General features: G+C 36.5%; 3 protein-coding genes across 5 annotated transcripts; 2 read left to right on the forward strand and 1 right to left on the reverse strand.

The window, feature by feature from the left end:
• The first annotated feature begins 17743 nt into the window (after positions 1-17743).
• Positions 17744-27555, forward strand: LOC114356143 (repressed by EFG1 protein 1). 3 transcript variants are annotated; one of them, XM_028309252.1, is made up of 2 exons: positions 17744-17851; positions 26382-27555. In XM_028309252.1, exons 1-2 carry the CDS (start codon positions 17813-17815, stop codon positions 27426-27428), a joined length of 1086 nt encoding a protein of 361 aa, XP_028165053.1. In that variant the 5' UTR covers positions 17744-17812; the 3' UTR covers positions 27429-27555. The 3 variants fall into 3 exon arrangements, with proteins under 3 accessions (XP_028165053.1, XP_028165054.1, XP_028165055.1); XM_028309253.1 differs by lacking the exon at positions 17744-17851 and adding an exon at positions 21919-22024; XM_028309254.1 differs by lacking the exon at positions 17744-17851 and adding an exon at positions 22739-22895.
• On the reverse strand, positions 27164-28755 carry LOC114356144 (trypsin-like). Its single transcript, XM_028309255.1, has one exon. The coding sequence runs from the start codon at positions 28573-28575 to the stop codon at positions 27757-27759; it is 819 nt and encodes a 272-aa protein (XP_028165056.1). The 5' UTR covers positions 28576-28755; the 3' UTR covers positions 27164-27756.
• Positions 28756-32437: 3682 nt separating this feature from the next.
• LOC114356140 (uncharacterized) lies at positions 32438-59319 on the forward strand. The gene is made up of 13 exons (XM_028309243.1): positions 32438-32452; positions 32914-32970; positions 46208-46407; positions 47750-47810; positions 48822-48868; positions 48982-48994; positions 49308-49342; positions 49506-49545; positions 49652-49692; positions 49765-49786; positions 57529-57720; positions 57993-58100; positions 58976-59319. Exons 1-13 carry the CDS (start codon positions 32438-32440, stop codon positions 58997-58999), a joined length of 855 nt encoding a protein of 284 aa, XP_028165044.1. The 3' UTR covers positions 59000-59319.
• Positions 59320-62982: the final 3663 nt, after the last annotated feature.

Here is a 62982-nt window from a genome sequence, read left to right on the forward strand (position 1 = left end):
TGATCATTTAATAAACGTTCATCTTGCAATTTAGTAAGATTTCTTTCTTGTAACTTATATTAAAAATATTATGTAATAGGAGAACAAGAAAAATAAATATTGAAGTTTAGATTTATTTACTGAGCGCTAATCATGATAGATTCAAATAAACTAATCTGACGATATTGCCAGGATATAAAAAGGTCACAATACAATAAAATTATAGTTTTTTATTGGTTTAATCTCTCCTTAAGTTAGGTCGTAGGTTATTATAAACTTTAAAAGAGCTTTTACTCGCCTTAGTGGGTAAATATACTCTTAACTTTACTATACTCATTGTTGTCTAATAAAACCTTGATCTTGCAAATATTTCTTCCATCATGAACTTAAAACTTAAATCGGACATTATTGCATCATGTATTTACATTAAAATGTAAAAAGTAAAAGTACGTATAAATTGACGTCGTATAAATGGTCCATAATGTCAGTCATTATTGGAAGTTTCATACATAATTAAAATTAACAAACATCGATACATTTCACATCACTAATTGGGACACTTGTTTCAGTCCGAGCGGCTAGTTAGCAGCCAACCGTGTAATGATACGGGATGTCGGTAAATAGTAAGTTGCATGACAATTCATGGGAAATTGGGTGTTATTGAGGGCATTTAGAGATGAAAATCCTTTGAAGTTATCAAAAAATTTAGGATAAGTTTGTTTTGTTGCAAATTTTGTAGAAGACTAGCTGATCCGGCGAACTTTGTATCTATGTTCATCAGAAGCAATGTACGATTTTAACGGTGAAAAAAAATTTTGGAATCGGTCACAGCCTATATAATACAAACTTAGGTACAATAACAAAAATATTAACATACACAATTTATATTTAATTTATTGAATATGGTACTGATTTTTGTAAAGTACTGTTAAGTACGTCGTACGTCACAAGTATTTGAAGTCCTGCTTACGTTTTGACGTAGGTAACCATAACACTCATTAATTTGATTTGATCATTTAACTTCCCCCAAAAACATTTTTATTTATAGCTAGATCACACAAATGTTATATGTAATAGCATCAAATATTATTTACCTAACCAACATTTTATTGATAAAGATGAATGAAATTTACTCTTCAAAACTCTTCAACAAACTTGATTTAACTCAAAGACACTGAAGCGGCAATATCAATTGTTTTCCATTGTACTTTCTGCTATTTCTGGTACCTGAAGGGTTAATAATTGTATTCAAAAACATTTCCATCTACAAAATGTTTATTGTCTATGAAAATGGAAACAAAGGACGTTGATATCAAACTGGAGATACTCCTAATTGTTCGATTCCCGAAACAATCTTGTACGGTCGTTTGAAATTGATTTCATAAATAACCACAAGCAATAATTCAATTTCATTGACTCTACAATGTTCGAACGATGTTACAGGCAAAAGAGAACAGTCAGACCATTTGGGAATAATAAATAATAACTAATAAAGTTAGTCGTTTATTAAGCGTCGCGGGTAAAAAAAAATGCTTAAAATATTTGTGAGGTGAATTTGTACTCAGCAGCTTATACAAGCATTTCTGTTAAAAAAAGAAAAAACTAGACTAGACAGTTATGTTGTACAATAGTACTTACTTATCACGATTAGATTCAAAATAGTACATTAGGCGAACTTAGTTCCATATGGCAGTCTCTTCCAGCAAAACTTTGAAGCAAGCATCTTTTATCATCATTCAGCTAAATCTAATTAGAGTCTTGACTTGATCACATCATCATTTTCAATTCTTCATTCACACTACATTCACATACTTTTTTCAGTCAACCATGGTGTCGTTTGTTGTTCCCCCGGGCCAGTGGGTTCCCGCGGGCCAGTGTGTTCCTCCGGGCCAGTGGGTTCCCCCGGGCCAGTGGGTTCCCCCGGGCTAGTGGGTTCCCCCGGGCCAATGGGTATGCAATATCATGCATTTTCTGACGGAAAAAAACGGTGTCGTTCGTTCGTTCGTTTCAGCTAAATGACGTCCACTGCTGGACAAAGGTCTCCCCAATGATGTCGATCTTAAATAAAAAAAAACAATAAAAGTGGTTGTTTTCTCACAGCCTATGACACAGTGACACAATGTTAAATCCGTTTCAATAAATCGCTTCCTTTTTAATCCAATAATGGTTGTTAAAAATAGAATTGGTATTAAGAGAATGGATATAAACTGAATTGGGTGAGATTCAAATAATAAAAGTACTGAAACGATTTGAAATAAAAGGGCTGAGTTAAAATTGCTACTGCCATTAATACAGCTGTGTATAATAACAGATAACTGCCCTCAGTAAATGTATACATGAAAATAAGCATGACAGTATAAAAACAATGTTTCGTCGATCGTCACTTTACTGTAACCCTAACTGTGTACCGTATTCACAAAAAAATACTATGAGGTTTCACAGTGCGCGTGGACGCACAGGGTGGCACATGAACCAATTACAGAGCTCTATTGTTGAGTGCGATCGATTGCTGCTTCACTTAAGCAAAAGCATCGTTTGTGAATACGGGCATAAGTGGAGAAATAGGGTGTATCGATGTAGCATGCTTCGTATATACTTTTGTTTCGTATATACTTCGTATAACAAGTTGGAATACATCGTTTTAAATATCCAAATCGTACTTTCGCGTTAACCTGTGTCAGAAAATACCTACTTTATTTATCATAAACCCTTAACTGGTATCGTGGGGGCCGCGCGGCCCCCACACATGACATTTTCTTTGATTTCTAAGAAGCTACGCATCTTGGGCAGCCAATATTTTTGGTATTCTCATAACGGCACTACTCACGTCTGGTGCAGGTGTTTCAGCACTGCATCATTCTCTAGGACGAAGTTATGCACGTGTTGGGGTCCGCGCGGCCCCCACAATACCAGTTACGTTAGTTTTTTTTCATGGTAATTTTTATATGTTTTTTATTTTTTCGGTATTGATTCAAGATGCCATGACTTTTAAGTAATAAAAACAATCGAAGATACCCAAGAACGAAGTTTTTGATTCCAAATTAGCATGCCAGAAGAAGGATATAGTGATAAAAAATATAGGTCATTGTGAAGACACGTAACCATTTTTCGGTCGATAACGAGGAAATTGATTCTGATTCTCAAGTTATTTCTGCATAGAGTGAAGATGAAGATGTTGTAGGACCTGGTTAATCCAGCTGCTATGATAAAATAAATACAATCGGTCTGATAATAATCCATCATAAAATTTACATTTTTATTTTTATGAAATGCTAATTATTTTTTATAAAATATTACTATAAAACTTTATTTATTATGAAGTTCACATATTATGGATTAATTAAAATAATAATATTTTTGGTTCAAACGTTCGAAACGATGGGTTTCATGGATATTTGTAACGTAAAAAAAATATTACGTAAAAAGTTCTTACTATTATGTAATCTCTTGTGGTACACACGTAAGAAGGTTAATATAAAGTAAAAACTAAACGATTACGTAGAACTAGCCTGATATATACCATTTATGAACAATTATTCAAGTATATGGGTAAAACATGGTTGCTGGAAGCAAACATAGTATGGGGGCCGGGCGGCCCCCACGATACCAGTTACGTATGTCCAATTTACGATACCAGTTAAGGGTTAAACGAGTAAGCTTCAAAATTCAGTAAGTATTACGGTCATAATAATTCGTAAGGCTAATAGAATTGCGAACATTATGTTTTAATATCTTATTAAATAATATCTTAAAACAGCTGACCCAGCAAACTTGGTAGCATTGTTCATCAGAAATAATGTAAAGATTCTTATGGTGAAAGAATTTTTCAAATCGGCCCAGTAGTTTCTGAGCCAATACAAACAATCAAATTCTTCCTCATTATAATATTACTAGAGAAACAATCATCAAACCCTATCCATTGTTTTCTCAAAAGCTATTAAAAGTAATTGTTGGACTATAAATCAAATCGACTGCCAAAACTATGAGGGTCTTTGACTTAGTTCAGACTTTGGGATAGCTTGAATAAACTTTGAAAAGGTCGTACAGTGAGTCGCAAAGGAATGTCCGATATTGGCTTCAAATACCTTTGTATTAAGAACTGATAGGACTGAAATTTTGTAGATTGTAACCAATATCAGTGACAAGCGATGTTCAGTGAATAGTCAGAATGTTTACTAAGGACAATTTGTTATCTACACATAAGAAAGGGCGAGTTGTTATTTGTGTAAGATACGTAGGTATTTTGTATCGTTGTTTTACAGAACAATTAATTTTACTGTGCGACATTAGAGTAGAGACGATGGCCGTTGGGGCAGATAAGTTCTCGAGTGACAACCACGGGCCAGAAGACGTAGCGTGGAAGGCCTCCTACTAGGTGCACCGACGATGTGGTGAAGGTCGCGGGAAGAACCTGGATGCGGGCAGCGCAGGACCGTTCTTTATGGAAGGCCTTTATCCAACAGTGGACGTCATTTGACTGAAAGATGCTACATTATTGCATGAAAAAATAATTATGGTACTATTTTTCAGATTCGGTTCCTTACTAGTCTATAGTTAATCAAGCACACCATAATAAATCGTACCTACATAATGTGTATCCAAGTGTAGGTATACACATATTGTATACCTACACTTGGATACACATTATGCTACTTAGCAAGAACTGAATGTGATCTAACTGCGTAAGTAACGCCCGTATCTACAAACATTACTATGAGGTCTCACAGTGCGCGTGGACGCACAAGGTGGCACACGGACCAATCACAGAGCTCTATTCAACGCTGTGCGTTCGGTTTGCTGCTTCACTTAAGCAAGCATCTTTTGTAAATACGGGCGTAACTCTTTTTCCAAGGTCTTCAGTTTGCTTTACAAGTGATTCAATGACATAAAGACTTTTTTTTTAAATAAGTTGGCAAAATCGAAGTGCCTAATGTGAGAACACGAACTTTGGCTTGCCGTTTGAAATGCGACTCTTAATGCTATAAAATTTTAATAACTAATATCAAGACTATTAAAATGTACTTTAAACTATCTTTTCGTAGCAAAACAACGCCTAATTACAATTACACAATAAGTATGTCACATTATTCAGCTTAATGCTATCTTTACCATGGATATACGACGCCCGTATTCACAAACGATACTTGCTTATGTGAAGCAGCAAATCGAATGCACAGCGTTGAATAGAGTATATCACCCTGTGCGTCCACGAGCACTGTGAGACCTTGTAGTAATGTTTGTGAATACGGGCGATAGTAACTCATTCGAGGATTCAAGTCTCACACCGGTCGATTTCCCCGTAAAAATTCGTTCCACAAATTCTTTGTTTTCATGGGGTTGGCACTATCTATCGGGGTCGGCCATGCTGCGAGACTATAAATCATAGTGCAGGTAATTTCCGATCGTAACTGCCATCTAACGACCTGTATTGTGAGAAAGACTCACAACGAAGTTCCAGTCTGTAGGAAATGAAGTTTGAATTATTCATTAATTATACAACGGCTGTTGAAAGTTTGTTTGATTTCTGTATTGTCTAGAAAGACGTTCATTAGGCACATCCTACTATAATATTGTAGATGTGAAAGTTTGTGTGGATGTCTGGATGTTTGTTACTCTTTCACGCAAAAACTACTGAACGGATTTTGATGAAACTTTGCAGTATTATTGATTATAACCCAGAATAACATATAGGCTATAATGTATGACGATTCGTGACAAACTAAATATCAGGCGGGTGAAGCCGCGGGCAAAAGCTAGTTTTAAATATAATAAGAACTATCGTATCTGTCCTTAACAGTTACCATCACCAGTTACCAACATCTATACTATAAAATCTATAAAGAATCAAACATCTTTATACATCCACTAAATCAAAAATAGGCATAATAAGTACAAGTAATTAAATCTCTACAAGTAACTTTGTAAAGTAGGTAACAAATTTTTAGTAAAAGTGGCGTCATTGTCATCATTTTAGGCATAAGATATCTACCTGATGAAAGTAAGATTTGTCCCCAATGAATATTAGGTTTATAGGTTTATAGAACATTTATTTCTCATTAAAAACATTACAGTCACTTACATGAGAAGTTAACAAAATTTATGTAGGTAGATAATATTAGATTTCAACGTATGTGGGTACTAATATGTAAATGCACATTGCACACTATAAAAGTAAATAAACATTCAGATGATTCCAATGGTTTCCCTATCAATGTTATTCACACAAACTCTTCTAAATTAATGGAAAGATACCATGTCATGAGAGCCCTAACAATCAAACCAGCGTTGCCAGACGTCCCGATTTTGGCGGGACGTCCCGATTTTTAAATCAAATTTAAATGTCCCGCGCGGGACAGGCTCTGTCCCGCTTTTCCGAGAGAGACACTCACTTCATCAGACTATTGTTTGAAACTCCATATTATTCTAAAGAATTTAACGATAGAGTAAATCTGATTTAAAATATTATTTTTTTGTTGAAATACATTTTCTATGGCTACTTTTGCTATCTATTGTCACGTAAACGTAATTTTAAGTCAAATAAAAGGAAAAATAATTGAAAACCTTTGATTATATACGTTTTTTTACTATGTCCCGCTTCTGACGGAAGAATCCCGCTATTTTCACTCAAAAAGTACCAAAGTCCCGACTTGGCGAAAAAAAAAACTGGCAACGCTGAATCAAACATACCTAATATAATACAATTTCAAAGCGCCAAAGATCTAAAAGACTCGTCTGTAAATGTTCCCGAGACTCCGGAGATAAATCTAATTAACTAATGAATGAAATATGCGGTTTTTTCATGCGAAAACGAGGGATTTAGTCGAGGATCTTCTTACATTGATCAAGATTTTGCGACATATAATTCTTAAGTCCTTGAAATTAGGGACGAATTTCAATGAGGGGATTCTTTTTGTAAGAATTTAGTACCTATATTATAAACCCAAACATTTTGATTCTGTTTGCATCACTTATACCCGACTCACGTTACGAGTACTTATACCCGACTCACGTCTAGTTAGCTGAATTGTACAAGAAACCTGTTTCTGATAACTTAGGTTAAGAATACATTATAAAGGGGATGATTAGAATTTACTAAGGAATAGATATTTATTTTTTTAATTTCGTATCTTAGAGCACACGATATAGAAGACACAATAGACTAAGAGCTAGTGAACGTCCGATCTAAGTTAATTTATAATAGCTAAAAGTTTGTTATAGTTTGTCATGGATTGGAACGTTCAAAACTCTCTGGCTGATAGGAAACAACTTCTAATTATTGCCCAAATATTATACCACAGCTTTTATGGTAAAGTAAGCCTAATTTTTGCGGTTATTCGTCAGAATGACATAACGTAGGTCTGGCGTTAACTTGATCTTAGTCCATACCTAATGCTTGAACCACACTTATACCTAATGCTCGAAATGACAGGTCGCGTGAACTGTCATAGGTCGAGCGACCTGTCATTGGCCTTTGATCGCGCCGGCGACGGCGATCTGCACGCGTTGGTGTGGTTGAAGCTTAACTAAGGTTGATTCTACAATCGTACCAACAATCTTGCAAACATTCGTATTATGGCTCGCTGACATTGACACGGGATGACGTTCCTGCATGACACATATGATAGTGGACCAAGGCGGAACGGTCGGGCGTATATCCGACAGCGTGTCAGACTAAACTTTAGTACTAACTATAGATTCGCATAAGACAGTAAGGCCCAGAACACACGGTGAATCGCAACTGCAACGAAACTGCAACTTCTAGTTACTTTTGAGTTGCATCTAAGTTTCTGCCATAGCGTCCGTTGAGAGACCACACATGACGCGACCAGTTTGAAACTAGAGTTGCGTTTCACCGTGTGTTCTAGGCCTAAGTGAAGTAAGTATGATAAACTTGGTAAAAAATGGAATTATTATTGTCCATTTTGTGACGGACCGTTTAAATATACAGTACCTATTTTTAACCGAATTAAAAAGTAGGTCCGACAGTCTTTTTTATCATCTATTATTCAAAACCGTTATGTTGTCGTCCATTGTAATTATTGTAGCTGTTCCGACTGAAATAGCCACCAGATTGTGGCTGTAAATAAATCAGAGCAGCAATTTCCGACCTAAGGGCTCTGTAATGACCGTCTTGTGTTCCATCGATTAATTACCTCCATATTGATTCTGCGGGCAAACTGGCTTGTGTTAGGTCGTATAGATGAAACAGATTGCCTTGTTGCATTTCTAGATAAAATATAGTCTATCTTCAGCATATTCAGTTGCTATGATGAATGAGTCGTTCAGCATGTAAGCCAAGGGAAGTCAACTGGCAGAGTATAATAGAAAGATTCCTACTTGTGGATGTCTGTCGCAAACTACAGGCTGAGTTGCACCACCTAACTTTGACCGTAGCTTTAACGATACGCGTGTTTTTTGTACGGAGTTTGGCAGACTTTTGACGTTTTTCAAAGTTGAAGTAAGATGATACAACCCAGCCTAAGGGTCAAATACACGAATATCAGGCTTCCCTAAGTCACCTGGCTAGAGCGTGGAGAGTGTAAACAAGTTCCTCTGTTTTGCCTACCACTTGATTTGGAACTAAACCGACAGACTGAGACTGAGTTTGTTGCGGTGCTTCTTCTCAGCACTTGCCAAATGTTTGTCTCGAAGCGCTGGTATGGCAAAAAAATAATGAAACGTGTATAGGCTCCTTAAGAGAATTTGACGATTTGTAAGTACTAATTTAATTAGTCTATACGAATAAAGATATTTTTTTTTTATTAAAAATAAACATTCCTAAGACTAATTAATTTTATTTACTCTACATACCTACTACTTATACTTTCAATAACATAATAAAACTTCATTTGTGTTTCAAATTGATCGAGATTAAAACATAAACGTTATTTATTGATCCATAAACTTTTCGATGCGAAAGCTTTCATTAGTTGGATCCGATGTAGGTATTCTAAGCAGACAGATGGTTGCGATTCAAAAAGTTTTGTATTAAATAACTTTGGTACTTAGCTCGGTTTATTCATCCAAGCATGAAGCATTCATTAATATGTATTTAATAAAGAGTTTTTAAGCGAATAAAAAAATACATTCTGAAAATGTTATCAGATCTCATACAGAACCCATTTTCTAACACACCCTAAGTCCATAAAGAAAGAAAGAAAGAAAAATGTTAAACTCTACACCTTAGCCAAAAATAGCCACGCCACGAAGCCACGATGGCGGAACGGTGAAGGGGTCGGTCTGGCCGACTCGTGATCCGAGGAACGTGGGTTCGAATCCCACTGCGCTCGACTATTGTGGTGAGTATCACTCGTGAAACAAGCGTATTTAGCTTAGTAGGAGGAGCTAACGGGACTATTAGTCCCAGAACAGACGGTGAAACGCAACTGCAACGAAACTGCAACTTTCTGACGATTCTTATGAATGAAACTGAAACTGAAAGTTTCAAACATAGCTGGGCATTAACTCGTTAATCCGTTAATCGTTAATTAACGAAGTTAACATTTCTATTAACGGATTAACTTTTAAGTTAACTTAAAAAAATGTTAACGGACTCGTTAACTTCCGTTAAATTGTCCTAAGTCCGTTAATCGTTAATCCAGTACCTAGTATTTACCAAAAAGATACAACAGACACGCCGAAAAACGCGTTCTGACAAGTACGTTCGGGCTTCCAGAACTTCCAGAACCCAAAACAACAGTTTTTGTAACCAGATTATACCAACGCAACGATATAAAAAATCATTTTTTTTTATTTATCTACAACTGAATTTAAGACCAGTTTTCCTCAACCGATTGAGCTGGGTACCTATAGGTACTTATGTAAGTACGATGACAATGCAATGTTATGGTACCATTGAGCTGGTCTGATGATGGAGTCAGGAGGTGGCCATAGAGACTCCTAAATGAAACGGCGGAATCGCATCGAATTTGGGTTGGTTGGATTTTTCATTTTGAGTACTAGATGTCAGCGACTTTAGTTCGTTTACGGATTTCCTCATTCATTTCTGATTCGATCTCGCAAAGAAACACCAAGTATAGCCCTCTCCATAGCACGCTGTGCAACTTTGAGCTTAGCCTATAGTGAGAGGCCACGTTTCCGAGCCATAGTTATCAAGTTAGTTGGATTTGTCTTTTCGAGCACTTTGGTGCTAAATTGTATTGTAATTGTACCAAGGCTCTGAGATTGAGATACAACTAAAGTGTATAATAAAAGCTTTTATTCTGAAATGCAGATGTACTAAAACGAAAAAATAATTGTACTTATGCAAGGTTCAAATAATTTCGAAAGCTTGTAGTTAGCGCAACCATAAAGGAGGAATAAATTCCATGCGCGATACAAGCTTTTGAAATTATTTGAACTTTGCATACAATTTTTTTTTTGTTTTAATATCACGTGTTAACGGATTAACGATTAACGTTAACTTGCGTTAAATCATCCGAAATGTAACGTTTTAACGTTTAACGAAGTTAAGTTTTTTAGTAACGGTTTAACGATTAACGAAGTTAACTATTTGATTAACGGTGCCCAGCTATGGTTTCAAACTGGTCGCGTCATGGTGTGGTCTCTCAACGGACGCTATGGCAGAAACTTAGATGCAACTCAAAAGTAACTAGCAGTTTCAGTTTCGTTGCAGTTGCGTTTCACCGTCTGTTCTGGGCCTTAGTAATCTGTGCAATAACAAATTACTAATATTCTTAAAAATATAACAACTATGAAAGTAGTTTATAGCGTAACCGTAACAAACATCCCTCCATCCATCCGATTTCACAAACCATCATATTTGCTTACAATTTTCTCGGGATTCCTCGGCAAGGATTTTCTCACCAAAAATTGGTAATGTAAAAGTAAAGAGACTCTTTAGAAGTCAGCAAGAAAAATATGAATAAAACGAGCATCGGAAAATATCAATGCCATTTATACCAACGAGATTAGGGACCAAAATGTAATACGATTTTATCCATCAATAAAAAGTAAAAGTTTGGGGAAGTTTTATGAGTTGGAAGAGAGATAGCAAAGCGTAGAAGCATCTACTGAGTAAAGTCTCGTTATAACTTTGTCTCATTGATCTATACAGTGTGAGTCACGTTAAAGTGTACATATGAAAATAGATGAAACTAGACCTATTTTTATCGACAAAAAATAGGTCAAAAAATTTTTGAGATTTAAAAAAAATATATATATAGATTTTTTTTTCTGCCAATTACTTATTGTAAAAAAAACGTAATAACGTATAAACGATCATAGCAAATGTTGTGATAGGGATAGAGAAATGCGATTTTTGGTTTTACAAAGATAATACGATAGAGAATAATACAAAGTAATAAAAACCACCTGTTATAGGGGCATTTTTTGAGAAATTTATCAAATAACCAAAAAGATACGAATTTTTAAGCAGATTTATCAGGATATACCGCTTAGTTTAAAAGTTATTACGTTTTCTTTACAATAAGTAATTGGAAGAAATAAAATTCTATAAAAAATTAAAAAATAATCTCAAAAAATATTTGACCTCATTTTTGTCGATAAAAATAGGTCTAGTTTCATCTATTTTCATATGTACACTTTAACGTGACTCACACTGTATATCGTATATTTCCCATTTTTTACTCGGACAGATGTTTAACAGGTTCAATTACGACCTCCGCTAAAAATCTTTCGACATACGCCTGCCAGCATTTCGTTGCGGGTCCAATGACAGTTTAACTTTCCCCCGGGACAAACTTGACCTTCATTGGTTGGGTTTTCGTGGCTGCCAAGTTGTAGATCCTGGCTACACAGGAGTTGCAGTGGAGGGAACGAGAGGTGGGAATAGTCCCGTATCCGCCTGCCCGCAGCAATAGGCAATTTATAACACACTCGTATTTGTGTTTTACAGGTGCAACAATTTTTGTTATGCGTTGCGGTTGAAAACGAGTTTTTTTCTCAGTTTCAAACTTACCTGAGTTTTGCATATTATAAAGTTGCGAATTAGAATCTCTATGATATCAAACGTTCGGTTTGCTGTTTCAACATTGTAAAAAGTTACATTAAGTATTTGGTGACTAACATAAACACAAAGTAAACACGATATATTATACAATTGCCACTTCTAAACTTTTTTCGTTTGACGCTTTGAAATATGTTTCCGCTCTGAGCGTGAACTAACATGGCTCTTGAAAAATCGTCGTGTTACGTTGCTAGCATAAAAAATGGTCACGTAAAACCTATCTATTGCAAAGTTTGTGCGTAAAAAACCGATTTATAGGTTATGCAATTTTTGTGCGAAAGCTGGCCTTTTTTTGGACATTTTTCCATCTAGTTCCAAAGTAAGTTGAGCAGACTGCTAATGCCAGACAACCTACATTACTTAGATACTGTAAAGCTGAGTTGCACCATCTTACTTTAACTGTAACAAACGTCAAAAATCTGTCAAACTCCATACAGAAAATACCGGTTATCGCTAAAGATACCGTTAAAGTTTGTTGGTGCAACTCAGCCTTTGTAAGGTACTTAAAGTTTCCCCAAATACTTCAAATAAAAATGTTCTTAGTGAAATTGAACCTATTGCCTGAAAATAAAACAAACGTCAAAAATCTGACAAACTTTATATGCAAAAATAGCCGGTTATTGTTAAAGTTACGATTAAAGTGAGCTGGTGCAACTCAGCCTTAATTGCATTTCGTCAGTTCTTTTCAGCAGCCAACTGAATATATTTTCTTGATTTTCTCAATGACAGGAGCACTGCCGGCATCCAGGTGCTTCCCTTGACCTTCACTAGATCGTCGGTCCTCCTTGTGAGAAAGTTTTCCTGTAAAACGTAGGTGGGCCGATTATATTAAGTAGGAAAAGCCTGAATGAAAACGAACATTATGTAGTCTACACGTCTTCTTCTTATTAATTTTGCTCTTAGCAGAGCGGTCGTGGTCACGTTGAGGCATTATTCACATCGGTTGTAGAGGCGGTTACAACTCTCCGCACGATCTCCCGCCATCTCTCTGTTGGCAGACTGTCTGGTGCAGTCACATACGCCGTCTCCAATTGCCGAAGTACAGTCGCGGAATGAAAAGGTTCGTCACCTTAGTGTCGGTTTTCGCTTGCACTAGGTACTGTAAGAGTCAAACCTGCCAACATAACAGTGCAAGAAACAGTGCTGCTAACATTTAAATAAATATGACGTTTGCTAACGAATAAGGTTTTGCTTGTTTATTTTTCTATCCCATCAGTGCAATGCAATGATGACATTGACCAATTGACAATAGTTTTTTTTATTTTATAAGAAATAATAATGACAAGTTGAACCAACAAGAAGGTTTTAGTTTATCAATCATAATAACCTTCTTGACAAGATAAATCGTCAAACAACTTTGATCTGGATAATTTTGAACTTTACTGACGAACAGTTAAAGATTATTTTCTCTAACTCGAGATTATTCTGTAACATAGTTTCAAAAGGTAATATGTGCTCGCGATTCGTTGAAGGAATCAATTTGAAAACTGACGAACCTTTTCATTCCGTGACTGTACATAAAAAGCTTATAAAACTCATTTTTGCAAATAGGCTTTTAAAAAGCACTTTTACATAGTACAGTGAGTCTACACGTAGTAAGACGCATTAACAAGCCTCAATAATAATATTATCAATAAATTCAAAAGACGTTTCTGCCAATATCCGAGCTATGCCGTGTATTTACCAATACCGCTCATTTCCATCGAATCATAACCAGTAATGGACATAAAATTCTGGCCTATCGAAAACGGTAGGAAGTGGGGCCGCTAAATAAGCGTGAGATTTCTCGTGGATGTTTTATTTTCCATTATGTTTTACTAGCTTTCCGCCCGCGGCTTCACCCGCATGGAATTTTGTCTGTCACGGAAAAGCATTATCGCGCGCGTCCCTGTTTCAAAAACCGGGATAAAAACTATACTATGTCCTTTTCCGGGACTCAAACTATCTCTATGCCAAATTTCAACAAAATCGGTTTAGTGGTTTAGGCGTGAAAGAGAGACAGAGAGACAGAGAGACAGACAGACAGACAGAAAGACGGAGTTACTTTCTCAGATTTTAGATTCGCTGCTTGATTTAGGTCTCTTAATTTATTTAAGCCTTAGATCATGTGCTGAAAATAGTTTGGAAGTGAACACATCCTTCTGTCCGCACAAAATGATATGCTACATCTTATGTGCACTACCAAGGAGTGTAAAAGATGCGTATTGACCCGTGCCTTCAAGGTCTTAGGCCGAGTTGCACCATCTTACTTTAACTTTAACAAACGTCAAAAATCCGCCAAACTCCACACAAAAACACCGATTATTGTTATAATTATGGTCAAAGTAAGTTGGTGCAACTCAGTCTAAGACCTTGAAGACACGGATAAGCATCTTTTGGGCAAGCTTGCTCCATCATAGATTGCTCTGCACCTCCTGGATGAGATTGCTATCAAGTAAAAGCACATAAATTGTAGAACTGTAGCCTTATTCACGTAAAAAAAACTTCAACGACGACAAATCGCTGAGTTGCGATTTTATCGAAAATCATTCTATCGATATGACCCTTGTGAGTACGGATTTAGAACTGTTTTTCAATAGGATGACTTCTAAACGTCAACGAGATTTCGACTGTGTCAAAATACGTGAATTAGGCCACTGCGCTTCTCTACGGGCAATGCCAGTTAGGTCTTTGACAGGAAGTTTTTTAATACAGTTTGTGTTTTCGCTGTTTTCATGGCCTCAGCAATAGTCGTGGATGGAAAGCAGAGATAATGGTGTACGAATCGATTCCAAGGGTCCTCGTGAACTCTGGCTCCCATAAAATATGTAGAAGCATTTCGTGAATTCACTTCGGATCTATAAATATACATGTCTCTAAGTAAAGGTCGAAATGGATTGGAGTATACACTGTTTGTATGAAATATCAAAAAGTTTGAAAGTTAATTATATTTTTTGTCCTAATGTATCTATCTTGAGGATCTTGAGATAGTAGTGAGTTTCTTGCACTCCTGAAGCAGTGATACAGCTAAAAAAAAAGCTAAAGTGGTAAAAGAGCTTTTTAAAAAACCATTCGCGGAAAATATACGATTTTAATGACTGTAAGGCTGGGTTGCACCATCTTACATTAACTTTAACAAACGTCAAAAATCTGTCAAATTCTATACAAAAACACCGATTATCGTGTTACGATTAGATGGTGCAACACAGCCTAAAAGCATGTAATGCTGCTTCGATGTCACTCCTTAACAAAAACGAATTATCCGCTGTCTACAGGCACTGTATAACTATGTACTGTACGAAACCTGAAATAGATGATCTTATGTTGCACGAAGGCACTGGATGCAGGCCGCTCAACCGTCCAATCTGGAAATCATTTGGGGACGTCCTGTGCCTGAAATGATGATGATTAAAACAGATCGATCCTGCTTTCCTTTCAACTACCCTCCACGGATCCCCAATTTATTTAAGGACGCCTCAAACGTGGCCATTCCATATAAGTGTTGCCATCAAATTTGTTAAATCGCACGCTCGCGAGTTACGCTTTCCAACGGTTATGTGTCACTGCAGGAGAGAGCGGGAAAAAATATTTTATCCACGTGAAAGAGAGGGACAGGAAGATAAATAAACGCTTTATCATCCAGGCAATCTACAATTCATCGTTTCAATTCTAGCGGAGCTGCTTTGCACTATCTGATGCTTTCGGGGTGTGGAAAAAGCAGAATTTTCCATTTTTATAACGTCAAAATAGCTTTTCAACGCGCGACGTTTGATTGGCTATGGCACATAACTTTGCATGTATGGGGTCCATCATCATCATCAAAGTTTCAGCCATAGGACGTCGACTGCTGAATATAGGCCTCCCTAAACACTTCACTTTGTTGAAAGTTTTTTCTTTCCCTAAGAGGAATATTTTTAATAATGCTAAAACTTGTCTTATTTCGATGAGCGCATTAGTACAAGATGCTGGAATTAGATTCACATAATTTGCTCTAAGTTTTATCTCCCTACTAATTATCATCACAATTTTTTCAGATAAGTACTGCCAATTTAATATGCAACACCTGCCCTTGCTGTCAGATTAACGAGTGTTTAAGGTAAAGATATGATTTACAAGATATTTTAATCAGCTAACTTATAAGTAGTTGTATCGTAAACATTGCTAAACGTCGTAAATTCTTTGCTATCTCCTCTCTCGGATCTGCAAACATAGTCAGTACTTTTACATTGATAGGTCCAAGTCATAAGCTGATGAAAGAAAGAAAGAAAGAAAGAAGAAAGAAAGACACATTTATTACAATGGACATCACACAAATACAGGCAATTACATAGACATGACAGTAGCACATAATAATGGAAGAAGAAAAAATAAAAACAAGAGTAAACTGAGCAGTGCCACCCATCCACCAACAAGATGCCCACTGCAACGGGACCCCACTCAGCATATGCCATGGCCCACGGTGACGAAGGCCACGGCGCTGGTTTTCAGTGTGCCGTGTGTGTGATGCGATTCTCATTTCTGACAATTATGTAACTGTTATCTTCTGGGCCCATAACCTATTTAAACAAACGTAGATTTTTGCAACGACTGTGTTTTATATTTTCACACGCTACCAACATAAGAGAAAACATTACTACCAACTAAACAATTTTTAATACATTATTTTGTTACAAAGAAGTTCTTATATCAATAATTTCATTTTGAGTGAAAGAGATAGGTTGTGGAAGTATGAATCTCACCAAAAACATTTGCATGTAAAATGATGCCAAGACGAGACCATAATAATATTATTTTGTTCACGCCGTGAAAAAGTTAGATCTTATGTAGAGCCAAGCTTGTAGCTCTACACACCCTAACTTCACCAACTCTACACCGAACAGTACTTATGATGAGAAAATTGCAGTAGCGTCATATAGAGATATAAATAGAACCGTAGTCAAAATATGTAACATGGCCGTTTTGCTATCTTCACATGGATGAAACATTTAATCACTATTCGTTCGTTCGTTCATTTCAGCCAAATGACGTCCACTGCTGGACAAATGCCTCCCTCAAGGTTTTCCACAATAAACGGTCCTGCGCTGCCCGCATCCAGGCTCTTCCTGCGACCTTTACCAGATCTTCGGTCCACCTAGTAGGAGGCCTGCCCACTCTACGTCTTTCAGCCCGTGGTCATGGTCTCTACGAGCAATGTGCCCCGCCTACTGCCACATGATTTTAGCAATTCTGCGAGCTACTCGTATGTAATGTACTGAGAAAGTTGGAATTTCTGATTAGAGCACGCAGGGAATCACTATTAATCATTTACCATTTTTGTACCTTGAGTAACTAAAATTTACCAAAATTGTGGCTGTGATCTGCTTTTTTTGCAAACCTGAAACCGATACATCTTAATACGTATAATATTCTGCAATCTTCATTCATATGCAATGACTAATTCTAAAAAACTTTTTTTTTTATTATTTATGCTTAATTGTTTTCGGAAACAACTAACTTTTATTTATCGCAGACAGAAGACATAAGGCCTTGATCACACGTACCGAGCAAACGGGCGAGACAGTGCTCTCGGCCGAGTACTCGGTGTATATGAACATTCCCCCTAGTGCTCGGCCGAGCGCTCGAGTATGTGACTCGCTCACCCAACTGTCTCGACCGAGTAAACATTTCACTGTCTCGCCCGTTTACTCGGTACGTGTGATCAAGGCTTATGACTTGGACCAACCAACGTCGTTATCTCCGATTACAAAATATCCACCGTTATCACTGACTACGGCGCAGTCTCAAATTTTATAGTACTCAAGTAGCCATGTTCACAGTTTTTAATATAAAAATATAAGTTTACCTCAGTTTTTCAGTTTCAGGATAATGAAGATTCCGTGTGTGTTGCCAGGATGCCAGTATATTGTAAGTAATTTGATCTTAACTCGAAATATAAAGTAAACTTTCATAGCCTTCCTCAAATACACTTTGCATGTGGATGCATTATAGTTTGATATTGCATACTTATAAGTTATCGTATACAAATTGTATTTTGGACTAAAGCGTACTTTATTGTAGGTTTGGATACCCCTCCCTCCTCCCTCCTACCTCCCTAGTGATACATTATTTATGGGATTAGCAGTAAGCACCATGGTCTCATCTTTATGGGTTTCAGTAGAGAGAATCTGTCAAACATCAAAAACAGTCATCAAACTCTTAAACAATGTTTGGCCATTACATATTTATTTACTTACTTAATGCATAAAATTATAATATCTAAATTATCAGATACCTTCTTTGAGAAAATTAATGGCTTTCCATTTCAACTTTTGTTTGTACTCGTATGCAGATTTATCAATGCTTGAATTTTGAAAGTAGGTCAGCAGAGATAAAATCTGCAGAACAAGATAACACTCTACACATTATATTATGAATGTAAATAATCATAGATTTTGCGATTCACACCTTCAAAATGTCCTATTTTCCACACATTGTAATGAATGTAAATAATAATAGATTTTGCGATTCAAACACGTTTATAATGTTCTAATTTCTAGACAAAGGTAATTTTGTCCTAATAAATTACAGTTCTGCGGTTACAAAAATTCAAAATCTCCTTCTTTAAGTCGGTTAAGAAGATGTTGACAGACGGACAACAAAGTGATCCTATAAGGGACATTGTTGACCTTCACTGGTTGGGTTTTATTGGCGGTCAAGCTGTAGATCCTGGCTACACAGGAGTTGCAGCGGTGGGGACGAGAGGTGAAAATAGTTCCGCTTTGATCCTACAGGGTCCCGATTTTTCCTTTTGAAGTACGGATCCCTAAAAATAGACTTGCTATTTTAGGATGATAGACATTTCTTGACGACAGAACTAATTGTTAGAAGGTTATTTTGAGCTTCAATCAACTTAAGTGGGGCTTTCTAAAGTGGGCTATTAAGAGCCATCTCTATTAACCCTATGTTAGTAGATCTTTGTTACTGCCGCGAGGGACCGAAATTGTTATCTTTTTTACTGCAGTAAAAAAGTTAATAAAGTGCTAAAATTAGACTCTGAAGGTCGCTTTTCCAGTGATAATATAAAGCTGGACACAGACGGTCAGTTAAAACGATGAGTCATCTTTTTTGGATATAATATGTCAGTTCAATTGATCAGTTTAACTGACGGTGAAATAAATCTTTATTGGTTGGGTTTCATTGGAGGCCAAACTGTAGATCCTGGCTATACAGGAGTTGCAGTGGCGGGAAAGTGTGTTGTTAAAGTCATGTTCGTTGAACCGTCACGCGTCCTCATTGATTCAATTCTTTGAAAATAGGTAGGTACTTAAATATTTTAATTTTTACAGATAGGTACATTGTAAAAATAACACACTATTAAACCTGGAAAAAACGCAAAAAGATATGGTAGGGGTAGGGACTAGGGATCGATCTCAGAGCTTAACATTTTGATACTCTAGCGGCCCTGTTAGGGTCCTAACGAATATTAGTAAGAAATAAAATAGTGGACTGTATTAAAATAGGTAGCTGTAATTCTCGCCAGCCTAATTACAATCAATTATGAGAGTACGCGGTATTTGTGCGACGACGGTGGTGTCCCAAAGGCGAGTGTGTGACCCGAGCGCAGCCGATGATGACGCTGTCGGCCCGAGGTGACGTTAGTCATTGTACGCCGCCCGCACGTCTCCTCCCGCGCGTTGTTGGGTTCCCAACAGGCCCAGTGCCCACCGTTCTTTGTAAATTTGTTTCTACTGCATTACGTTAGATGGCGTTACCATTGCTAAGAATTCTTCATGACGTATCGACGTATCAGCGTATCTAAATACTTTATCGGACCATTCATAAGAAATCGTTCACACAAAAGTAACGAGAACTTAGATGAAGTCACTCATTATTTAAATCAAATTCAATGACAAAGCTTCTTATTCTTAACTAGCTTTTGCCCGCGGTTTTGCCCGCATGAACTTCTTCGACCTGCTAGTTACTCAGGAATAGTTAGCGTTGTAGGTACTTTAAAAAACAAGTATTTTTTACAAGTCTTATTTACCTGAACTCGCAATTTTAGGTACCTACTATAAATTGTTTTAGACAGTCTATTTCACCAAGACCGTATAATTTCATAGGATTATGTCCAGTACAGGAGTCAATACATTTGCTCCATACAAAATGTATTAATTTATATCCAAAGAAGGTACGATTTAGGTACTAATTTTCAAGATCAACCATTAATATCGATTTAACCCATAATCGATTTTGATAAATCATCGTCCATAGAAAGAAATAAACTAAAGTACTTTCCATCGACAAATCGCATTAAGGTTCAGCCAAACCAACGCGATCACACGCGATCAGCCGGCGTGCAGCGATGGCGATCAATGCATTTATTTAAGGGTTCGAACAAACCAACGCGATCACACCGCGATCAGCCGGCGTACAGCGATGGCGACCAGACCTAAATGCATTGATCGCCATCGCTGCACGCCGGTTGATCGCATTGGTTTGGCTGAACTTTAGAAATGAAGTCAAAGGAAAAGAACCTTCACAATTAGTCATAACTGGCAAATGACTTTATAACAGGACCGACAGTTACGATGCTTAGTAATTATGCTACCGGGGCAATAGGGCGGATTTACACCAGACGACTTTAATCGTGATTCGTACGGTCGACGAAAATACAATTTTAATTCGAAATAACACATTCGTGTATGTACACACGGCCACACAGTGTTAACTATCCATTTCCGTGTTTTCTCTCGCTCTCATCAAATGGTGATTCTTTGCGATCGAACTAGACGACATGACCGGTAATGGGCAGTTAACACTGTTGCCGATATTACATTTGAAATATTAAATATTCAATATTAATTTCAAATAGGTATTCTAACTAAAGAGAAAATTGAGCTGAAAAAGATTTACGGAAATCCAATAAAAAAAAGAATTAATAATACATTCGAGTACATTTAAGATTCATAAAATTTTCATAAAAAGAGCTCAAAAATCATTTTTCATTGTGTAAATAATTTATATATAATGTTAATGAAAGTTTTTCAGATATGCCTTACTGATTTTAATGAGTTTCAATATTAAAAGAAATTAGGTAAAACAATAAAAAACCGCTTTGAATTGCTTTTAACATGAGACACAAACAAGCAAAACATTATGATCCAGGTTATATTTTTTTTTCGTATTCGCATAAAACGTTAATAATGCATTGAAATATCAAACACGGCTCTATCATGTAAATCTACAATATTAGCATGTTATTCGATTTTCAATAAGCAATATTTCTCGCAACGAAATTCGAGAATAGATTCGTATAAATCCCACTTCAATGGGAATACACATTTTACTATTGTACATTCAAATTTGGTCTTTATTACGTGATTCATAGGTTTTATGACATTGTAATTTATTGGAGGAAGTAATTATCAAAATAACGTGCCCTATCAAGTGTGATGGGTATTTTTTTTGCCAATTGTTTTTGCGAACTCTTTGTCCGTATTTGCGGTTTGTAACTGTACTTTTAGAGTTCCTTTCGCAATATAAAACTTGAAATTTCACAATATTAAAAAGAAATAGATATTTGAATCAGATATTTGAAGGAAAACGACAGATTCTAGATTTTTTTAATCCACAACGTTTCAATTATCTAGCACGTAGAGCTATTAAAAAAGCAAGATCAGTAGATAATATTGAATGATTATTGTGTTTGGTTTTGTTTTTTTTTTTAATATTTTATATGCGGTTGTACTCATGAGGCCCTTTAACGAAAAAATTTGTACAAATAAATTTAGTTCTAAAAATATCCGCCAGAATAACACTTTCATCCTCACATCAATTTATGTATATTAGTTTAGAATAATACAAAGAAAATAACGTTATAAAATAGAAGTTTAGGTTGTAATGGTACTGAACCCCACATGAAAATATAATACGCTCTTGACAACTTTTTAACTGTCAGTTATTTACCAAATAGGGACACGGTCGGCTCATTCAGTTACAAGTGGTGAATCAATGTAGTGTACGATGTGAGTTTCAGATCATGTTGATAGTATTTTGATACAAATACCGTTTGAAATGTCCATTTTGAAAAATTTCAATGTGAGTAAAAAGTTATTGATTTTTTAATTAAAAATATTTTTGATAGGGTTATTAAAATTAGTATGAGGAAATAATTTTTAATTAGTGTACTACGTGTGTAAGTATTCACTAATTTGATAAGATTACGGGAAAAATATGTGTGTATTTTTACCCTTTTGTAATTTAATTAAAATTACCACATATCGCATGAACAGTAAAATAAAAATATAATATTTTCCTTTACTTATTTCGAAAACTTTCAGAATGTATTAATATTCAAATTTTTGCACGCGGCGGATTTGGATTATTTTCGGTCCTAATGTTTACGTTCTTATTTTATGTGGGTCTAGTATTATTATTATAAGATATTGGTTGGTCTTTAATTTTTTTAAGAAATATCAGTTTGATTGATAACAATCTCACCGGAGTCTTGAAGACCATTTTAGTATCAAATCAATGTACCTACCTACTTAAATCGCTTCTATTTCAGTATTGATAATGCAATTTACGAGTACAGTACCTGAAACACAGTTTTGTTTCAATATGGCATCAATTTCAAGTACATAACACAAGTTACCATAACGCTAGTGTTTACACTAAATGATTTATTGAAATCCAATCGAACATTATAAAATCACCCTTACTCCCTTATCGCTTCCTCGATATTATCGCAAAATCCGTCGCAACTCACCCAATTTTAACACTAACCTTATCTCGCTTCGACGTATGTCGATCGATAGAGACGGAGTCATAATATCGCGATAAACAGTTTATAGCGTGGAGGATAATCAGTCGCAATTGCCAGGACTCGAAGTGACATTACGTTGAAGGGACGTGTGTAATTTTTTCATTCATGTGCCTGACGGATTGAGAACGCTCGCGCAATATCATGGTAACTATTTTTTTATTCACAAAAAAACTATACTTCTTTTGACGTTCCATAGTTAGAAATAAGTGAATTTTTAAGTAGATAAAGTAGTTTTACATTGAGAATTATTAGCATATTTTTAAGTAAGCAATAATGATTTGAACCAATAGAAAATAGTTAGATTTTCTTAATAATATTCATTGAAATAAAATATTTTCAGTTTTCTTCTTCCCTCGAGTGAAAGTATCTTTTTAGAACTACTTTTACTACTATTAAATTCACAAACTTTAAAATGATCCTAAAATCATAGAAACTTTTAACCACCTAAGAGACATCAAAGTTGTAAAGTGCATAATTTTATAAAAATAAATAGATACTGATTATGACATAATAACTAAAAACAACATTGTGATGTGATAAATTATCTCGATAAATCAGCACTTGAATACTAAAATATATTTTTCAAAATGCTGGTGAAATAATAATGACGATAGGTTAAATTTAATTACTTATTTATAATCTAAATCAAACGGTTTGCATACTGGACTAAAACATCAGTTACTGTTGTAAATTTGAATCCCATTAGGAACAAAATATTTGCGTGATAGTTACGATACGAGTATTTACATAATATAGAGTCATGGAAGCATAAGGGTGGATTCGACCAAACAAGAGTAAATTTAATCTCAGAATAAATCGTCAGTTATTCGTCATTTTGGCATAATATTTCCATACTGAAACTGTCAATGTGACAGTTATACCAGGAGTTATTCTCGGATAAAAGTTTGGTCGAATCGGGCCTAAGCACAAAATTGCTTTCATAAACTAAAGACTTATGGTTCAAAGTCCATAGAATTATATGTATAGAATAATATGCCTAAACCTCACTTAACGTTATAACTTTCAATCATAATATCGACAATATGTACAATTAGGTCGTTCCTAGAGCAGTTTTATACGCGTTCCCTAGTGATTGTTCAAGTCGTTTTAAATTAATATTGCGACAGTCGTCTTGACCCCAGATTACGAGACAACTTATTATGTTTCTGCTAGTTGTAGAACTACTATACTACCTCAGAGATTATCAGAAGTGTTGTTAATATGAGTTTTTACGTAGTTGTCTTAAATTTGACTCTATCGCCACTGCACAAAATACACCTGACTCTACTTATTTGCCAATTTGCTAGCTCTGACCAAGTTAATAAGAACTATACTATGTTAACTACAAAAATGATAATTATAGTAAAATAGTAACAGAATACATTGTATTTACATAACATTGTCATAAGCATATTTACGCTCCCTGTGGAATTCGAACCCTCTACTGCAGTGGCTCTTGCAATCCAGTACCTACCAGGCTCACAGGAACACCAATTTCTTTCGTATTTCATACAGTATAAGTAACGATTTAACTTTCAATCATAATTGTTTTCTAATCATCAAAATGACTAACACATTGTCACATTTGAGTCATGACTGACAACAACAACAATTATCATCATTAAGTGAAATGATAATTTAATTACTTTCTCATCAAACGAGATATTTCCAATAGTCTATACTTTCTTTTAAAATTAACTCAAAAATATTATACCTAATGACGTAATGACGTCGGTTGTATTTTTTATAATATTATTTACTTGACATTAGAAAAATAGGATAATCTCCTGATAAATTATTGTCTTACAGATAACAACGTAACATGCTTAAAATAATCACAAATTATACACGTTCCACAAACTAAGATAATGCTAATCCAAAAGTATTTTTACATAGAATTTACTAGCTATTTCACTATCTGAAGTTGGTCACTGATATCAATTTATCGTTATGATACGACGAATTAAAAATCCACACTTATCGGTACAAATATTTCAACACTACATTGTCGTTTCCTACTACGATTATTAAGATTTCAACATACATTCAAGCATTAGAATTAGAATTATTTACTTAACAATATTCCTAGTGCTCTTAATAAAATAACCTATACAGTGGTCTGAGGAAACCAAATGTAATGATACGACTCTGATGTTCGTTTCAGCTCAATGACGTCCACAGCTGGACAAAGGCCTCCTTCCAAGGATTTTCACAACGATCCTAGTGAACTTCGGTTATAATTGACCCCTATTACAACTATTATATAAAATTCCATGTTTAGCTTGCTGTGCTGTCATCTGTACTTTATCAACTTTATAAAGGACTAGCATTCCGCCCGCAGCTTCGCCCGCATGGAATTTTGTCAGTCACAGAAAAACATTATCGCGCGCGTCCCTGTTTTAAAAACCGGGATTAAAACTATCCTATGTCCTGAAACCGGGACTCAAACTATCTCAATGCCAAATTTCATCAAAATCGCTTCAGTGGTTTAGGCGTGAAAGCGTGACAGACAGACAGACAGACGGACAGACAGTTACTTTCGCATTTATAATATTAGTATAGATAAATATACGAGTACATAAATACAAATAACTGCCAAAATGAGTGGTCATAATAGCTAGTTTCTGGATTCTTAGAATGACGTTAAAATTTCGTTTCCGTTTTAGATTTTTTTTAAGTCATCAGCCAATTTGTATAACATAATTAACTTCGAATAATTTACTTAAAAATACACTTTGTAGACTCTACCGTATTTTTTACACAAAAGTCTTCATCATTTCACTCGTACTTCAGGCTCAGTTGATAACGAGATTATGAAAGCCCTTGAAAATATACTGAAGGTTACTATTACTAATAATGTTAATAAGGATGTTAGAAAGTACTTAGTATAATCTAAAATAAACAAAACTAAGATAAAGGTTTTAGTATAGTCAAATTATGACTATGTCCATGAATTATAATGAGTCATTCGAACATAAAATGGCCAAAATGATACAAAACACTTACTATCAGCTCACCATCACAATTTTGGGGAAGTATTTGCTAGGGCTTTTAAAACAATTTATACACAGGACGATGCTTTATCAGGCTTATCATAATAATGTATCCTGTTATTATTAATATAGTTTGCTAAAAAAATTTACTCAGTGATTCGTATTTTTATTGATAAGTTTATCTGCTGGCTAACTAGCTGCTGGCGAGCATGTTAATCATATTATGTGCATAATGCTGCAGTACGGTAGTGTGAAATCTACACCACAGTGTTGTATTACACAGTATTATATCCCGAGCTCGTTAAGTCATGGTTTAACAGTAGACGTAATATTGTAAGCATTATTGATATAGTTTACAATTTTGCTCTGCTATTGTACTTAGGAATCCGTACCCGTATGTTATGATTTAGTTGCATGTAGGGAAGCCCTTTGTGCCTAATTTCATTGTGACTGCGATCAAAAATGAATAGCGGAAGTATGTAAACAATGCATCCACAATGCAACTAAGCAGTATGTAGAGCGTGCAACACGCATTTAAATGAATTCCAGAACAAAATTTCACTTTTTACTGTGTTGAAATGTTTTAATGACATCCGTATGATAACAGCACTAATACCATTATTTGTATCTATTCCAGAGTAAATTATTCTCCTCCAAGTCTACTGACTTCGAGAACGAAGCATTAGAAGTTCACAATGAGTACCGAAGAGATCACGGAGTTGCACCTTTAGTTCTTAGCAAAGAGATATCCAAAACCAGCCAAAAATGGGCCGAAGAACTAGCCAAAAGAGACGCTATGGCGTACAGCCTCAATCAGAAGTATGGAGAAAGCGTGTACTGTGGATGGTCAGCTGACCCCAACACCAAAATCAAAGCAAGAGACTGCGTCGACAAATGGTACAGCGAAATCAACGAATTCTCCTTCGGTCGCGACCCAGATGTCTTAAACTGTGGACATTTCACACAAATCGTTTGGAAAGACACCAAAGAACTAGGCGTTGGCAGCGCTAAGAGCAAATCTGGGAAACTTTATGTAGTCTGTAATTATTACCCCCCTGGGAACTTCAGCGGACAGTTCAGCAAAAATGTCTTACCACCCGGTGCTATGCAGTTTAGGACAAATAGCTATACTAGAGAGGCAAACAACAACCTAGCACCACCAGCTTCACCTAACAGAAACAGCAAAAACTTCGCTTCAGACTTAGTCAGCAAATTCAAATCTACGTCAATTTCTGGTGACAAATTTGAAGACGAGTTTTTGAAGGCTCACAACGAATACAGAAGAAAACATGGAGTACCGCCTTTAGAGTTAAGTAAGAAGCTTAGCAAGTATGCTGAAGAATGGGCAAAGACGATTGCGAAGAAAGGAAATATGGAGCATAGAGAACAGAATGACTACGGAGAAAATATATTCTTCGCGTGGTCTTCAGATCCTAACTTTACTGTATCTGGTAAAGATCCTGTTGATAAGTGGTACAGTGAGATTAAAGACCACTCGTTTGGCAGGGAGCCAACCAGTCTCGGTTCTGGACATTTCACACAAGTAATTTGGGAAGACACCAAGGAAGTTGGAGTAGGCATCGCTAAGTCAAAAGAAGGACAAGTTTATGTAGTAGCAAACTACTTCCCTCCTGGAAACGTAATGGGTAGTTTTGCCAAAAAAGTACGCCCACCAATCAATTGAGAACTAGTAAGAGTTTACTGCCAAAGACATTTACATTCCAAATATTTACTTTAAAGTAGTATTTTTATCATTTATGTTATTTTATAAGGTTACTGCGTTATTATTTATATTACTTTTTGATACTTAACAGTTTGTTTTATTTATATTTTTCTTTGGGGTAGTAGTTCAAGTAAAATATTTATGTAGCAGTATTTTTATCAAAATAAAAAATGCTCTAGATACAATAACTCTTAAGACATTTTCTAAATAATAACATAACTAATAAGTACACATAACTAATAATTGGCAAATACGTAAAACAAAAATAATAATGTATGTCCACTGTCCACTATACATAAACTGGGAATGGCTCAATTTTTTCATCCATAACATCAGACAACCAGTCCAAATAAGGACTTACGGGTGTATTGAAACTTTCAACGCCATAACCACCGCTCATAATCGCAATGACTTTTCCATTAAACAGCAATGGGCCACCGGAATCACCTGAGGCAGACTTTTGTACTTTATTTTCGCATTTTGGACGTACACAAATAAGTGGTCGTATAATTCGTGTCTCAATAGAACAAGGAACTGTTAATCCTTCACCTATTTGCAAGGGTTTGCTTTCATCTTTTTGTCTATGACTTAGGAAATCTTCGTCATGCCCAAATGTAAAACCAAAGCCAGCGTATCTCACTTTAACACCCGTGAACGTTTTATAATCTATTGCAGACAACTTTGCGAATGTGCTCATGTTTTCTATTTTTTCTATCAATACAAGACCAATGTTGTTAATCATGTAATATAGATCTATCATTTCTTTGTAACTCGGATGAGGTACAACTTTTATAACTTTCTTCAGTGCCCGAGTGGTGTTGCGAGGTATCGTCATATCACCGTACCTCACCCGTCGGATGTTTGCACTGATACAGTGTGCGGTTGTCAAAACCCATCGGGGTTGTAGAAGGTTTCCTGAACAATGTCTGTAGATCTCAAATCCATAAAATTGACTTCGTGAGCTTTCCAAACTGACCACATAAGGGTGTTCATTATATAAATCATCGACTCCATGGAGAACCCGAAAATTTGGTTCCTGGCTTTTTTGGTTTGCGGCGATTATTGATAGAGACATCAACTGTAAATATTGAGGTAGTAACGCTTTCATTACCGAAATACTTGTTTATTTTGTTCAATTTTTGCAATTTTTAGTTCCGAGAATCACTCGTAGTATCCGTGTATCGTGAAGCAACGGAAAATAAATGGTTTTCAGAAAGCGATATTATATTTTTTATCGACTGTAAAATTGTTTACAAGAAATATTGGCTAGAAACCAATGGAAATCCATACTCCATACTTACTATTAGTTTAGGGTGATTCCGATTGCATTTTCACATACTAAATTACTAACTTTTTAATGGGATTCTATATTATGTTTAAAATAAAATTTGATTTTTTGCAGGCTAAATTCCGACGTTTTTAGAGTTTTGGAAATCTTATTGTCGATGGAAGGAACAGTGCTAGTACAACCATTTCAGCCAAAAATAATTTGGCTGAAATGTCATGGAGAAAATTCATTGCATCTATAGTAAAATTTCGTATTTTTGAACGTGTACTAAGAATATTTTGACTAACAATCATTTATCCAAGAACATGTGTAGACCCGTATTAGCTAACTTTAAGCCAGATATGAAATTCTATTTTTCATCAGATCTCAGACTACAAAACGGGTACATAAGGGCTCTCCATTATGGCCTTCAACCGGCCACGTCTAGAGGATCGAGATGTAGATACGGCACGGATGGTTGCACACAAGTGACCCTACGTGTACGGTCACCCTTAACTTTAACCACTTGATGATCGTCGACCTCAAGTCCCGATGATAAGGTTCATTTTGGAATAACCGGCTGATCATTTGATCAAAAGTTGCAAGGACAACAGTGAGTTAAGTAATATAGGAAGTTAAATTGGGTATAGGTCAGTCTGTTTACACTGCAGTGGTGCTGAAACTATACGGTATAGTAAAGCGTAATAATGCAACGAATTTTGCCTTTAGATTATAGTATAATATTGTTCTTAACTCTAGAATTAGCAGTCGGAGTTTATTCTTGGGGAAATGTAAAACTACAAAAAAGGAACGATCAAGTGTCTGGCGAAGGGTTGCCACGATGGTAGGTGTCTGTCAATGAATGACGTCATTTCTAACAATAATTTGAAGACAATAATCAAACAATCAACCGTTATAATTTGACGTATTTAGGTAGATATTTTACACACCTTTAGCATCGTCTGTCTGCTAAAGCCACGATGACCCAAACTTCATGTTTGGCCATGGTTCTTAGCTTTGTTGGGAGCATGCCCTGACAAACTTTCAGCCTTTATAAAATAACGTAGGTAGGTCTGGCGTTCACTAGCGCTTACTCTAAAACGGGATGTTCGTGTGAATGCTAATATTAAAACAGCTGGGTGGCACCACTTTAACTTTGACAAACGTCAAAACTTTGTCAAAATCCATAAAAAAACACCATCGTTAAAGTTATGGTCAAAGTTAGGTGGTGCAACTCAGCCTTAGTTTACACAACGAGAACTTAATTCAAACGTTTTGAATTGAATTGAGATCCTGCAAAAAACGGAATCTCTCCGTGGAAGAAAGCATTAAAGTACCAGTGAGTTATCATGCCATGCCATCTGAAGGAAAACATAATTTTCCACCAAAAATCAAATCAGCAATCCAACAACAAACCAAATGGTTCGATGTAATTATAACATAAAATAATTTGATTTCATGGTATGCCTCCTTTGATGGGGGTAATAACATTTCGACGGCCTTTACCGTAAAGTCATGCGGTAACTCCATTATTTTTTATCGTGGTATAAATTCTGTGAAGAATGAATTGGGATATATTGTTGTTATTGACTTTTGGTGTAAGTATTTTTATAAGGATATCTATATCTATAAAAGCATAAGCTCACTAACTGAATGACTCACTCACTCATCATGAAATCTCAAAAACTACAAGTGCTATGAGTCTGAAATTTTCATTTTAAAACGTAAGTGCTCACTAAGACGGGATTTTGCAAAATTCAACTAATAAGGGAGTAAAACGGGATCCACGCGAACGATATCACGGGAGGCCGCTAGTAGATAATAAATAGAAAAATCTTCAGAAGGTACCTACTACTCGACGAATGTTTGACCTGGTGCTCCTAAGTTGCGGCACAAATTGTACAGCGCCCCTAGCGGATACTTTGAAGAGCTAAAATCTTCATAGATTTTATAACGCACACGATATCGAATGCGTTTGATGAAAACTCACACTACGTACCGTACTATTCCGCTACTATTGTTAAAACGACATCTCGCTGACACATTTGTTCGTTCATTAGATAATTCACACGTTAATTATTCACGCACCAAGCCCTTGTCATTGTGATGGTAAAACTATTTGTTTATTTACTAGAGCATGCATAGAGTGTGTTGAAAGCCGTGTGACAGCTTATATAGGGTGTAACAGGTGAAGAAAAATTAAATAGACAACACAAATGTGACGGAATATCCCGAACTCGATATTGCGTCTTTTTTTTTCCTGTAATTGGATTCTGATGATCCATTCTTTTTTTTTCACACCTTCCGCTACACATACAGTTTTTTTTAAGGCAAGTATTGGTCCGCAATCGCACCTGATGTTAAGTGAGATCAGGTGCGATTGCGAAATGACAGCTATTGTTCTTTTAAGAAAAGTTTAAAGACTCCGAATCAGAAGTCATTGTAAAATAATTAACCGATTCTTACACCCTGTATAAAAATAAGCTTTCTTCTATAGCATATTGTACATAAAACAACAACCTACCTAAAGTTAAAAATAACGATTAGCAAGGGAGACCCTCAAGACAGTTGCCGACGTAAAGAACAAAAAAGTATTGTTCTAAATTAAGAAATGTCATTATACTCTGTCCAATATAAAATGATCTCCCTTATCATAAGTTTAAGTCTGAATCGGAGTTAAATAACACTGGTTTAGTTGCCCCCAATCATTAAAATGTCGGTCATTGAAGATCAGATATCCATGTTCAAAGGAGTGAATGTTCACTGCATTAGTAAATTATACCATTCTGCAAATTATTTAATTGGATATGTATCCTATAACATAACGCCTTAATTGATTATAATACAGAGTGTTAGGTAAAGGGTATATGAAGCCGACACTAGCCTATGTTAACTAGGTAGTATAGTGAAGTCTGAAAATATGTTATATCATCAGGCTAGTGTCGGCTTTATATACCATTTACCAAACACCCTGTATAACCAGAGAGTGCATCTGTGCTCTTAAGTGCTAAATAGGTACGTATAGTTAAATCTCAACTGAAAGTTTTTAAGTCACTTAATGTATTTCAAAGTTACTTAGTATGAATGCCCAAACAATGTGTTCATTGTTAGAGAGTGTAGTTAGTTTCTCGCTGTCGAATATTATGAACAAACTTTAAGACTTAGGCTGAGTTGCACAACCTAACTTTAACCGTGTATTTTGTATGGAGTTTGACAGATTTCTGATATTTGATAAAGTCAAAATAAGATAGTGCAACCCGGCCTTAGGCTTAGGTAATACGGGTTGTCTATTAATGCCATGTACACTTGTAGCCTAAAGGACTCTACATGACGTGACCGTAGGCTTGGTAACGGCGGCTTTCTTTTATAATAATCATGTCGACAATTTACACCTTCTATCTTCTTGTTATGTCGACAACAAACCTATACGGTGTTGTCAGTAGCATTCATTAAAGGCTGAGTTGCACCACCTAACTTTGACCGTAACTTTAACGATAACCGGTGTTTTTGTATAGATTTTGACAGATTTTGATGTTTGTCAAAGTTAAAGTAAGATGGTGCAACCTTAATCTTCCTGCGTGCAGTTGTTTGGGCACGCAGGGCACGACATCATGACGTGCTTTATCGACTGGGGAACAAAACCACACTTGCACTCTAAGTTTGAGTTATCTAAGAATCCCCACCTGAACAGATTGACTCAATCATGTCAGCGGGCTTGGTACGTAAACAGCAAAACGGTTTTGGCATCTAACTGCCAATTTGTTCGGAGGCTGACAATAGTGACTGAGTTTCTTGCCCTGCTTCTTCTCAGCACCGGCTCATTTATAGTGCCGAAGCAGTGGTAGGGTTAATACCGGAATGTGTAAAAGTACTTTTTAAAAGCCTATTTGCAAAAATAAAAAAGTTTTATGAGTTGTTTTTTAATTCAAAAGGTCGCTGTTTCAACCTGTTGAAATAGAAAAGATAAACAAACAGATTATTGCCCTAATAAAAGGGCAATCTTCAAAATTAATCAAGCATCAACAATTTGCGAATGGCAGCACCGTTTAATAGGATGATATTGTAGCACTTCCGGCTCTTGAAGTTCCTTTGAAGGATATTTTAATTGCTGTATCTTAGAATTACTTCCGCGGCATTTATTAAAACAGAGATCAATAAGTTCTATCATTTTTGTTTCAGGTCTTCGTGCAAGCTGACCATGATTTGGTTGTAAATAAAGTTATACCTATTTTGAAGGTATTTTTTGTTTATTGTCTCATTAATTTTGATATCGCGTTATTATTTACTTTCCTTACCGTACCCAAAGGGTAAAAAATTCACTGTCCGTCTATGACCTGTGTGTCTGTCATCAGGCTGTGTTTTATGAACTGTGATAGTTTGACAGTTAAAATTTTCACCGAAATTTTCATCACACAAACAATAATTATACTTAAACTTTTTAAAATTTATTTTAAGCCAGACGTAAGTATAACTTTTATTTATAAACTCAAATAACTTTTAAAGCATGCTGTAAAATCTACAGTGTAGATAGTCTATCACTATTATCAATTTTCATTATCACCCTGTATAAGGTAAGGTATGGCTAAGGCTGACCGTAAGAGGCAGGGTTGTTACCCGTAACGAGTGTAACATAAAATCGATAGTAACTCGACTACCTATGGCGTTAGCACAAAATGGAGATGCATAAAGTAAGCCCTTCTTTGTGCTTACTGCTTACCATGAGTTTACATTATTACATTGAATTCACAATAATGGGGATGTTGCCTGGGTCAAAAAGCAAGAGTTTTAATTAGTCCGTCAGTTAAATTATCAAAAAATACTCTACACGTATTTTACACTTTTTCAAACTAATGAAAATTTAGAGATAAAGCGCCCCAAAGTTCATAAGAAGAGGCCCGTGACGTCAACGCTTGCTTAAAAATGCCGCACGTTGTGACGTCGTGCGCAACTTCAACGCACCATAACTATGTAATTATTTGTTAGATTGACAAATAAAAATATATGTGTCCAATATTTTTTGATATTAAACATTACGGACTAAAAAAATTTTTTTAGGCAACTAGCCTATTAATGGCGCAGCGCAGCGGTTGTTTCGCCAAAAATGCGGTGGAATGCGCGCGTCTGTGCGCGTATCCGCTGGAATACGCTCGTATCCGTAATTGAATTGTCAGTTAATCTGTTGTAAGCAATTACGACTAAGAACTGTTAATAAAATACTTGTACGGCCGTGTAAGTGCGCTCCGACGCGTGCCGGTCAATGGGTATCGTCCCTTAGGTGTGTTCCTAGCCTTCGAGCAACTGCGATTGCGTAAAAAATGACATTAAATGTATGACATATTGTACTTTCAAGAACTAAAAACATTCATAATTTTTTTTGACGCACTCTCGCTATCGAGTAAAAACTAAAAACTAAAGTAAACTCATGGTTAGCACACTGTAGTTCGTTCTTTTCAGCCAAATGACGTCAACTGCTGGACAAAGGCTTCCCCCAAGGATTTGCACTGCGACCGTCCTGCACTACTTGCATCTATTCACTTCCCGTAAACTTCGTCAGATCGTGCCAGAGGGGGATCTGCCTACACTACGACTTCTGTAGTTATCATAGTGCTATAAAATGCGGTTCTCTAGGTTGTCTGGAACCGCCTCTGTTGTCTAGTGGTAAGACCACCTGATTCAGACGCAGAGGTCCCAGGTTCGATTCCCTGTGGGGGCAGATTTTTCTGTTCGGTTTGGTTGGTCTGGTGAGATACAGGCCAAGAGCTCGGAGTGGCTCGTTGTGGATTAAAAAAAAGATTGTTTTATAAAAAAAAAGGTGTACAAATATTCTATATATCATTTAATCTATTTATTTATTTTATTTTTATTTTACAAGGAAAACAATACAGTGTAGAAACTATGTAGACTAACATTTTAGAAAACTTATAACCATTAACATGTTTTCACATTTAGAGCCTCAGTAATGCTTGTTTATCAATAAACAGAAATAGAAAATATCATTATAATAATCATAATATAATAATCAATAATCATAATTAATAATCATAATAATATCTTCTCAATTTACCTCCACTGTGACTCTAGTTGCCAATTACCTAGGATGTTGCTTGAAAATTATTAGCCTAAGGCGGTCATATAGGTGATATACTACAATGTATTATGTCTCAGTAATATTAGAAGATGGTGAACACTTGAACCCTGAAGCAAACATGATATTGTGTTTAGTGGAGCAACTATGAAGTTTGATTATCAAAAGTACAATCCAATATTACTCGTAGTACGTGATAACTAATAATAACTAGAGTACCTATAGTTAAAAAAATGTCCTGGGGCTTATTGTGACTTTACATGAAACGTCTTCGCTAGCGACTGCGTAAAAAAATGACTTTGAATGTATGACAGATTGTACAGCGTCCCTAGCGGATACTTTCAAGAACTAAAGTGGTCCTATAAGTGGTTATCAAGTGCTATTAATTGTAAAATAATTAATTATGTAAACCCTGGTCTTCCTAATATAAATAAATAAAACCTACATAGATTTTTTGACGCTCTCGCTAGCGGCAACGTTTGATGTAAACTCACACTAGGCTCTCTGAAATGTATTATAGATTGTTCAGCGCCTCTAGCGGCTACTTTCAAGAACTACAATCGTCTTAGATTTTTTGACGTACTCGCTAGCGATGAAGTTTATGTAAACTCAGTCAGTGCCTGAGGGAAGGAAGTGGCACGGGGGGGGGGTATTTTTGAGACTTCACACGTAAGCGAGATTTCACTTAAGCTTCAAATTTGTTTGCTCTAACTTGGTTCCCATGAGCATTGGGCTTCGGAAGGTAACTCTAATAATTATCTAGAAACCTGAAGTCATTAATTATGTCTCAACCGGAGCTTTGAATGGGTTACAGAATTTACCCTAAAAGGCGTCGGACAAAATTACTGGCTGACTTAGTAATTAGTTTTACACGTGTTAAGTATAAAGTACTAATATCATCAGCAGTCTTAAAATTGGTTCTAGAAGACAATGGGAGTCTTTTCTTCTCATGTGAAATTCCATTGTTTTTTAATGTTCTATTAAATCTATAAAAGCGAAAGGTCACTTATTGACTGACTCACTAATCACGAAATCTCAGAAACTACAAATGCTAGGAGTCTCAAGTTCCTTTTAGAACGTAGGTGCTTACTAAGAACGGATTTTACGAAACTCCACTTATAAAGGGGCAAAACGGGATCCACGCGTACGAAGTCACGGGCGGCCGCTAGTATTTTCAATAGATTTTAGTACTTGTTACACGTTATGATAGATATTGAGTCATATTTTTATTAAATACTATCAAATTAGTCATATTTGTGTTGTGAATAAAAGTAGTCCACATTCTGTATGTAAACTGTACCTTTCTAAATGCCAGCACGTGTGTTGGAATATAAATCGAACTGATTTCAGTATATTATTATAATTACCCATTATTAATTCATTCCAAGCAAATAAGCCGCATCGATAGTACTTAAGTAGAAAGTTACTTAACGATAAATAAGCACTTGGCTTCAACTTCAAAGCAAACTATCATCGAGAAAGTCTTATATTATCAGAGCGTTTATCACTTGGGTGCCAGGTAAATATTCTGAATTCTATTAATTTTACCCATTCGAAAACTTTATTATAATACTTCGAAACCTTTTTTTATAAGTCTAGACTTCTACAGAATAATATAAGGTAGTGTCTGCTGGGCAAATCTCAAGAGGATTTAAGACACTAGGTACTAATCAAAGATGTAACGGTTACAATCAGTACATAATTATTATTTATAAAACAAAGTAGCTTCGCTGTCTGTCTATCCCTATATTATTATTATGCTTTTTTTATCCACAAAGAGGAAGCTCTTTAAAACTACGCAACAGATTTTGATGCGTTTTTTTTTTAACTTAAAGTGATTCAAGAGGAAGTAATACATTGTAGCTGTACGAAGCAGGGGCGGGTCGCTAGTTATGTAATAAATAAATAACTCAGCCGCTAGTGAAGCAAGAATATTGGTCCCATATCAGAGTTTCAGGTCGTTTGTGAGTTGCACCACAACCACAATGAGTCAGTTGCCAAACTTAAAAGAGATGTCAAAACGCGTTCTCCTATAGATTTTGTCCATAATACCTATGGTTGATAAGCTAGATGAGGTCACTTTTTCGCCTAATTTTTTAATGATATCAAAGCTTTCATTCACAGTTTTCGTGTTATTTATTTCCTGTGTGTATTGTACTATAGGAAAAATTATAATTTAACATGGATGCAATCTGTTACTGTTTTGTTATGTTGTTTATCATTATTAAATAAATTGCTGGAGCAGTAATTACCTATTGATCTCTCGGCATCTCAGTGTGACAAGCCCTCAGTAACCGCATTAATATTAGAAGCAATTTCATTTATGTCGTATCGAAAGTTTTGTCCCCGATATTTCATTTTGTTCCTGGAAACTGATAGGGTTGATATTTGCCGTTGTTTGTATCAATACTGGTTCTTTAACAGTTAATAAATATTGATAAAGTAATTTTGGTAAGAAGCAATTTGTGAGTTCGTTCTGTTCATGTTAAGAAGTTCATTCCTCTTTTTCCAAGAAATGCGTAAGGAGAAGAAGAAGAATATGAATCAAACCAAAAAAGCTTAAAATACATTAGTAATATTTTTTGCCTTTAAAATGTACAGCAAGCAGTTAATCATCAATAGTTGGTGACACCCAAAATTGACAACAAAACTTTATTCCAATTTTATTGAAACAAAGACGTCTCACGAACTTTTTGGCTACTCCGGGTAACACGAAATATTTATATGAGGCTGAGGTGTGTTATAATGATAGTCAACATTATTTCAGTGTTTTTTTTTATGAAAGGGTGTGCACACCGTACAGGGTGTATGAGTCAGTTAATTTTATGTAAAAGACTAACGCCCGTATTCACAAGCGATGCTTGCTTATGTGAAGCAAAAAATGGAACGCACAGCGTTGAATAGAGATCTGAGATTGGTTCGTGTGTCACCCTGTGCGTCGAAGCGCACTGTGAGATTTCATAGCAATGTTTGTGAATACGGGCGAAAGATATTTATTTACAGAGGTGGACTTCTTCGCAGTTTCGCAAAAATATCACCAAGTCCACTCACATTGTATAAAAACAAAAATTTCTCTAAACGTTATTTACAGAAGCAAACTATTAATGAGCTTATTACTCAGTAATTTATTCCAGCGGATTTTCATCCCTACCATCCGATTTGCCAATAAATCTGTTAATTCACATCCATGTTAGGCTTAATTGGAGGTGAAATTACAAATAATTTTCGGAAAACCGCTGTTCGGCAATTAAAATGTACCCTAATTTGCTGGCTATTTCAAACCGTATTAATTAGTGCTAAACAAGAACTATTCGAATTTTGGGTGCTTGACTAGGCTGGGTACGGTTTCCTATGAAATGCTATACGCGGCTACGACGTCAACATCCAACGTTCTATTAAAGTAAGCGTCCACTTGTCGGTATCGTTGTGGTATCGTACGCATCGGACATACGTATGAAACACATCATACGCTAAACGCTATACGCAGCGTACGACGTCGGCGTCTCGCGTTTCTGTCTATGTCCATAGTGTCAATACTGTTGGGTTCCAACATTAAGATTTTAATATCATTCATTCGTTCGCTCTTGTGACGTCTGTATTTGCGCGCCATCGCGCCTAGTAGCAACTCTTAGGCCTCAGCCTCGAACTTAGCGGGCAGCGGGGCGGCGGCGGCGGCGGCGCAGGAGCGGGGCGGGCAACGCAGACCCGTTCTCGAAACCAGCGGCACCAGCGGGCAGCTNACTAATAAGTATCTAGAAACCTGAAGTCATTAATTATGTCTCAACCGGAGCTTTGAATGGGTTACAGAATTTACCCTAAAAGGCGTCTGACGAAATTACTGGTCGACTTAGTAATTAGTTTTACACGTGTTAAGTATAAAGAACTTTATATCATCAGCAGTCTTAAAATTGGATCTAGAACATAATGCGAGACTTTTCTTCAAGTGAATATTCATTTTTTTTATCTATTTTAATAAAAGCGAAAGGTCACTGACTACTCACGAAATTTCAGAAACTACAAATGCTAGGAGTCTCAAATTTCGCATGGGGATTCCTTTTAGAACGTAGGTGCTCATTAAGAACGAACGGACACTCTAAAAGTGTAAAACGGGATCCACGCGTACGAAGTCACGGGCGGCCGCTAGTATTTTCAATAGATTTTAGTACTTGTTACACGTTATGATAGATATTGAGTCATATTTTTATTAAATACCATCAAATTTGTCATATCATCATCATTAAAGTAGTCCTCATTCTATAAATTTAAACTGTACCTTCCTAAATGCCAGCACGTGTTGTAATATAAATCGAACTGATTTCAGTATATTATTACACATTAATAATTCATTCCAAGCAAATGAGCCGCATCGATAATACTTAAGTAGAAGTTACTTAACGATAAATAAGCACTTGGCTTCAACTTCAAAGCAAACTATCATCGAGAAAGTCCTATATTATCAGAGCCTTTCTCACTAGGGTGCCAACATAAATATACTATTGGAAATAGGATACGGGCGAAAAGAAAAATACAAATTTAAATATGAAAAATACGTTAGAACGTATATTATTATCATATGTGGGTATTATACGAGGAAGGTATAATGTCTGCCTCCTAACACACAGTGCGCAGCGAAGTATCGAAAAGAAAAGAGAGGGTAATTTTTTTTTTTGAAGGCACGCGCGCTGGTAGCTTGAGGAGCTTTTCCAGCTTCACCGGGCAGAGTGGCGAGTACAGAAGGTACTCTAGCCGTTTGGCGATCGTCGGTGCGCGTGCCGACGAGGCCGAGTGTGGGCTTCGCGAAGCGAAGCCCAGGCTCGTCCGCGTCGGTCGCAGACAGACGTTCGCGATCGGGCCGTATCGAGCGCATAAGGCGCCCGATCAGTGGCGAACCCAACTAGAGGGTTGCCCACCGCGGTGTTGGACCAAAGTCCAGCCTACGGCGGGCTCACTCTAGTGGGCCCGATCGAGGGGACTACGGACGCGGCCTGAGGGCGCCACGGTAGGCTCGGACCTCGGCTCAGGCCGTGTCCGGGGGACGGATAGGGGGAGAGGGTAAAATGGGCGTCCATGGCTTTTATACTGAACACATTTGGTGTTGCCATGTTAATAACATTGCCATGATAATAATTTAAAGTAAATACTAACATATTACTGTCGTCTTTATTAATTGAATTAAGTTTATCATCTATTTAAAGTAACTGACATCGTTTGTTACACTATTTCAGAATCAAATTGCGTACCTAGTCGACACCATTCAAAATACACTTCATCTTTAAGAATACACTTCAATCTAGCCCTGTAAAAGTAGGTTTTAAATCAATAAGTTTGTTGGTCAATTGAGTTCGCGAATGACTTCATCGTAATTCGATTTCCCATACAAAATCTATGGGAGAGACGCGTTTTGACGGCATTTGATAAGTGTGTGAATTGGTTGGTGGGTCCACTTCCCTTTTGTATCACTAGTAATTTATTTCAATGCCACGAAATACTTATTTCACAGTTAGATAATGAAAGTTAATTTTGTTTTCAGGGTTAAAACCCTGATGATGTGTTTTTCGTCGTTAATGGATTAATTTCATTTGTTGATTTCTTGGCATCTCAGTGTGACAAGCCCTTAGTAACCGCCTTAATATTAGAAGCAATTTCATTTATGTCGTATCGAAAGTTTTGTCCCCGATATTTCATTTTGTTCCAAGAAACTGATAGGGTTGATATTTGCCGTTGTTTGTATCAATACTAGTTCTTTAACAGTTAATAAATATTGATAAAGTAATTCTGGTAAGAAGTTTGTGAGTTCGTTCGGTTCATGTTAAGTTCATTCTCCTTTTCCACAAAATGCGTAAGAAGAAGAATATGAATCCAATCAAAAAAGCTTTATACATTCACTAAAAATTATAACAATAATATTGGCTATTTATTTAAGTAAAGTAACTACATTAGTAATATTTCTTGTCTTTACCAAAACAGTTGATGACACCCAAAATTGACAACAAAACTTTATTCCAATTTTATTGTAACAAAAACGTCTCACGAACTTTTTGGCTACTCTGGGTAACACGGACTACATTATTTAAATTTCATGTTTCAATGTTTTTTTTTATGAAAGGGTGTGTACAGTACAGGGTGTATGAGTAAGTTAGTTTTAAGAAAAATACTAACGCCCGTATTCACAAACGATGCTTGCTTATGTGAAGCAGAAAATCAAATGCACAGCGTTGAATGGAGCTCTGTGATTGGTTCGTGGTTCACCCTGTGCGTCCACGCGTACTGTGAGATCTCATAGCAATGCTTGTGAATACGGGCGAAAGATATTTACAGAGGTGGACTTCTTCGCAGTTTCGCAAAAATGTCACCAAGTCCACTTACTTATTATATCAAAAATCAAAACTCTTAACGTTATTTACAGAAGCAAACTATTAACCGCTTGAGTCCCAGACGGCATTCATTAATGTCATAACAATTGATTATCTATTGTGTCTAGATTCGCGGGCCTTGAAGGATTAATGAGCTTGTTACTCATTAATTTATTCCAGCGGATTTTCATCCCTACCATCCGATTTGCCAATAAATCTGTTATTTCACATCCATGTTAGGCTTAATTGGAGGTGAAATTACAAATAATTTTCGGAAAACCGCTGCTCGGCAATTAAAATGAACCCTAATTTGCTGGATATTTCAAACGGCATTAATTAGTGCTAAACAAGAACTATTCGGATTTTGGGTGCTTGATTAGGCTGGGTACGGTTTCCTATGAAACGCTATACGCGGCTACAACGTCAACATCCAACGTTCTATTAAAGTAAGCGTCCACTTGTCGGTATCGTACGCATCGGACGTATCGTACGAAACACATCATACGCTAAACGCTATACGCAGCGTACGACGTCGGCGTCCCGCGTTTCTGTCTATGTCCATAGTGTCAATACTGTTGGGTTCCAACATTAAGATTTTAATATCATTCATTCGTTCGCTCTTGTGACGTCTGTATTTGCGCGCCATCGCGCCTAGTAGCAACTCTTAGAGTAGGCGCACACCGTTGATTTTTAGTTGGCCGATAGTTGTGCCCGATTTTAATTTGTATGAAGAATCGGCCAAATCGAATCGGCGTAGTGTGCGCACTCCCATACATGCCCATACTGATCAACTGCCCGACTAAACTATCGGCCGACGAAAAATCAACGGTGTGCGCTTTCTCTTACTCCTGCCTTTACGCTTGTGCTGTATTTAACTTAAATTGTGCAGATCTGACAATAAAGTGAATTTATGAAACACGCTCTTTTCAATCACCATCAAGTCCGCTGCCCTACAAATACGCCAACGTCTGAAGGAAACCACAACAGTAGGTATATTTCTAAAGTAAGCTATAACGTGACGATGTCCGCGGCTTACAGCGCTTATAGGAGACCAAAAAAAGTTTATTGGAAACCTTAGGAAATCTGAATAAACGCACGAATTAGTACAGTAGTAATGTGGTGTCAAGTTTAGTGAAGTCGTTTTATACGAGTATGTAGAGCTACATTCTTTCAATTAGGCGGTTATCACAGTGCGCCGCGCTCCGCCGCGGATTGACACGTTGTCAGTGTGAAGTGCCGCGCGTGTTTTCTATACAAACTGAGGTACTTGCATACAATGATTAAATCTGTCGCCCCGCGCTCCGCGGCGGAGCGCGGCGCAGTGTGATAACCGCCTTAAACTTTCTCCTATACAAATTTCCCATATTGCAACTTGTTTTTAATAGGACCATAACAATATTGTTGTTATAAAAAGTACGCGTACGTACCATAGAAAAAGAAAAAAAATCTCCACGTGCAATTATTTTTACTCACAAAGCTCTAACGATATTTTTGAAATACCATAGCTTTTGCATGCAACAGAAAGTTTAGCGATACAAATTCTTATCCCAGTATGGATTAGGGTCAAAATCCAATAACATCGACCAATTTTCAGCACGTTCAAGGTGGTTACGTGAATATCGACTGCGCACGTCTAGTGTGGTTTTACAGTGCAAGGATAAAACTTAGAAGTAACTCGATCTATAAATTTTTAAAAATTTTGCGCCTTTAAAAATTTACTTATTAATCCTTTAAGCTCCGCGAATCTAGACACAATAGATATAATCAATTGTTATGACATTAATTAATGCCGTCTGGGACTCAATCGGTTAAATACTTACCCATAATCAGAAAGGTTGTTTCTTAAGATTAGTAATATACAGGGTGTTTAGCGAAAGGTTAGACAAACTTCGTGTGTGTATAGGTAACCTTCCGCTTAGTGTAACCTTCCGCCAAACACCCTGTAGATTGGAAATTCGTTTGTAAAGTCAGCAGATTTATAAATAATTGTCTTATTTTTGTTTCAAAATCATTAATGTATTATGGTTCATCACGTTGTATAGACATTGCGTCAGCTAAATATGTTACTAAATATTAGCTAAATATTTTGTACTTACTTGGTGATTTTCTTATGTCTTTTATGACTTTTTAACTCTTCATAATTCGTTATAATACGAAAAGAGCAAAATGAAAAACCGTGTTGCGTTTGTTCTAGTCTGACATCTTTATATTTTGTTTTATAATTTCTTTTAAATCCTGTCCTTGACAGTTTCATCAAAATCATTCAGTAAGTGCTTTATACGTGACAGAGTAACAAACATTATGGATGTTACATACACTTCAAAATTTTCACGTTTATAATAATAGTGTAGGATTTGCTTCTCAAATGTTTTCTTTCACCCACCATAGCTGGTTTCCGCTCTACGCCGCTCGTCTAGTGCTCTCCAGTAACTTCCCACATCGTCGTTTTAATAGAATTACCATCAAGATTCGATACGAGTTTTCAATTTAGTAAATTGCATCAATAACAGAGGTCATGGAGCTGATCTGATGATGGAGACGGAAGGTAGCCATAGAAACTCTGTGACTAAACGATGTAACTCTGTCGAGTTTTGACTCATTTGATTGGTATTGACAAGTACTCTGGTCTTGGATGATATCCAGGGTCTGATCTGAGGATGAAGCATCAATTTTTTCATCATCTGTCTCATCAAAGTTGCATAAAATTGACTTGACGTTACCATCAGACAATCCTAAAAAGGACCATATTTCAAGTCACGAGTGCCCAAAGTGTCACCAGTAACACTCGAATTAATTGACGAAAATACTTATTACAATAGAAACATTTTAATAGTTTTATCGCACAATCTGAGAGATATATTACCGTAGCACACAGAAAACACAAAACAATACAAAAAAAATTGTTTTAAATAATATTTTCTTTTCTTGGAATGTGTCATGTCGGCGGTCGCGCGAATTCAAAATTTCAATTAATGTTTACAAAATCAAAAACCCTTTCGTGCGAGGCATAGCATTTTTTGATATGTGCCATATTCCAACGTTTCACACACTTTTATTAATTTTCATAAATACCAATAAATGGCGCTGTAAAAAAATCATATACTCAAGTGTCACGAGTGACACCGGGGGTCTCAGGAGGTTAAGAGGAGCTTATATTAGGTTTAAAGAACATTCATTTCTCATTTAAAACCTTACAGGGAAAGTTACAAATTTTATATAGGTAATTCACAGGTTGTCCAAAATGTCCAATAGCCAGAACAAGCAGATGTACTTCTGCGGGAACCGTCTTAACAAACTCATAGTACTTACGTAAATTTTGTTGTACATACGTATTAGGACGACTTTAACGTCCTTTACATTAAATTTTAACCGTGCCATGAATTTTACGACACCGTATGCAGTCGGGGAAGGAATCTCTCCTGCCATTATTCTGCAAGATGATCTATAAACTGACCGAAGTATTTTTTGGTAGTGTCCGTTGCAACGTAAACTTTTATTTCACCAATATTGTACCATACTTTTCATAAGTATAATTATGGTAAATACAACTTGATTCTATGCGTTAGTCCCAGTATTTTATTTCCCATAAGAAAGTAGCTTTGATGAAAGTTTTGTATGTAGGTATTAAATTGTGATTGCTACTCGTATGTATTCACATGTCTAGATAGGCAGGCGCAGTAGGTATGTATGTATATTGGGTCAAAACCTTGCCCGGGTGTGAGCTGCATTTGGCCTTATAATTTCCACAGTTAATGAAGATGTTAAAGTCTCCACCGCCTTATTACTCAAACTCACACCCTGTATAATAAATAAATTCTCACTGACCAAGTTTTATCTCTCACGAACTGAAAGAGGGCACTCATTCCGTTCATTTCATCGCACTCCTCATACGAAGTTGTTAGAGTAAGTTTGATAATCCTCGTGGAGGAGACATCTTTGAGGACTTTGCTGGAGAACAGTCTGTGAAAGGTTTAACATGTTCTTCGCGGTTTTATTTTTAGAGGTGTTTTTGTTCAGATTCTGGTGAATAAGTTTTTGGTTTGATGATAATAATATTCTAAGGCTAGGTTGCCATTGGCCCCCAAGAGCCATTGGGTATGCAACAAAAATGCATTTTCCAGTCGAAAAAAAAAAAAAAAAAAAAAAGGTTGCACCAACTTACTTCAACTTTAACAAACGTCAAAAATATGTAAAAAGCACCAGTTATTATTAGAGTTACGGTTAAAGTTAGGTGGTACAAATCAGCCTAAACTATCTTTATTTAGATTTAATTTAAGAAATGAGTAAAGTTTGCACCAATAATGATGCTAATTACTCGTCGTCATATTAGCCCCAAATTTGCCCGATGTCAATTGGAAGTTATCCATTTCAGGATTTAATTTAGGCTTTTAAAACTGTTACTCAATATAGGGTAAACCGTATAGCTATTGCCCACTTAAAGATTTCAAACACATTGAGATGAAAAATTAAATAAAGTATTTTAATTATCGACCATTTATGACTTTTTTCTTATAACTCAATAAACTGTTAAACAGAATATTAACAGTTTTTAGTTAAAACTTACGTAACTTAGAAAATATTGAAATAAATTTAAAATCCTCCAAAAAGTACAGTCATTGCCCATTACTTACACTAATTGCCCACATCAAAGCACAGTAATTGCCCAGTATCTTAAAACAAAATTTTTTTTTTAGTGTTTCCTATTGTAAATTTTAAATCTACTGTACATTGATCTCGGAGCCATCTACTTAGTAAATTCAAATCTAACTAGAGTGATTCAAAGTCAGCACCTGACAATATTATTCTTAAAGCGGGCAATCACTACCAGTGGGCAATCACTCTCTGGTTTACCCTACCTACAATCATTTGAATAAACATACTTTACATTATGTGACTCCAGACAAATGCATTATTTCCTTGCACGAATATATTTTTGTCTTATTGGTTGCCTAAATAAATGCTAACTAAAATAATGCCACTTTGACTGCTCACTGTTGTTTAGAAAGCTAACCAATGATCTAATGTTGTTTTCTAGCGAAGAGATATCAGCGAAGAGCCAGCCCTATCTGAGCAGTCTGAGCAAGAAAGCGCTGAAGATCTGCCAGACACAGAGCCAGAGGTCCCGGGGCATACCCTCATCCAGCCAGAGGAGGGGATGCTGCAGTCTTCGCAGAAATACCCTCAGGATAGTGTGGGGAGAAACGTCTATGGGAACTTGGGACAGCTAAGCATCACGTGAGTGTAGAATCAACAGTTCGTTTTATCCAGGAAGACGCGCGGGGTCGAGGGAAGCGCGGGGTGCGGGGAGCATGATCCGACCAATCCGAGCGTCATCATTGTAGTTAGCGCGCACTAGATGGCGGGACGTGGATGTAGGGTCTGACTGCTGCGTGATTGGTGGATTTTGACATATCTGTCAATGTCATGTCAATTGAAATAACCAATCATGCAGCATTTGAACCTGCGTCTACGTATTGCCATCTGGCGGATTTTTCACTCGCGAAAACCCTCATTGCAACGCTGCCAATGCCAACAATGATCAAACTCTCCGCATCCCCAGCTTCCCTCAACCCTGCGCGTCTTCGTGGATGAAACGATCTATACCTTCAATATCATTAACTAGTTTACCGCCATCAAAACCAGGCCCAGCTAAAATTTTATTGTTTTCGGACCATCGCGGGAGGTGCCTGGATGCGGGCGGCGCTGGACCGGTCGTAGTGGAAATTCTTGTGGAAGGCCTTTGTCTTATGTTATGAAATATATTTGATTTATGTTATGTTTCTTTTCCTGTGAATAATATTATACTCTTTTCAACCATTTCAACGCACTTGTAACGCCCCTGGGGGCGGGTGGCTATGGGCGACGGTAATCACTTACCATCAGGTGATCCGTCTGCTCGTTTGCCTCCTGTCAGTCCTGTCACATAAAAAAAAATTCGTAAACAAAATAATAATCAAGATTATAATGTTACCTAATATACTTAATGAAGAGAAAGATAATAAAAAGGAAGATGAAACCTCAGAGCTTACATTTGTGCCAATATCTACAGATAAGCTCTGTGTAAAACCTTAAAGCTAGGTCCGTATAAAAGGCTCTTTTTACATTATTTTCACTACTTTGCACACAATGACTATCCATCTGACGATCTTTCCTTTTTGTAAGAAAACGCAATGTTACCAGTTTTATGGAAATAACCTGAGGATTCATCACAGCAATTCTTTTGGAAAGATTCTTGTACATTAGAAGATTTTAGGTTTAAAGAACATTTATTTCTCATTAAAAACCTTACAGGTTACTTACATGAGAAATTAACAAATTTTATGTAGGTAGGTAATTTATACCCGGTTGTACAAATATCGGGCTAGAAAACAATACCACCCTTATACGATTTGAAATAAGAACTACATTTGCATTACAGCTATTAGGCTGGGTTGCACCATTTTACTTTAACTTTGACAAACGTCAAAAATCTCTCAAACTCCATACAAAAAGCACCGGTTATCGTTAGGTATATCGGCTATTGTTACGGTTAAAATAAGGTGGTGCAACTCCGCCTAAATATCATATTTCTGTCCAGGTATGGAAAGACTCCCCAACGAATACTGTACACGGGTTTCAGAAAGGCTAACAGTTTATTGGTGAGTAACATTATATTTTAACAGACTTCATTAAATTTAACATTTGATAAACTTTATATCGGGAAGAGCCTGGATGCGGGTAGCGCAGGACCGTGCATTGTGGAAAACCTTGGAGGAGGCCTTTGTCCAGCAGTGGACGTCATTTGGCTGAAACGAACGAAACTTTATATGCACATAATAATTTATGTATATTATTTAAACCGTACAATTTATTAACGCCTCAACCCCTCAACGTAACCACGACCGCTCTGCCAAGAGCGAAATGAATAAGAAGAAGTACAATTTATGACAGTGTTTTTTGTGTGTTATTTTGTTGGGGACAATCAAATGTTTTTTTTTTACAAAATGTTTTGTACATGTCAAGGAACTTCAACAATTTGTTAAATAAAGTTATTTTTAACTAAACTGTCTGTAAGATACGAGTAAGTAACCCATTCTTTTGACTTCACCGCAGCTAGATAAAAAAGACAGTGAACACTTTTTATTTTGTGGTTTTCCTTTTTCAAGACAGAAAGACAAATCCTCAAAAACGTCACCTCTCTGTCCGAGACAAGGAATATCCAAGTAGCCTGTCACTACAACCTGTAATCCTAAGAGATCCCAAAGAATAATGGTGTAACACAAACGTTGACGCGTTACAAATACGAGTCAGAGATTAGGTCCCTCAAGAATTCACGGATTGTGAAGGTTGAAAGACATTAATGTATTTTTATGTTATCACGAGGTTTTGTCTGGAAAGACTGACTAACATAGTGATTATCAACGCACAGCCCAAACCACTGGACGGATCGGGCTGAAATTTGGCATGCAGGTAGATGTTATGACGTAGGCATCCGCTAAGAAAGGATTTTACGAAACTCCACCCTTAAGAGGGTATAACGGGATCCACGCGTACGAAGTCGCGGGCGGCCGCTATTTAACGTTAGTTTTTATGTTAATGTTAGTTTGTAAGCAACAAATAAATAAAAATAACAATAAAACTTAAAATTAAAACCCTTTTATTTCTTTCAGGAATCCACTATTCTTCAAGCTATAGTAAACATTCAAAAGCAAAACAGGTAACTTTTTATTGAGTTTCAAACAATAAAATAATAATCATTTTGATTGGAAATTGTAATACGTAATTACTACATTGATTTGGAAAATAACAACTCGTTAAATTAACTTTCAGGGACAAAGACGTGGTGAGTTATGTTAATAATTAATAAAATAATGGAAGTAATTACGAACGATACATTTCCTTATTCTACTAATTAGAAAACGATTAATTACAAACAAAAATGTACATTATACGCACACAATTATTGTATTTTATAGGAATTGAGCCCGTGATTCTTTAATTTTCGATCTGGTGAAGGTTGCGGGAAGTGCCTGGATGCGGGCATCGCAGGACCGATCGTTGTTGAAATCGATGGGGGAGGCCTTTGTCCAGCAGTGGACGTCATTTGGCTGAAACGAAAAAACTTATGATACAAAAGTGTAACTGGCCATTTTCAGATTGTAATAGAGATCGGACCTCCGTATGAAAGACAGTAAGTACAAGGTATAAACGATTGAGTATTGAGTATAAATGTGGTTTTATTGCTCTTTTTTGTTTTCCCAATATTTTTGAATTTATTTCAACCATTTTTTATTTAATTTTCAAATTAATATTTTATTGTTCAAAACGTAAAACTATTTTGAAAATTATTTCAGATTTGCATCCACGTTACAAAAAGAAGCACAACACAAATCGGTATATTTTTAAGACATAACATTAATTATTTTAGATTTTTGTTGATGGTTTTCATAACGTAAATAAGTCGTGATTAAATTCCATTTATTTTTGTTTTGTTTCGTAGGTTTCGGACGAGGAAAACAATGCCAGTGAAATCTTAGACGAGTAAGTTTTTTGTTTTTCTATTTTTATAAATTAAAATTTCGTTTAATAAAATAATGTACTTTTCACTTTTAGGTCTTCGTCGCTCGAGTCGGAGGTATTTATAGACAAAGTTCTTCGTTAAAAACTAATTCCACTAGCACCGACTAAGCGTCTCGCTAACTTTTTATTAATGCGAACTTTAGGAACTGGAAGCGATTCACATTACCTGCAAATATCTTTCTCGAACACTATATTCGGGCCTCTCCAAGGCGAAACTGAATAGGCATTGACTGTACAGGTATTAGGGAACCACATAGGTACTGCATCTCACTTAACATCAGTGGGCTGAGTGTGAATTTACATTAAACGCGCTCAATATAAAAAAAATATGAAAATTTTAGTTTTGAAACGTTTCCCGCTAGGGGCGCTGAACATCCCATCATATCGTCNAAGGAAGTAACTCAATCTATAAATTTTAAAAAAATGTGCGCCTTTAAGAATTTTCTTATTAAATACTTACCCATAATCAGAAAGGTTGTTTCTTAAGATTAGTAATATACAGAGTGTTTGGCGGAAGGTTAGACAAACTTCGTGTGTGTATAGGTAACCTTCCGCTTAGTGTAGTAACCTGTAGATTGGAAATTCGTTTCTTAAGTCTTTTATGACTTTTCCTGCAGCTTCTCCCACGTTTAATTCAGTTTGTCTTGTCTCAGGTCGTTATAAACTACTTATATCCAAGTAATAAGTAAAGTTTATGATTCTCTTCATAATTCGTTATAATCATGGACCTATAAAAAAAGGCGGACGGAACTCGCGCTACAACAAAACTGTGACGCAAAATTTTGGCGTTTGTCTATTGTGTGAGTGAATTTAGGGATGCCATGTTAGCCAAAACATTTTACCCATTTATTTTAAGAAAAACATAGATCGGCAGATGTTACTTGGAAATGTAGACAGAATTATTCCGTGCCATTTTAAAAGGATGAAAGGTGAATGCGTTGAGGTAGGCGCGAAATTTTCAATGTTCAAATTTTCTTACATTGTTTGCAAGTCAGTGTGTCAGGGTATGTAGTTATGTACATAATGTTGATCAAAAATGATTCACGCAGTTACAAATTACGAATCTTGTGTACATTATAATCATAATCTTATGCATCATCAATATATTATTATTATCTCTGATAGATTTTTTTTAACATACAACCTGACACTGACTTGAAATCAATGTAAGAAAATTTGAATTTTGCAGTTCCACATTTTTGGGACCGACACTAAGGTGACGAACCTTTTCATTTCGCGACTGTACATACGTATTAGGACGACTTTAACGTCCTTTACATTAAAATTTAAAGGTGGACCATAAATTTTTCGACACCTTATGCAGTCGGGGAAGGAATCTCTCCTGCCATTATTCTGCAAGGTGATCTATAAACTGACAGAAGTATTCTTTGGTAGAGTCCGTTGTAACGTGAACTTTTATTTCACCAATATTGTACCATACTTTTCATAAGTATAATTATGGTAAATACAACTTGATTCTATGCTTTAGTCCCAGTATTTTATTTCCCATAAGAAAGTAGCTTTGATGAAAGTTTTGTATGTATTAAATTGTGATTGCTATTGCTTGCGTTATGTCTGGATAGGCAGGCGCAGTAGGTATGTATATTGGGTCAAAACCTTGCCCGGGTGTGAGCTGCATTTGGCCTCATAATTTCCACAGTTAATGAAGATGTTAGAGTCTCCACCGTCTTATTACTTAAACTCACACCCTGTATAATAAACTAATTCTCGCTGACCAAGTTTTATCTCTCACCAACTGAAAGAGGGCACTCATTCCGTTCATTTCATCGCACTCTCACTCCTCATACGAAGTTGTTAGAGTAAGTTTGATAATCCTCGTGGAGGAGACATCTTTGAGAACTTTGCTGAAGAACAGTCTGTGAAAGGTTTAACATGTTCTTCGCGGTTTTATTATTAGAGGTGTTTTGTGGAGATTCTGGTGAATAAGTTTTTCGGTTTGATGATTTTTCTTTTAGAGTAAGAGCCAGTGAACGCCAGACCTACGTCATTTTATAAAAAGTCAGCAAGGAGTTGGATCTGTCAAAATTGTCTGGCTGTTGCTTCATAATTCACCAATATCCTGACAAACTGACGAACTATCAAACTGACAAGCTTTGCTTAGTTTGGGACTAGAAGCGCAGTGTAAAATGTCCAAGGATATTTATATTATTTATTTATATTTATATCAGCTTATATAAAATGACGTAGGTCTGGCGTTCACTAGCTCTTAGTCTATTTGACTAAACTGTCGTTATTTTAGATTTAATTTATAAATAGGTAAACATTACTTTGTACCAATAATGATGCCAATTACTCGTATGTTAGCCCCAAACATGCCATATTTCAGGATTTAATTTAGGCTTTCAAAACTGTTACTCAATATACCTAAAGTCATTTGATTAATAAGCTTTACATTATGTGACTCCAGACAAATGAGTTATTTCCTTGTACGAGTTTGTTTGGTTGCCTAAATAAATGCTTACTAAAATAATGCCACTTTGACTGCTCACTGTTGTTTAGAAAGATAACCAATGATCTAATGTTGTTTTCTAGCGAAGAGATATCAGCGAAGAACCAGTTCTATCTGAGCAATCTGAGCAAGAAAGCGCTGAAGATCTGCCAGACACAGAGCCAGAGGTCCCGGGGCATACCCTCATCCAGCCAGAGGAGGGGATGCTGCAGTCTTCGCAGAAATACCCTCAGGATAGTGTGGGGAGAAACGTCTATGGGAACTTGGGACAGCTAACCATCACGTGAGTGTAGAATCAATAGTTCGTTTCATTCACGAAGACGCGCGGGGTCGAGGGAAGCGCGGGGTGCGGGGAGCATGATCCGACCAATCCGAGCGCCATCATTGTACAGTAGGCGCGTGAGTTCATGTCCATCCTAAAGAATGCGGTAGTGCTGTTACCTAACTAATTATGCTAATGTCGATATCGATAATTATTACCAATTAAGTAGGTCAACCTTATCTACTTATTCCATATTTTTTGCAACTTATAAGTAAGTATAAGTATAAGTAAATAAGTAAGTAAGTAAGGCCCCGATGGACATGAACTCGCGCGCCTACAGTAGTTAGCCCGCACTCACGGACAACTATATCCATTGAGGGTTTTCGCGAATGAAAGATCCGCTAGATGGCGGGACGTGGATGTAGGGTCTGACTGCTGCGTGATTGGTGGATTTTGACATATCTGTCGATGTCATGTCAATTGAAATAACCAATCATGCAGCATTTGGACCTCGCGTCTACGTATTGCCATCTGGCGGATTTTTCATTCGCGAAAACCCTCATTGCAACGCTGCCAATGCCAACAATGATCAAACTCTCCGCACCCCCCGCTTCCCTCGACCCTGCGCGTCTTCGTGGATGAAACGATCTATACTTTCAATATCATTAACTACACTCAACATCAAATAAACCGCACCTTCCGCGACGCGAACTTTAAAGATTTTCCCCAACAATATTGGTGTTATTTGAAAGCAAAATAAATATCCTTAAAGAAAAATACATTTCATTTCTAAATAAATGATTAACATATACCATAAATGTGACTTGAAAATAGACCTCACTTTGGGCTCACCTCTGGGATCAATTAGACCAATTTTTATGGTTATAAAACCAAACAAAGATCTCAACGTGTCCTCTTTAACAGATGGATAGCGATTAATCCCAACTTAACAGTTTTATAGTCAAAAAAATAGCTATAGCGTAACTACCTATTTTTTGAAGAAGTGACTCTGGATCCTTGTAAAGACACATTTTTGGGGTAAAAACCTTTCCTTTAATGAAATGAAGTTTAGAACTAGGCTTTCAAATGGTACCAACGTTGGTGGGAAGTGGGGATGCATACGTTTGATAAGTGCTTGTCGCGGGAGGTGCGATTTATTTGATGCCGAGTGTAGTTTACCGCCATCAAAACCAGATCCAGCTAAAATTTTATTGTTTTCGGACCATCGCGGAAGGTGCCTGGATGCGGGCCGCGCTGGACCGGTCGTAGTGGAAATCCTTGGGGGAGGCCTTTGTCCAGCAGTGGACGTCATGTGGATATAGAACTATAGTTGTAAAATAATGTATTGTATTGACGTTTTTCTTTCAAAAATCTATCTAATCCTAAAACCTATTAAAGTTAAAATGCGCGTTAAACACTAGTTTAAAATGTCATTTATCCTAGGTATCCTAAATGACAATTTCAACTAGTGATAAACACGCGTTTAATTTTTTGAGAGGAATAAAATTAATGATAATGGCTTGTCTTGAACTTTTGGAAGGCTTTTTGATTTATGTTATGTTTCTTTTTCTGTGAATAATATTATACTCTTTGCAACCATTTCGTAAATAAAATAATAATCATAATTATAATATTACCTAATATACTTAATGTAGAGAAAGATAATAAAAAGGAAAGATGAAACCTCCGAGTTTACATTTGTGCCAATATCTACAGATAAGCTCTGGTTGTAAAACCTTAAAGCTAGGTCCGTATAAAAGGCTCTTTTTACATTCTTTTCACTACTTTGCACACAATGACTATCTATCTGACAATCTTTCCTTTTTGTAGGAATACGCAATGTTACCAGTTTTATAGAAATAACCTGAGGATTCATCACAGCAACTCTTTTGGAAAGATTCTTGTACATTAGAAGATTTTAGGTTTAAAGAACATTTTTATTTCTCATTAAAAACCTTACAGGTTACTTACATGATAAATTTACAAATTTTATGTAGGTAGGTAATTTATACCTGGTTGTACAAATATCAGGCTAGAAAACAAGACCACCCATATACGATTTGAATTAAGAACTACATTTGTATTGCAGCTATTAGGCTGCATTGCACCATTTTACTTTAACTTTGTATGGAGTTTGACAGATTTTTGACGTTTGTCAAAGTAAGGCTGGGTTGCACCATATAACTTTAACTTTGACAAACGTCAAATATCTGTCAAACTCCAAACAAAAAGCATCGGTTATCGTTATATCGGCTATTGTTATTGTTACGGTTAAAATAAGGTGGTGCAACTCAGCCTAAACATCATATTTCTTTCCAGGTATGGAAATACTCCCCAACGAATACTATACACGGGTTTCAGAAAGGCTAACAGTTTATTGGTGAGTAACATTATAAATTCTAACAGACTTGATTTTTAACATTTGATAGACTTTATAAAGTAAGTATGTGAAACATATAATTATGTCAAATGTTTGTGTCCCATCTTCTTCTATTCGTGTCGACAAATACCTACTTACCCGTCAGCCAAAACTCCGCGACAAGAGCGTAATATTATCCCTGCGTATAGTTGCTTGGGCACGCAGGCCACGACATCATGACATGCTTCGTCGACTGGGGTACAAAACCACACTTATACTCAAAGTTTGAGCCATCCAAGAATCCCTATTTGAACAGATTGTCCTAACTACAGCCGACCTGCGTCCCTGAGTCATTTTCTTTAGACTTTAGAGCAATAAAATGCTTCCTTCTGGCGCAGTCGGGTAAAAAAGCAAATAATGTGACCATTATTATAATGAGTCTAGTTATGCAGAATCCTGTAAGATCACCAACTTGTAATAATATCATCAACTCATTCTTTTGACTTAACCGCAGTCAGATAAAAAAGACAGCGAAGACTTTTTATTGGGTGGTTTTCGTTTTTCACGACAGAAAGACAAATCCTCAAAAACGTCACCTCTCTGTCCGAGACAAGGAATACCCAAGTAGCCTGTCACTACAACCTGTAATCCTAAGAGATCCCAAAGAATAATGGTGTAACACAAACGTTGACGCGTTACAAATACGAGCAACAGATTAGGTCCCTCAAGAATTCACGGATTGTGAAGGTTGAAAGACATTAATGTATCTTTATGTTATCACGGGGTTTTGCCTGGAAAATATAACTGTCGTAGTTTAACTTTAAAAAGTTGAAATGCAATTGTATCAATATTGCAATGTTAACATTTTTTGTAAGCAGATTATGTAATGTATGTATGATCAAATAATCTTGATAATATTAGTTTTTTATGTTAACTGCTTACAAATAAATAATAATAAAATTCATGAAATAAGAATAAGAATACATTTATTTGCTTAAAACCTTTTTATTTATTTCAGGAATCCACTATTCTTCAAGCTATATTAAACATTAAAAAACAAAACAGGTATTATTATTGAGTTCCAAACAATAAATAATGAATCATTTTCATTGGAAATTGTAATACGTAATTACTACATTGATTTGGAAAATAACAACTCGTTAAATTAACTTTCAGGGACAAAGACGTGGTGAGTTATGTTAATAATTAATAAAATAATGGAAGTAATTATGAACGATACATTTCCTTATTCTAATAATTAGAAAACGATTAATTACAAACAAAAATGTACATTATACGCACACAATTATTGTATTTTATAGGAATTGAGCCCGTGATTCTTTAATTTTCGATCTGGTGAAGGTTGCGGGAAGTGCCTGGATGCGGGCATCGCAGGACCGTTCGTTGAGAAAATCGATGGGGGAGGCCTTTGTCCAGCAGTGGACGTCATTTGGCTGAAACGAACGAACGTATGATACAAAAGTGTAATTGGCCATTTTCAGATTGTAATAGAGATCGGACCTCCGTATGAAAGACAGTAAGTACAAGGTATAAACGATTGAGTATTGAGTATAAATGTGGTTTTATTGCTCTTTTTTGTTTTCCCAATATTTTTGAATTTATTTCAACCATTTTTTTATTTAATTTTCAAATTAATATTTTATTGTTCAAAACGTAAAACTATTTTGAAAATTATTTCAGATTTGCATCCACGTTACAAAAAGAAGCACAACACAAATCGGTATATTTTTAATACATAACATTTTTTATTTTAGATTTTTGTTGATGGTTTTCATAACGTAAATAAGTCGTGATTAAATTCCATTTATTTTTGTTTTGTTTCGTAGGTTTCGGACGAGGAAAACAATGCGAGTGAAATCTTAGACGAGTAAGTTTTTTTGTTTTTCTATTTTTATAAATTAAAATTTCGTTAAATAAATTAATGTACTATTCACTTTTTAGGTCTTCGTCGCTCGAGTCGGAGGTATTTATAGACAAAGTTCTTCATTAAAAACTAATTCCACTAGCACCGACTAAGCGTTTCGCTAACGTTTTATTAATGCGAACTTTAGGAACTGGAAGCGATTTACATTACCTGCAAATATTTTTTCCGAACACTATATTCGGGCCTCACCAAGGCGAAACTAAATAGGCATTTACTGTACAGGTATTAGGGAACCACATACTTACTGCAGAGATTAAGTGAGAACTTAACATCAGTGTGCTTACCATGAGTTTACGTTAGGTGAGCTCGCTAGCGAATACGTCAAAAAATTCTATGAAGATTTTATTTCTTGAAAGTAGCCGCTAGGGGCGCTGCACAATATGTCACACATTTAAATGTCATTTTTTTACGCAGTCGCTAGCGAGCACACCTAACGTAAACTCATGGTAAGCACACAGTGGACTGAGTGTCAGTTTACATCAAACGCGCTCAGTATAAAAAATGTATGAAAGTTTTACTTTCTAAACGTTTCCCGCTAGGGGCGCTGAACAATCCGTCATACATTTAATGTCATTTTTTGACGCACTCACTAGTGAGCGCGTTTGATGAAAACTCACACTAGGCCCTCAGGTGTGATTATAGCTCTTTGCTCTATAAAAATAATATCACAATCATAGAACTGACTCAACACAATAGTTCAGCAGTTTATTTAAATTGGATCTTTGGCGTTTTGGGCAAAAATAACTCTCTTATTACCACAGGACAATGACCCCAGAAGAACAAACAACCGATACAAATACAGGGACCGTGACAAACTACACGGGTCCACAAGCTCAGAAACCAGCAACGAAACTGAGTCAGAGTCGGACAGTTCTGACTACGATAAGAATCCGGGGAACCCCTACACTTTGCACAAGGAGAAATACAAGCAGAATTACTTGTGGAACCATTTCGTAAGTGTTTTTAAATGGAAAGGGCTCGTTCTCACGGTAATACAGTTTGGCAGGACCCAGGAGGATTCCGGAATACTGGACTGTCATGTCTCACACAGTGTGTGTTGGAAATTTAAAAAAAAAGCATCAGTAGAACATTGGATGACTAAGATCCAGTGAACGCCAGACCAATACTGCTGAAAATTTGTCATGTCATGTTGGTCAAACGATCTTACCTACCTCTACAAGTTTTGTAACAATATTTGTATTTATTGTATTGCATATTATTTTAGATGGACGGCAATCATATGAACATTAACCCATCGGGCCCGATGTTCGGTATACCTGGCCCGAACGGTGTCGATTTGTTCTTTGGAAGAAAATGGTGGTATTTCAACCAGGTAATTAGAATTCTTGACATTAGAACCCCCGCAGACTACAGATTCTAGTCGGCTGATAATTTAATTGGGCTGTTAGAGCGAAAGCACACTTGCATGCGGCGGCGGTGCGATGCCGGAGCGGTGTCGCTGCGTTGTCTTACATAGAAATATCTCTGCCGGGCACACGAGAGTTGCGGCAGGGTGCGAAAATGATCCAAACGCGCCCTCGCTCCGGAGACGGCCGAGGGGTTAGAGGAGGCGAAAATATGATCGCCTCCAGTTTCCTCTCCTTGGTGATGGCAAGCGGGCCGGGGGCGTGGGGGCGCCCTCGCCTGCATTGCACAGACCACCACCACCGTCGGACGGGAACACCTGTGTGCTCCTAGCTGCTCCCGTCGCCCCCCGTCCTGAGGGGCAATAGGGCCGTGTAGGCGGGCAATCGCCGGGAGGGACTGTGGTAGTGAAGGGTTTGTCCGGAATCCCATCTTCCCACTTAAGGCGAATGACGGAGCACCGGGGTATTTTTAGTGGGTATGCCTTTGTCCTTCTGACTTGGTGAGCCCCACATAACCTACCCTGTCCCCGCAGGGTAGGTATGCAATTTCAATGCACTTTTTCCGCGGAAAAAAAGGGCGTCGCGCGATATGGCGCAATCTTTGAGATGCAGCGCCGCCACGCCGCCGCATGAATCAGTATGAACACGCATATTAGGTACCTTCTACAATTTGGAATCAGCCGATTCCTCATAAAGATTAGAAGTCAACCAAGCTAACGGTCAATAAGAAGTCTGTAGTCTGCGGAATATTTTATGCTTATCCTTCGTACCTGTCTTTTCTATGATAAACGTATAGGTAAAGTAGTAAAACTAAGATTCTGACAATATCTTTCCTTTCCAGGACGACTACAAACCGTTAAGATAATAAAAGTGGTGATAAATAAAGAATATTCTCACGCCCCTGCGTTTCCCTTCACAAACAGTTTCTGCCGAACACCCATAAACTAAACCTTCACAAATCATTCGAAAAGTCCAAAGACGAATACGTTTTAAGACTTTCTCATACAGGGTGTTCTATATAAATGGCATGGCAGGATTGATTCAATATTTATTTATTTAAAAACTTTATTGCACACACATAAAAACAGTACAAAATACGAACTTAATGCCATGTGGCATCATCTACCAGCTAACCATAATTATAAAACTGAAGCTCAGAATCTTTTCAGAAAAAAACGCGTTTATTATAAGAGCAATATTTATTTTAATAGAAAACTTTACCATGAAGTAAAACACAAAATAACGTTTTTTGGCATATTTTACACGTTCCACACCACACTGTTTTAGGCTTGTTTCTCACGTATCACAACCACACCACACTATTGCGACAAAAAGTGGTCAAGCTGTGGACACAAGTAATTAATGTCGCTGCGACTTCTTACGGTTGCGTTGTGGTACCCTACAAAATGTGGGTATGATTGCATTGTCGCTATGGTGTCATGTTCATAGCTTCGCTTATGGTTGCGACGTGACTGCGGTGTGGTTGGTATCACACATGCGGTCGATAGAGACAGCAAAACGTGGTCCGTGTGAATTGGACTATTAATTTTGATAGAAATTAGAGCCCGCCCAAGTATTGTGGTTGCGGTATGTAATTATGCTGTGGCGATGTGATAATGGTACGTGTGAAATAAGCCTATGTTTCGTTGTATCCTCTAGATGAAAGGAAAATTATAGTTTCAAGGCCAGATTTTCTAGCACACCCTGTATGGACATTCGTAACANACCTGTAGGCCCCGCCGTGTAGGCGGGCAATCGCCGGGAGGGACTGTGGTAGTGAAGGGTTTGTCCGGAATCCCATCTTCCCACTTAAGGCGAATGACGGAGCACCGGGGTATTTTTAGTGGGTATGCCTTTGTCCTTCTGAGTTGGTGAGCCCCACATAACCTACCCTGTCCCCGCAGGGTAGGTATGCAATTTCAATGCACTTTTTCCGCGGAAAAAAAGGGCGTCGCGCGGTATGGCGCAATCTTTGCGATGCAGCGTCGCAACGCCGCCCCAAACGCATAGTGTGCTTATGAACACGCATATTAGGTACCTTCTACAATTTCTCATAAAGATTAGAAGTCAACCAAGCTAACGGTCAATAAGAAGTCTGTAGTCTGCGGAATGTTTTATTCTTATTCTTCGTACCTGTCTTTTATATGATAAACGTATAGGTAAAGTAGTAAAACTAAGCCTCTGACAATATCTTTCCTTTCCAGGACGACTACAAACCGTTAAGATAATAAAAGTGGTGATAAATAAAGAATATTCTCACGCCCCTGCGTTTCCCTTCACAAACAGTTTCTGCCGAACACCCATAAACTAAACCTTCACAAATCATTCGAAAAGTCCAAAGAAGAATACGTTTTAAGACTTTCTCATACAGGGAGTTCTGTAGCTGCTCTGTAGTCCACTTTCTGACTGACATGATTGATTCAATAGCTATAACATTTTTTCTTTTCCTGATAATACGAATCCCCAGATAGAAACTTTACCGTGAAGTAAAACACAAAATAACGTGTTTTAAGCGTATTTCACGGTGTCGGTGGTTGCGACCTGGCTGCGGTGTAGTTCTCAGTGCTCACGCGGTCGATAGTGACAGCAAGGTCCATGTGAATTTGACTATTAATTTTGATAGAAATTAGAGCCCGCCTTAGTATTGTGGTTGCGGTATGTAATTGTGTTGTGGTGTTGTGATAGTGGTACGTGTGAAATAAGCCTATGTTTCGTTGTATCCTCTAGCTAGACGAAAGGAAAATTTATTATAGTTTCAAGGCCAGATTTTCTAGCACACCCGGTATGGACATTCGTAACAAAGTTCAGTATTTTATGTTGTGTTCTAGACGTAATACTAGTTTTATGTTTGTTATAGAAGTTTAGCGTCTCTACAGAATACTAGAACCAACCGCAATGATATTATCTTGGGGAAAATTGGAGAAACTGTGTAAAACTTACTTAGAAGTCAAAAAATTACTAAGTCGGAGTCGGTTATCGTTGCAAAGTCGCTCTTCTAACAACTACTTAATGATGCCACAGTTGACCTTAATGTGGTGTTGTTTTTTCAAATTATACATATCCGACAGCAAAAGCTTAATAATTGTCAGGTAGGCACTGTGTAGGTAGCATGTAAATGGTATAATTGGAATTTCGAAAATTCTCATCTGCTCAAACTATCTAGCTGCTAGAATCCGAAGGCGTATAACTGATATTATATTTTGACCTTTAAGCTTTTCAAATTCCTAGAAGTCATGTTCTTCAAGTAAATCTAGTTCTAGCCAGAAGGAAAAGTCCAGCAAAATCGTTTCATAAAGGGTGGTTGCAACGAATTGACCTTTACTTCGAAAACGACCTTTACTTCGAAAAGGACTTTTACTTNATTTACTTCGAAAACAGACGATCGTTGCATAGGATCGTACGGGAATATTTGCATAGTGGGAACGAAATAGGATTCTTAGAATAGCTAGATACACTTTCGAGAATTTCCAGAGTTCTATGCCTTCGAGAAACGTGTCTCTGAAGTCTGAGATACTTCGTTGAAATTCCAGAGTTTTTTGAATGAAATATCTTACGGATCCTGCGTGGGAAGTATCGGCATACTTGACATTTGCAGTGTTGGCTACATTTCACTGTTGACCTAAGATATTTGAGAAAGTTTGAGGCAATCTTTGTTCTATATAGACAGATAGTATAGTAGTAAAAAAAACATCATTTTCGTAAATCATTGACCGATATAACACTAACTTAAAATCTTTGAAAATAAAAAAAAGGTTTATTAATTAAAAAGACTGCTGCTATCAACTTTTGCCATTGGTTAGATTCACCAAGACTTTTGCAGTCTAACTAATAAATGATTGTTTATTTTTCTTTGAATATTAAGTACTTTTCTAAGTACACCCACTCAATTTAAAAAGTAATTTTAAAACTCTCGTAGGAGTTGTTTGTAGTCTATGCTCAATTTAGAATACAAAGTTTCGGAATAAGTAAGTAAATATAAGTAGTTAAATAATTTGCTTTTTAAAACTTATGTTTTAAAAAAGAAGTTTTAAAATATTTATAGAAATGTTAATTGGTATTTTCTTTGAAAGTTATTATTAACTTTCAGAGAAAATACTAATTACCGTTTATAGAAATTCACAAATACTTTTGTAAAAGAAAATATAGTTGGTGCCTTGGTGGTAACTACAATATTCTAGTAACTAAGTATACCTATGTGAGAGTGTTTTATCATCATCATTTCAGCCATATCCATCCACAGTCACTGCTGAACATAGGCTTCTCCCAAAGATTCGACCAATCTGGAATTTTATTAGTCTTTTGGCAACGGCCTAACACAGTGTTATCCCAACTAATATTATAAATGCGAAAGTAACTCTGTCTGTCTGTCTGTCTGTCTGTCTGTCTGTCTGTCTGTCTGTCTGTTACGCTTTCCCGCTTAAACCTCGCAACCGATTTTGATGAAATTTGGCATAGAGATAGTTTGAGTCCCGGGAAAGAACATAGGATAGTTTTTATCCCGGTTTTTGAAACAGGGACGCGCGCGATAAAGTTTTTCTGTGACAGACAAAATTCCACGCGGGCGAAGCCGCGGGCGGAAAGCTAGTTATTTCATATACCCGACTGCGTCAGAAGGAGGGTTATGTTTTTTAATTTTCTTTTCTGGTAAGCCAATTATCCAGGTGGTGTTTAAAATTATTATATTGACATTTAATGTTGTTTGTTATAAAAAAAAAATCTTGATATTACAAAACACTATCAATTACCTAAAGTCTTTCCCATTAATAAGATACTTTGTCTTCAAAACTAATCCACAATAAATCTGTTATTCTTATTACCATAAAATCCTCATATAGCAATAAAACATTT

This window comes from Ostrinia furnacalis, unplaced genomic scaffold (genome assembly GCF_004193835.3).
Source record: "Ostrinia furnacalis isolate ACB-3 unplaced genomic scaffold, ASM419383v2 OfSCF2669, whole genome shotgun sequence".
Taxonomy (NCBI): Eukaryota; Metazoa; Arthropoda; class Insecta; order Lepidoptera; family Crambidae; genus Ostrinia; species Ostrinia furnacalis.

Bases quoted from the DNA above. Each gene is read 5' to 3' on its own strand.
- LOC114356140 (XM_028309243.1), top strand. The intron at 49,787-57,528 runs GTATTTATAGAC...TTATTACCACAG, and splicing joins CTTCGTCGCTCGAGTCGGAG to GACAATGACCCCAGAAGAAC. The intron at 58,101-58,975 runs GTAATTAGAATT...TTTCCTTTCCAG, and splicing joins AATGGTGGTATTTCAACCAG to GACGACTACAAACCGTTAAG.
- LOC114356143 (XM_028309252.1), top strand. From the start codon at position 17,813: ATGAAGATTCCGTGTGTGTTGCCAGGATGCCAGTATATT. The intron at 17,852-26,381 runs GTAAGTAATTTG...TATCTATTCCAG, and splicing joins TGCCAGGATGCCAGTATATT to AGTAAATTATTCTCCTCCAA.
- LOC114356144 (XM_028309255.1), bottom strand. From the start codon at position 28,575: ATGAAAGCGTTACTACCTCAATATTTACAGTTGATGTCTCTATCAATA.